General features: G+C 43.5%; 1 protein-coding gene across 1 annotated transcript; it reads left to right on the top strand.

Moving 5' to 3' along the window:
• Positions 1 to 48,905: 48,905 nt before the first annotated feature.
• LOC123061143 (kelch domain-containing protein 2) lies at positions 48,906 to 52,525 on the top strand. The gene is made up of 9 exons (XM_044484093.1): positions 48,906 to 49,535; positions 49,842 to 50,375; positions 50,498 to 50,563; positions 50,679 to 50,845; positions 50,926 to 51,073; positions 51,246 to 51,339; positions 51,431 to 51,765; positions 51,861 to 51,965; positions 52,049 to 52,525. Exons 1-9 carry the CDS (start codon positions 49,422 to 49,424, stop codon positions 52,304 to 52,306), a joined length of 1,821 nt encoding a protein of 606 aa, XP_044340028.1. The 5' UTR covers positions 48,906 to 49,421; the 3' UTR covers positions 52,307 to 52,525.
• The last annotated feature ends 19,564 nt before the right edge of the window (positions 52,526 to 72,089 follow it).

Consider the following 72,089-nt stretch of genomic DNA (forward strand, 5'->3'; position numbering starts at 1 on the left):
TACAACATCTATTGTTAGATTTGCATACATGCCGCATACTACCTGGTACCCGTATTCTTTGCAATGGAAACAAGTGTTACCAGAGGGATCCTTCTCGGAATCCTTCAACGCGGCAACAGCAGCCCCTAGCTGGGCCTTGCACTCTTCCAGCTCTTGAGACAATTGGGAATTCTTCTTTCTAAGAACCTGCACAAATAATGATCCTTAAATCAGTTGCGTCAACTATTTCATGCCTCAGGGGCTACTGATACATACAATCGTCAGATTTGCTTACCCGTATATCCCTTACATACTGGTCTGTGGCTCTGGCTAGACCATTTTGAGCAGCACGGATGTACGCGTCTCCAGAATTGAAGGCATCAAATGCCTCTGGTGAGAAACAAGCATCACGGAGTACGGCCCGACGACGCCTATGATTCATGGCGCTCTCCACTTCGGAATTTGTAGCAGATAGTCTGTATGCATCCTCTGTAGGAGGAACATCCGGCGTCTACCCCGTGTTAGCTTCCGCCTCTATGTCCGGCCCTGGAGCCCGACTGGTGGAGGCGTGATCGGCAGCCTCTCCGGATATAGTCCAGCGAGCGATTTTTCTACTAGGAAACACAGACATCATTATATTTTAAGAAAGACGACAACCACGGAGTGAGGTTTTGTGTCATACCTCTGTGCTGGCGTCTCCGTCCTGACCGCCTTCCTTTTTGGCCTACCCGGCTTCGGTGCCTCTTGTTGGCGAGTTGCTGCGGGTTCGGCACGGCATCCTGAAGGCCTTCCCTGTAAAACACCATATGTGTACGATAGGTGAAGTGCATAAAAGGGGATCCTTTTTGGGAGTTGGGACTTTGGTTTTTCTTATGTGCGACGCAGGGAGTAGTCCAGGATAGTCGGCCGTTATGGCCACCATGGCGTCATAGCGGCTCAATTGATAGAATTGTCTGTCTATCAGCTCCACGAATATGTCCGGATCCTCTTCGAGTCCGGGATCGAGGGCCCGGCTAGGGTCCTCCGGTTGTGGAGGTGGGCTGTTGACCTCCCTTACAGCTTTTCGCAGTTCCTGCCGTGAAATGGCAAGGTGAGTACCTACGACTAAGAATGCGGGAAGGTTGGGAGTAAAGAGGTACAACTCACCCAACTTGGAGGGTTGTACATGCAGAATCCATCCCATGGCTTAATACAGATGAACTCCTCTTCCTCTCCCTTGAACAACTCGGACAGAATTTTGGCTAAAGCAGTAGCGGAGTCCAGTACCTTGTGCCCACAACGGGTGGCATCATCATCCCCGTTAAAACACCACAGGGGGTGCCCTCGATATTGAAGTGGTTGCACCCCCCGCATTATGCATATTGGCATAACCTCGATCATTGTCAATTCTGATTGAGCCAGCGCTTTAATCATGTTCATCAGGTAAAGGACTTCTCCGTTGTCTTCCTCCTGGGGGCTCCGTGGGCGCCAACTTCGGCGTTTCTTCAGAGGAGCATTGTTGAACTCAGGAAGACCCCGACGAACAGGGTCTGGAAGGGGGACGTCCTCCATGTAAAACCACTCCGAAGGCCAGTCTTCGGGCGTCTTCTTCGGAGTACCGGACAGGTATCCGGTCTCGGCGATGCGCCATATTTTGGCTCCGCCCACTTGATAAAGTGACCCCTTCTGTGTGCGGGGCACAAGGCAAAATATCCTTTTCCACAACTCGAAATGAGCCTCGCAGCCCAGAAACAGCTCACAAAGGATGTGTAATATGGAAGCGGGGGTGAAATTATGCAACTGGAGGCCGTAAAACTCCAGGAGCCCGCGGAGGAACAGATGAATTGGAAATCCGAGTCCCCTTAGTAAGTAAGGGACGAGGCATACCCGCTCCCCCTTGGAGGGATTGGGGAAGCTCTCCGCTTGCTCCCCGCCATTATAAGTGGCGAGCCCGACTCGGACGGGGACCATATATGCTGGAGGGAGAAATCCCTAGGTCTGCAACTCTACTAATCGGCTGTGCGGGACGGAACACTTCTCCCAATCACCGGGCTTAGGGCTACGGGGGCGAGAGGAGGAGCTGTGGTGGCCGGCCATGATGGAATGGATTTTTCTGAGCGTGCTCCGATGGATTCTCGCCGTGGGAGGATGGTGTGGATTGGATCTAAGAATCCACATCCCTTTAATAGACGATTTATTTACCTGGCTAGGGGCGAATGTAAAAATACCCTGGCTCCTCGCATTCACTCGACGTGTGGAAGATGGCCCTTATTGGGCGCAGAAGCCAAGAAGTCCAACATTTATGGGAGCCAGACACTACTTAGCAGATATTCAGGATTTGGAGAAGAACCCGCCTTACAATACCAAAGACAATACTGCGTGCCGGACTCATCGTCATTGAAGCCTGGTTCAGGGGCTACTGAGGGAGTCCTAGATTAGGGGGTCTCTGGACAGCCGGACTATATCCTTTGGCCGAACTGTTGGACTATGAAGATACAAGATTGAAGACTTTGTCCCGTGTCTGGATGGGACTCTCCTTGGTGTGGAAGGCAAGCTAGGCAATACGGAAATGTAGATCTCCTCCCTTGCAACCGACCTTGTGTAACCCTAGCCCCCTCCGGTGTCTATATAAACCAGAGGGTTTAGTCCGTAGGACAACAAACAATCATACCATAGGCTAGCTTCTAGGGTTTAGCATCTACGATCTCGTGGTAGATCAACTCTTGTAATACTCATATCATCAAGAACAATCAAGCAGGACGTAGGGTATTATCTCCATCAAGAGGGCCCGAACCTGGGTAAACATCGTGTCCCCTGCCTCCTGTTACCATCCGCCTTAGATGCATAGTTCGGGACCCCCTACCCGAGATCCGCTGGTTTTGACACCGACAACATGCACTAATACAACTATCATGTGAAATTTAGGAAAATTTCAGGGGTCATTTGACCTTTTGAAGACATTTAAGTGATTTTCTAACCATTTAATGACCATAATTCAAATTTGACCTACATCTACATGCAATGCCTAACCATAACAGTTTGAAAAATCATATTTTTGTGTACTTGTGTGCGAGTTAAAAAACCATCAGACGATGTAAATATCTGGTGTTCAAAAAAGAAAATGTAAAGATCTGGCAAGACAACCGCCCCCCACAAGATTGGCACTCTATCTCGCGGCTTGACGTTTGGTAGGTGAGTGGCGGGGATCATTAATCAGACACGGTTCTGTATTGGAAACCATCAGCTATTAGGTTCACACACGGATTTTGCTGCGGGAATCGTCAAACTATAGTACTCGTAAATTTCGGCGACCGGTGTGTGTATTGTCCCCGTCGATCTAGATTCCAGCCGCCAATAAATACTCCCTTGCTCACATCGTCTCGCCTGCATTCTCATCTACATCCTCCCCTCGCTCACTCTCTCTCACACACACCCAAATCTCTGCCATGGAGCCGCCAGTCTGCCCACGCGCCGACGAGGAGTCACCGCCCCCCGAGGACGCTCACTCGAATAGCAGTGATGAGGACCCCTACGCGCTGCCTGACGAGGTTGCGCAGGACCCCCAACTTTGGATTGGTTTTGGGGCCAGTACAATCTTTGTCTGTGGAAGTCGCTGCCATCGGCTGAGAGAGACAGGCAAGTGGCATTCAATAAGGAGATGTCGGAGGAGGAAGCCAGGTACCAGGTGGCCTGCGAAGCCCGTGATGCCGCCTGGAAAAAGGAGGCGGCGATGCTTTGGGGGCAGGCGCGTCATCATGCCGAGGAGGTGTACTAAGATGGGTACTTCGCAAGGAAGGTCATAGGAACTAGATGCCTCATCGCTGCGTGGAGGTGGGCCAATAAGCTCCGGCGTGCCACCGACGAGGAGCTCCGGTGGGCGCCCAACGAAATGGCAAGATCGTTCTGATACGTCTCCAACGTATCTATAATTTTTGATTGCTCCATGCTATATTATCTTCTGTTTTGGACATTATTGGGATTTATTATTCACTTTTATATTATTTTTGGGACTAACCTATTAACCGGAGGCCCAACCCAGAATTGCTGTTTTTTGCCTATTTCAGAGTTTCGCAGAAAAAGAATATCAAACGGAGTCCAAACGGAATGAAACCTTCGGGAACGTGATTTTCGAAGCGAACATGATCCAGGAGACTTGGACCCTACGTCAAGCAACCAACAGGTAGGACACGAGGTAGGGGGCGCGCCTACCCCCCCCCCCCCCAGGCACACCCTCCACCCTCTTGGGCCCCCTGTTGCTACATTGACGTACTTCTTCCTCCTATATATACCTACGTACCCCCAAACGATCAGATACGGAGCCAAAACCCTAATCCCACCACCTCAATTTTCTGTATCCACGAGATCCCATCTTGGGGCCTGTTCCGGACCTCCGCCGGAGGGGGGCATCGATCATGGAGGGCTTCTACATCAACACCATAGCCCTTCCGATGAAGTGTGAGTAGTTTACCTCGGACCTTAGGGTCCATAGTTATTAGCTAGATGGCTTCTTCTCTCTTTTTGGATCTCAATACAAAGTTCCCCCCCTCTCTTGTGGAGATCTATTCGATGTAATCTTCTTTTGCGGTGTGTTTGTTGAGATCGATGAATTGTGGGTTCACAATCAAGTTTATCTATGAACAATATTTGAATCTTCTCTGAATTCTTTTATGTATGATTGGTTATCTTTGTAGGTCTCTTCGAATTATCAGTTTGGTTTTGCCTACTAGATTGATCTTTCTTGCAATGGGAGAAGTACTTAGCTTTGGGTTCAATCTTGCGGTGTCCTTTCCCAGTGACAGTAGGGGCAGCAAGGCATGTATTGTATTGTTGCCATCGAGGATAACAAGATGGGGTTTTTATCATATTGCATGAATTTATCCCTCTACATCATGTCATCTTGCTTAAGGTGTTACTCTGTTCTTATGAACTTAATACTCTAGATGCATGCTGGATAGCGGTCGATGTGTGGAGTAATAGTAGTAGATGCAGGCAGGAGTCGGTCTACTTGTCTCGGACATGATGCCTATATACATGATCATACCTAGATATTCTCATAACAATGCTCAATTCTGTCAATTGCTCGACAGTAATTTGTTCACCCACCGTAAAATACCTATGCTCTTGAGAGAAGCCACTAGTGAAACCTATGGCCCCCGGGTCTATCTTCCATCATATTAATCTTCAAACACTTAGTTCTTTTCATTGCCTTTTATTTTACTTTGCATCTTTATCATAAAACTACCAAAAATATTATCTTATCATATCTATCAGATCTCACTCTCGTAAGTGACCGTGTAGGGATTGACAACCCCTTATCGTGTTGGTTGCGAGGATTTATTTGTTTTGTGTAGGTGCGAGGGACTCGCGCGTAGCCTCCTACTATATTGATACATTGGTTCTCAAAAACTGAGGGAAATACTTATGCTACTTTGCTGCATGACCCTTTCCTCTTCAAGGGAAAACCAACGCAGTGCTCAAGAGGTAGCACATTCGCGCGCATCTGCCAGCAAGAGGCAGATCGATACGTCAAGCGCTGCGAGGCGGAGGAGGCGGAGTACTGCCTCCACACTGGGAAGACGCCACGCACTAGGGAGCTGCTGGCGAGGGGCTGCCGTAATACTGGCCCCAGGAGGGATTATTAGTTTTAGTATTGTTCGTTTTCAGTTTTATGCATTATACCTAGTAGTTAAGTATCATCATGTATATGTGATGATATTATATATATATATTCTCTCATGAACTAATAAACAATTAATATACATATATATATTATGAATTCCATTTTCTATCAGTTTTTGCATGCTAATTTGAATCTAGCTGTTATCATCCACATATACAGAATGGAAAGCGAATATACACACATTGAAACAGAACATATAAGAACGGAAAATAGAGTACACACATTGAAACAAAGGAATAAACAGAGCAATATTATGGTGGCTATGAATACATAGCTATCCACGTCAAAACGACTCAACAAAATAAAACGCGTCCATGAGGCCATGACCAGCAGCCCTTGCCTATGGTAGCTCTTGGCTCTGCCTGAACTCATGCAGGCGTTCGTCCAAGCAGTCGACACGCTCATGGTACATCTAGAGCACGATCTCGAGCTCCAAGTTGGCTATTTCATCGGAGATCACCAGCTTGAGGATGCGACGGCCATGTTCCTCTACTGCGCCTAGGTGGACACCTAGGCCAAGGAGGCAGTCGAGCCTATGCACCAGCGCGTTGGCATCCAGCGGGCTGCGGACAAGCCGAACGGAGGCACCCATGCAAACGGCGCGGCAGGCGTCCAGTGCAAGTACGGCACGGCCGGCCTCTGGTGCAAGTACGATGCTGAGGTCCTCTGCCCACTCCTAGCGAGGAAGGGGGTACTGATGGGACGTGTACCCAGCTGCGACGTCGTGTCGACAGCACGCAATCTTCGATGGATCCGCTCTTGCTGTGCGGCACACCGCGTCTCTCACTCTACGGTGCTCCAACGTTCTCGTCGTGCGGTGAGCCGCAACTTGTCGACGCAGACGTGCCTAGCTTGCTTTGCGGCGCGCCATCGATCATGTTGTGCGGCGAGCTATAGCCTATCGGCGCTGACATGCCTATCTTGATCTGCGGCGCTCAAGCACCATGCGCCAAAGGTCTGGTCAACCCTGGCGATGACGCGCATCACGGCGTCGTCCATCGCATTGTCAGGGAGCGCCTCGGCCTCAACGGGCTGTGGTGCCTACTCGTTTTCCTTGTCGACGAGGTTGATGGCAGAGGTGGCGCTTTGGTGGGTTGGCATGCTTGGAAAAGGATGTGCTACAGGCTATGCTTGTCGCCTCCGTGTGTAGCGCACTGCCTAGGTTTATGCGCAATATCGCTGGGTGGCGGGAAACGGTGGCATGTTCATGAAACGCCATCAATTAATGGAAACTTAGCATACAAGGAACATTGAGCTAGAACAATAAGCAGATGATGATCAGATGAATAGGACCACACTAGGGAACCTGTCGGTGATGAATTCATCAATCGCAGACGGTTGAATACTAGCAAGCATTTTCCCACAAAACACACGGCTTATTCCATTACAAACAGGTCAGATGGATCAACTGTATGCCACGCATGGTACATTGTCAAAATGTAATGCGGTAGACCTTCTTTAACATGTGTTAAAAATAAAAAAAATAAAAAACAAGGACCTCGAGGTTAAATTAATTCATGGGATGGGTCGTATCAGTCATTTAATTTGACAAATACCACCCATCCTATCAGTTAATTTAACATCAACTTGAGAGTTCTCTTACATGAGCTACTGGTGGAACAGCTAGTCCTTGCTGATATAGGATGCCTCTTCGCATCCTTATGGCGTATACGGATGACTGCCCGTCCCCCAATGGCCAATAGATGTTGTGTAGACAGAGCATATCACATACGTCTTACTAGAAGCAATCGCATGTGTTATTATCGGCCTTCGCACACATTTCTGATTACATACCTGTTTGTCGCGTATCACACACATCTAGTTAATTTGAACCGTTTTTGTTCCCATGTCTCAAAGCAAACAGTTCATCCGAGTGAACCATATGCTGTACATCGCACACACATTGATCCGTCTGACCGTTTATTTTGTGTTTCCTAATCACAAATAGTTCATCCAAGTGAAGTGTATGTTGTACATCGCACACACCTTCATTTGTCTGCCAGTTTCTTTTGTTCCTCCTCGTCGCAAATGGTTGATTGAACTGAACCCTATGCCCTGCATTGCACACGCAACTAAATATGAACCGTGTTTGATGCATCCTCCATCGCAAATGTTTTGCACCTTTTCTGACGGGTTTTTCACACCACCGTTTGCGATTATGGCATCGTACACAGTTTCGTCGAAGGATCTCTGCGTAGTGTCGCATTAGCAGCATCCTGCAGTTGTGTATGTTGTAACGTTTGATAGAACACAAGGTATTCCTCCGGTATCCGGGGTTGCATAATCTCATAGTCAAAGGAATGTGTATATGACATGAAGAAAGCAATAGCAATAAAACTGAACGATCAATATGCTAAGCTAACGGATGGGTCTTGTCCATCACATCATTCTCCTAATGATGCAACCCTGTTCATCAAATGACAACACATGTCTATGGTCAGGAAACATAACCATCTTTGATTAACGAGCTAGTTTAGTAGAGGCTCACTAGGGACACGGTGTTTTGTCTATGTATCCACACATGTATCAAGTTTTCGGTTAATTCAATTCTAGCATGAATAATAAACATTTATCATGATATAAGGAAATATAAAATAACAACTTTATTATTGCCTCTAGGGCATATTTCCTTCAGTCTCCCACTTGCACTAGAGTCAATAATCTAGTTCACATCGCCATGTGATTAACACAAATAGTTCACATCGCCATCTGATTAACACCCAAAGGGTTTACCAGAGTAATTGATCTAGTTCACATCGCCATGTGATTAACACCCAAAGAGTACTAAGGTGTCATCATGTTTTGCTTGTGTGAGAGCTTTAGTCAATGGGTCTGCCATATTCAGATCCGTATGTATTTTGCAAATTTCTATGTCTACAATGCTCTACATGGAGCTACTTGATATGTATCCAACGTATCTATAATTTTTTATTGTTCCATGCTGTTATATTATCAATCTTGGATGTTTTATAATCATTTTATATCATTTTTTGGTACTAACCTATTGACATAGTGCCAAGTGCCAGTTGTTGCATGTTTTTTACATCACATAAAATCAATACCAATCGGAGTCCAAATGCAACGAAACTTTACGCAGATTTTTTATGGACCAGAAGACACCTAATGGGCCAAGACTGCGCCTGGGGGTGCTCCGAGGAGAACACAACCCACCAGAGCACGCCAGGAGGCCCAGGCGCGCCCTGGTGCACTGTGCCCACCTCGGGTGCCCCTCGGGCCGCCTCTTTGCTCCATAAATACCCCCAATATTCCAGAAACCCTAGGGGAGTCGATGAAAATGCGTGAGTAGTTATTTGTAGACCTTCACGGAGGGGTTCAGAACCACCAGATCCAATCTAGACACCATCACGGAGGGGTTCACCACTTCCATTGGTGCCTCTCCGATGATGCGTGAGTAGTTCTTTGTAGACCTTCGGGTCCGTAGTTAGTAGCTAGATGGCTTCCTCTCTCTCGTTTGATTCTCAATACAATGGTCTCTTGGAGATCCATATGATGTAACTCTTTTTGCGGTGTGTTTGTTGGGATCGGATAAACTTTGAGTTTATAATCAGATCTATATTTTATATCCATGAAAGTTATTTGAGTTTCTTTGATCTCTTATATGCATGATTGCTTATAGCCTCGTATTTATTCTCCGATATTTGGGTTTTGTTTGGCCAACTTGATCTATTTATCTTACAATGGGAAGAGGTGCTTTGTAGTGGGTTCGATCTTACGGTGCTTGATCCCATTGACAGAAGGGGAACCGACACATATGTATCGTTGCTACTAACAATAAAACGATGGGGTCTATCTCTATATAGGTAGATCTTGTCTACATCATGTCATCGTTTTTATTTCATTACTCCGTTTCCCCATGAACTTAATACACTAGATGCATGCTGGATAGCGGTCGATGTGTGGAGTAATAGTAGTAGATGCAGGTAGGAGTCGGTCTACTAATCTTGTACGTGATGCCTATGTAATGATCATTGCCTGGATATCATCATGAGTATTTGAAGTTCTATCAATTGCCCAACAGTAATTTGTTTACCCACCGTTTGCTATTTTTCTCGAGAGAAGCCACTAGTGAAATCTACGCCCCCGGGTCTCTTTATCATATTATTTGATTTTATGATCTATTTTATTTGCCTTTTATTTTCAGATCTACTAAACCAAAAATACAAAAATACCTTGCTGCAATTTATTTTATTTGGCGTTCAATCTATCAATATTTACAACCACTCATGCGCGTCGGTCCTAAACAAATGGTTTTTAACCACTTTCCACGACGGCATTTGGAACCGTCGCCAAGTGAGTGTGGGCGATAGGGGGTCCTTCCCACACGACCCAGAAACCGTCGAGGATATGCCCTCCTGGCACGCATGCTTGGCGAAATGAGAACGTGTGTGATCGGCGAGCGCTCAAATACGGAAATACGTACAGTAGAGCTAAAAATATAATTATACTGCGAAATTGTTTCCGGTCGCAAGTACATCCCACATAGTCAGTCCCCACTAAACGTTTCCATTCGTATGTACATCCCACACAGTCGATCCAAGGAAAACATTTCCGTTCACAGGTACATCACACACAATTTTTCCCGTTAAATCGTTTGCATTATTGAATGTATCACATATGGTCCATAGAAGAAACTGTGTGGCAAAGGTTGTCCATCACACACAGTTTTTATGTGGTAAACGTTTGTGTAAGGTGGCCTAACACAAACAATTTTCAAGAGAAAGTCATGTGTGATTGTTCATTGATCCAACACGGTTTATTCCTAGAAACTTTGTCTGTTGCCTGAGGTCATCGCCCACGATATTTTTTCAACAGCCGTTTGGAATAGCAAAACCCAATTAGCAAGCTAATTCACCATTAGCAGGCTAATTATCCGATTATTCATAATCCATTTATTAATCTAATTGACATTTCATATTAAGCACACAATATATTTCATTTCCATATTAAGGAAGCAAAATTTAATAATTAAATACATCAGAGTACAACATGATATAGCTTTAGCACTCAGCTATTCCATTACACAACTGCACCAGCAGCAAGTTCCACATGCAACATGTAGAACCTTTCAAAATTAGCATCATAGGCGGTATATAGACAGATGCATCTCATCTGGAAAACTACTGAAGCGGAAGGCGAATATTGAGCCTTCATTCATGTTCAAGGTTTTTGCAACTTTAGGCCAGTGCCTGTGGATGATTGACCGTCCGTCCTTCGTCCTCTTCAGGAACACTTCAATATTGAACTGTGGGTGTTGTATGAATACCTTCCTCACCTCCTGACCATAGAGGTGGTTTGAGAGGTAAGCATCAGTGAACTGCTTTGGAAAGGCCTAAAAACAAGGCATAAATATCTTCTCTATATTGGAAATGGGGCAAAGGAATAAAAAGGCAAGGTATAATAGTTAGTAACATCTTGTAGTGAATTGATGTCTTCTTCTTTGTGCAGACAAAGATCTTGTTATTTTTTGTCGCTAATTTATTTATCCTAACAATCTTTCTCAGTTTTTTGATTTGATTGATATTCATGGACAACTCATTTCCCCATATGCAGAAAGGGTCAAACAGTGGGTCAAAACCTCTGATAGTAGGACCTACATGTGCAAGACCAAATTGTTAAAAACCAAAATATTAGAATGGTTCCTGTAATTGCACAATAATGTGCTATTAGAGAACGGACCATGCATGTTCTAACCTTGATTGTAAACCTCAGTGCTTCCCATTGTTTCCCTGCAACACATATAAGGTAGTTAGTCATCAGGTAAAGTAAGGATTCACATGCTATCAGTAAAATATGTTGATGAAAAATAAGCACATTGCAGATTCATCAGATTAATTCAAGCCACACAGAAAACCCATTTACCCAAACCAAGCATGATTAAGAACTAGGAAATATAGCACTTGTATATGTTTCGCATGTATTAAGTACAGCCAAATTTGATTTATTCCTCGCATGCACAACAATACAAAATTCTACCCACAACAATTGGACACCGCATTGCAGAATTGAACCAAGCAGTTAACTAAACACCACAAGAAATGAACCAAACATTAACTGAGCACCACATTGCACAACATAACATACTCCTAATAGAAGATCAGACAGTTAACAAAACAGTTAACTACAGCCAATTATAGCAATTGTATTTGTTTCTCATGTATTTACTACAACAAAATTCAATTTATTCCTCACATGGTATACAATAACAGAATGCACCCACAACTATTGAACATCGCATTGCAGAATTGAACCAAACATTTAACTAAACACCACTACACAAATGAACCAAACGTTAACTGAGCACCACATTGCATAATGTATAACCAAACCAAGCATGCTTGACAACTTGGAAATACAACAATTGTATTCGTTTCTCATGTATTTTGTAAATATAAATTTGATTTATTTCTCACATGGAAGACAACACAAAATTGCAGACTGAAGAATTGAACATTACATTTGCAGAATTGAAGCAAATAGTTAGCTGAAGACGACAACTAATTAACAAAACAGTTAATAAGTGAGCACCACACTGCATGACATATAGAACATATACACTAGAGCAACAGATTGCATGGTAAAATTAGATAGCACAATTCACTAGAATTTGTGAAGGAAAGGTAGGAGCAGCACACGCAATGGGTAAACCAAGCGTGCTTAACCGGCGTAGCTAGCAAATGGCAAGGTGCTCCTCCAAGATCTGGGAGTCGGCACGAATGGCAGCCATCGCGACCTCATCCGCGTGTGCGGCCGCGATTTGCTTCTCCACTGCCAAATGCTCCTTGAGATCCTGGCTATACTGCATGCACCATGGCTTAGGGCGGCGCTTATTTGGTGTAGGGGTTGGTGATTTGGGTGGAAGGTGACATGCTCATGTCGGTGGTCGGGGCATGTGCGATGTGGAAGGAGGAGGAGGATGGGGGTCGGGTGTGGATTACCTGACTGGATAGACGAGGCCGAGCAGCGTGACGGAGGGTCACCGACGAGGAGGCGGCGCCGCAAGCAAGGAGTGAAGGTTTCAACTTGGAAAGGAAGGCGGAAATAGGAGAAATGTGGCTTTTGGTAAGGGGGAGGGGCGGGGAGGTAGATATTTCCGCGAAAGCCGAAAATTTGGAATCGCTTCAGCCAAAAAACTGGCGTGCAAAGTGTCATCAGACACGATACCTTATTCAGAACTGTGTACGATATGTGGACATCACAAACGATTCAGATAGTTTTACCCGTGTCTGATGAGTTTGAACGTCAAAAGTTTTGGTTAGAATTTCCATGGTTACATTGGTCATCCACGTCATTGCATAGTTTGGGTACACAAAGGAGACTACAACACACCTACACTTCTTAATCGAGCAAGTTCAGCAATTAAACAGAGCTAGCTGACCTAAACATTACTCTAACAAATTAAAGACTAGCGCTCTTAATTAAACAAAACAAAGGGTACTACTATGGTTGGTGCTTGTCGATCTCCGCCGTTGCCTCCATGTCCAGCTCGTGCCCGACGGTCTCTTGGGGAAGGGGCTCCATGGCATCCATCACACCATACTCGACAAGCATCTTGCCATCCACGTCCGCCATCTCTTTGGAAAAGGCCGCCACGAGCTGGGCATGGGCGGATGCGATCGAGGCTAGGATAGTCTCCGTTATCGCAAGGTATGCGGCGGAGGAACGAACGGCTGCTCGAACGCTCTCGGTGATTGCCATCTCTTCGGCCGTGGGTTGCCGACTGTTGTCGGAGAAGCTTCGTTCGATTTGTGCGGTGACCGCCAGGAGCTGGGGGTGGGCAGCCTCAACATGGTCGTGGGCGGCCTCCATCAGGGCTAAGGCCGCCGCTGCGGAACAGACAGCTGCTGTGCCGCTCTCACTAGTTGCTACCCCCGAGGCATATGTTGTTGCCGCCACCTGAGAAGGAAAAACGGCCGTTTGGCTGCCTTTGCCGCCCGGTCGCACATTACGGCCGCGCTCATGCACCTTGTTAGCATGCGGATGGCGGCTGCGGCTGCGCTCTCACCGGAGTGGGCTACCGAAGTTGCCCTCACGACGCAGGTCCACGTGCCCATCTTTCACCAGCGACGGTTGAACAGTGAAATGATATTTGGGGAGCGAGGTAGTGTGCTTGAGACGCCGGCTCTGGACTGTAGCCGACACACCTTCTTGCGTAAGCCATAGGCATACTATACACTGACGGTGCTCTAGGATATTTTGTGCTGCATCTCACACGGTTGCTAATAATAAACTGTGTGCGGTCTACTTGATTTTTCATCTTGATTTGAATTACAAAATGGGGTCACAACGGCAATGGACAGTGTTTGAATTGCTAGACCTTTTATCTGGAGTGAACATGCAACTATATGTGTGTCGAAAAGAATTGGAATTATTCAGGGTCCGTTTGAACATTTTATACATTAAATTGGTTTTCCAGCCATTTCAGGTGCATAATTCAAATTTGAAATACATGCACATGCTCTAGTGCATATAAATTGGTTGAAAAATCAAACATGTGTCCTTGAGTGCATGCTTAGGTCCCATGCAAGAAATGGGAATGTATTTCAAACACCGGGGCACCATTGATTGCCGGCAAAACATTGAGAGCCTGGTTTTTAAATTCTAATAAATCCAAAACCCGTCTGAAATTCATGAAACTTCGGATGGTATTGTGGAGCGGCATCAACATGCCGTGGTAAAATTTTTGTCCCATTTGGGGCAGGTTTGCGTATATGCTTCAAACAAACCGGAGCTTCTCACAACAAGCATGATGGATTTCGTAGGGAATGTCCCACCTTTGGGGACGAAATGACATCCATTGCCTCTTATTGCTTTCAATTTTTATCTCGTGTCAACACTGAACAACAGGAGTGTTGTGTGATTTTTGTGATTTTTCGGGGTTCGTTTGGACATTTTTATGCATTAAATGAGTTTTCAATGCATTTATGTGCATAATTCAAGCTTGAACTACATGCACATGCTCCAGTGCATATAAATTGGATGAAAAATCAAATATGTGTCCTTGGGTGCATGCTTAGGTCCCATGCAAGAAATGGGAATGAATTTCAAACACCAGGGCACCGTTGATTGCCGGCAAAACATTGAGATGCTTGGCTTTTAAATCCTAGTAAATCCAAAACCCGTCTGAAATTCATGAAACTTGGCATGCTATCATGGAGCGGCTTCAACATGCCGTGGTAAAAAATTTGTCCCATTTGGGGCAGGTTTGGGTATATGCTTCTCACAAACCGGAGCTTGTCACAACAAGCATGATGGTTTTCGGTAGGGAACGTCCCACCTTTGGGGACGAAACGATATCCACTGCCTCTTATTGCTTCCCAAAATTTTCTCGTGTCAACATAGAACAACAGGAGTGTTGTGTCATTTTTTGTGTTTTTTCAGGGTTCGTTTGGACATTTTTATGCATTAACTGAGTTCTCAATGCATTTATGTGCATAATTCAAATTTGAACTACATGCACATGCTCCGGTGCATATAAATTGGTTGAAAAATAAAATATGTGTCTTTGGGTACATGCTTAGGTCCCATGCAAGAAATGGGAATGAATTTCGAACACCAGGGCGTCGTTGATTGCCGACAAAACATTGAGATGCCTGGTTTTTAAATTCTAGTGAATCCAAAACTCGTCTGAAATTCATGAAACTTGGTATGCTATCATGGAGTGGCATCAACATGTTGTGGTAAAAATTTGTCCCGTTTGGGGCAGGTTTGGGTATATGCTTCTCACAAACCGGAGCTTCTCACAACAAGTATGGTTTTCGGTAGGGAACGTCCCACCTTTGGGGACAAAACGATATCCATTGCCTCTTATTGCTTTCAAAAAATTTCTCGTGTCAACATAGAACAACAGGAGTGTTGTGTGAATTTTTGTGATTTTTTGGGGTTCGTTTGGACATTTTTATGCATTAACTGAGTTTTCAATGCATTTATGTGCATAGTTCAAATTTGAACTACATGCACATGCTCCAGTGCATATAAATTGGTTGAAAAATCAAATATGTGTCCTTGGGTGCATGCTTAGGTCCCATGCAAGAAATGGAAATGAATTTCAAACACCAGGGCACCGTTGATTGCCGGCAAAACATTGAGATGCCTCGTTTTTGAATTCTGGTAAATCCAAAACTCGTCTGAAATTCATGAAACTTGGCATGCTTTCATGGAGCGGCATCAACATGCCGTGGTAAAAAAATTGTCCTGTTTGGGGCAGGTTTGGGTATATGCTTCTCACAAACCAGAGCTTCTCACAACAAGCATCATGGTTTCGGTAGGGAACGTCCCACCTTTGGGACGAAATAGTATCCACTGCCTCTTATTGCTTCCAAAAAATTTCTCGTGTCAACATAGAATAACATGAGTGTTGTGTCAATTTTGTGATTTTTTCGGGGTTCATTTGGACATTTTTATGCATTAACTGAGTTTTCAATGCATTTATGTGCATAATTCAAATTTGAACTACATGCACATGCTCTAGTGCATATAAATTGGTTGAAAAATCAAATATGTGTCCTTGGGTGCATGCTTAGGTCCCATGCAAGAAATGGGAATGAATTTCAAGCACCAGAGCACCGTTCATTGCCGACAAAACATTGAGATGTCTGGTTTTTAAATTCTAGTAAATCCAAAACTCGTCTCGAATTCAGGAAACTTGGCATGCTATCATGGAATGGCACCCAACATGCTATGGTATTTTTCATGTCCATTTTCAGAGAAGGCGTACTCGAATAATGACAGCCAACAAAGGCATTTTGAAAAAATAGATGCCACTTTAATATCTCAAACATTTGTATAATTCAAATCGTGTGTGTTCTGTTAACCATTCACGTGACGCCACATGTCTTGGTTTTAATGGTTGTATGAGGTGTCGTGCGGACAGCTTCTTGACCTTGACTGAACGGGAGGCGTGCAAGCAACGTCCGGTGCGCAGGCTAACCGAGAGGCGTGCAAGCTGTCCTCGAATGCGCAGGCTCACCAGGAAGCGTGTGAGCGGTACGCTGCATGGGCTCACTGGGAAGCGAGCCCTTTGACTTCCATGTCTGCCCGCCTTGCTCGCATCCTCTCCATTAATGGCGCCCAAGCCGCAGTTTAATTCTCTTTTTAAATATAAAACAATCATCGCAAACATTTTAGTTAGAACACCCATATGCAAACCGACAGCTTCCCTAGGAAGGCAAATGAAAATGTGCCGAGCAGGATTTCTGCTGCTCTTGATCGCAAACGTTTTAGATAGAACACCCGTATGCAAAGTGAGAGCAGCGCATGATTTTTGCATCCCTTCAACACAAACGGTTGTTTTGGATGACCTATGTGCAACCACGCACAAACAATTTGGTAAGATTTGTCAATCCTTGTAACACTGCGATTTCTCAAAATATGAAGCTAAAAATCACTAGCAGTATCTAATTTTTGCAACTAAAATTCAGTAATTAAGCATAGATTTCATTCATAGATTAAGGAGTCGTTCTTAATTTATACAAACAGTTCAACTCGACAGCTGAACCGACCAAAATTTTCCCCAATTGTTGCCAACCATGTACTGAAATAGCTAGTTCAACTATATATACTAGCTAATTTTAAGTACATTGTACAATTCCACCACATCTATAGTCAGATGAACTGAACAAAATAGCCCCTAAATACTACTACTACTGCAGAGGGGCTTTGTACTACTTCCGAATGCCTCTCCTCTGCCAAGCGCGCTGAGTAAGAGGAGGAGGAGGAGGACGAGCCTACCGACGAGCTTGGCAACCGCAATATGGTGCATGCCACTGTTGCAGCTTCAGCGGCGCTCACCTCGAACGCCCTCTGCCGCTCCATACGACCCCTCTCGAAGCGGTGGTTCTCCTCGTAGATCTCCTGATTCCTCGCCTCTGAGGCGGCGTGTGCCGCAGCCACGACGGCAGTAAGGCGTTTTGCGTGCTCGACGAGGCGCTCCTCCTCCTCCCGCCGGAACTCAGTGTAGCGCGGAAGGTCGCTAACGCACATGCGGACATCCACCTCCGCCTCCCGCCTTCGGGCGGCGGTGGCGGAGCGGGTGATGACCCCGGCGGTCGATGGTGGGTTGGCGGCCGCGGCGGCCAACGACGGGGTGGCGGCCACAACCACCACCTCCAGCCTTCGGGCTGCGGTGGCAGAGCGGGTGATGGCCACAGTGGCCGGCAGTGGGGTGGAGGCTACGACGGCCACCTCTGGCCTTCAGGCCGCGGCGGCCGAGCAAGCGATGGCCCTGGCTTTCGACGGTGGTGTGGCAGCAACGGCGTCTGGCAACAGCTGCCGACGGGCACCGTCGGCGGAGCATGTGGTGGGTGTTCCGCGCACACCCAACAGGGACGCCATGCGCACTACACTACACTAAGGATTGCGCCGCTGCCGCGGTGTAGCCTCCCAACTGGAGATGTCCTCTGATGTCGGTGGAGTGCTTGAGCAACGATGGCGGACCGGTGCCATTGGCGATTGTGGGAGAAGCAGACGAGATAAGCTACGGGGAGGGAGGGGAAAATGCGACGTAGGACTCGTCGGCCGTCAGGGTTTTTATAGCAGGCCAGTAAGCATTGGGATTTTGGGGGACTTCACCGAGTCGGGCAGGAAGCTTGCGCGGGAACCTGTGAGGTTGCGCGGGAACAGGCTCACCAACGATTCATTGGCGCCACCGTTTGTCCAAAAGAACGCCCATGCGCACTGCGCAAGCTTGTGTTGTAAGCCGTCTGCAGCAGCGGGGTGCCAAGACGTGCGAGAGGAGGATGAAAGGCCACGTACACATACGGTTAATAAAAAAATGTTTGCGATTTAATTACTTACTATACCACCGTCCTGGTTTATAAGTATGATTTAACTAACAAAATACGAAAGGTCGCCAAAGATTATATAGTTGGATTTGTATTTGAACATAGTTTCCAATTATATAATTTTTAAAACATGCATTAATATTTTGTTGGTTAAATTTGAGGGCAAAGTATGGCATAGAATATAAAGGAGACTATAGACTAGACGGAGGTGGTAGCACACGGCCACTCTCTACGCAGCGACGCAATTGTCGACCGGCTTGTAGGCGACCATTTCCTGCCTGTTCAACTGCTCTATGCATGTGGTTGCTTGCGGTTCAGGCGGCCGCGGCGTGCTCTGCTCGCGTCCCGACGTACGCGCTCTACACTCGCGTCCCTCCGGGTGCTCTGACCTCGCCCCTCAATGCGTGCTGCCAGTGTTTGGGACCGGCACACGATCACGCACGTTCATGTGCAAGCGGTTGCGCCGGGCACGGCGCGACGATGCAGTTACCCGCTGCAAAAACCGCCATGCGGACGCGCCGAGAATCCATGCTGCCCGGCCCCCTTTTATTCCTGAGGCCATTTACCTTCATCCCTCGTCTCACACAACACAATAAGCACACCCACGAGGACACATATAGAGAGGACAACCGTTCCAATGGCGCTCCCCGTGGCTCCAATGGCGCTCCCAGCGGCCGACGACGACAACGGCTGGTAGTTCACCACGCATCACGTAGTGGACACCCACGTGAGGGGGAAGGCCCTCTGGTGGTGTACACGAACTATCCGGTCTCGGTGGAGAGCTCCATCCAAACTATGGAGCAGTTCCTTGCCGAGGACAAGTACCGAGTGGTCGGCTTCGACCTCGAGTACACCATCGGTCGTGCCGAGCATGATCAGAAGGTTGTCGTCACCTAGTTGTGCGTGTGACATGATGTCCTCGTCTACCACTACCACCTTGCCACAAGGCCTTGCGGGCGTTTCTCCAGGTTTATCAACAGCTCCGACTATAGTTTCACTACGGTGGACACCACCAACGATCTAAACGCGCTCAAGGTTTCGGACTTGAAATGCCCGAATCTTGTCAACATCCAAAGCCACTACAAGGTCTGGGGCAGCGACAAAAACAAATTGAACTCCCTGGTTGACCTCACCTCGGCCATCATCGACCCCTACTATGTAAAGATGAAGAATGAGAGCAATAAGGACAGGAATGCCTAGCAAAGTGTGTGGCATAAGAGACTGGATGAACAACATGTCAAGTACGCGGCCATGGACGCGTACACAAGCTACGAGATGTACAGGCGGATCGTTGACATGAGGAATTGTCTTCTTCCTGACCCAGACGAGGGATCGAGCCACATAGCAGTGGTGGGAGCGTCACAAGAAGTAGATGACTAGAAGATTGTTTCTCCTACTTTAGAATGCACGCAATTGTTTATTGAGGTGTGTGCGAATGATCTGTATAGTCACTTATGTAATTGGATGTTTATTTAAGTTATATATATACATGTTATTTGCCTGTAGACAGAGAAAATCACACGGCTTATTAGCAGCAATCATCTGTGTTATTATTGGTCTTCGCACACATTTCTGATTACGGACCTGTTTGTCGCGTATCACACACACCTTGATCTGGTTGACTGTTTCTTTTGTGTTGCCTAATCACAAACAGTTCATCCGAGTGAACCATATGCTCTATATCGCACACGCCTTCATCAGGCTACCCGTTTCTTTTGTTCCGCCTCATCGCAAACAGTTCATTGAGCTGAACCGTATGCCCTGCATCGCACACGCAACTAAAATCTGAACCATGTTTGATAGCTCCGCCATCACAAACATTTTGCACCTTTTCGATAGTTCTTTTACACCACCGTTTGCAATTATGGCATCGCACACAGTTTCGTCAAAGGGTCTCTGATCGTAGTGTCGCGTTTGGACCATCCTGCAGTAGTGAACTCTCTCACGTCCGTTTGCCAATTTCTGGCGTCGTTACCCGAAAGGGATTGACAACCCCTTTTACACGTCGGGTTGCGAGTATTTTTTATTTGTGTGCAGGTGTTGTTTACGTTGTGTTGCTTGGTTCTCCTACTGGTTCGATAACCTTGGTTTCACATCTGAGGGAAATACCTACCGCCTCTGTGCTGCATCATCCCTTCCTCTTTAGGGAAATACCGACGTAGCTTGAAGCGACATCACTACTCTAACTAATTACTTCCACTTTCAATATGTATCCAGATTGAGACTCAGAGTCGTCTATATTACTGTCAAAGCTTGCATCGACGTAACCCTTTGCGACGAACTCTTTGTCACCTCCATAACCGAGAAACATTTCCTTAGCCCTCTTTAGGTACCTAAGGATATTTATGACCGATGCCCAGTGATCTACTCTTGGATCACTATTGTACCCCCTTGCCAAACTCATGGCAAAGTACACAATAGGTATGGTACATAGCATGGCATACTATATAGAACCTATGGCCGAGGCATAGGGAATGACTTTCATTCTCTCTTTATTTTCTACCATGGTCGAGTTTTGAGTCTTACTGAACTTCACACCTTGTAACATAGGCAAGAACCCATTCATTGACTGATCCATTTCAAACTTTTTCAAAAACTTTGTCAAGGTATGTGCTTTGGGAAAGTCCTATTAAGCGTCTTGATCTATCTCTATAGATCTTGATGCCCAATATATAAGCAGCTTCACCGAGGCTTTTTATTGAATAACTCTTATTCAAGTATCCTTTTATGCTATCCAGAAATTCTATATCATTTCCAATCAACAATATGTCATCTACATATAATATTAGAAATGTTATAGAGCTCCCACTCAGTTTCTTGTAAATACAGGCTTCACCGAAAGTCTGTATACAACCATATGGTTTGATAACCTCATCAAAGCGTATATTCCAACTCCGAGCTGCTTGCACTAGTCCATAGATGGATCGCTAGAGCTCTTGCACACTTTATTAGCACCTTTAGGTTCGACAAAACCTTCTAGTTGCATCATATACAACTCTTCTTTAAGAAATCCATTAAGAAATGCAGTTTTGACGTCCATTTGCCAAATTTCATAATCATAAAATGCGGCAATTGCTAACATGATTTGGATTGACATAAGCATCACTACGGGTGAGAAGGTCTCATCATAGTCAACCCCTTGAACTTGTCAAAAACCTTTCGCGACAAGTCGAGCTTTGTAGATGGTGACATTACCATCAGTGTTAGTCTTCCTATTGAAGATCCATTTATTCTCAATGGCTTGCCGATCATCGGGCAAGTCCACCAAAATCCATACTTTATTCTCATACATGGATCCTATCTCAGATTTCATGGCCTCAAGCCATTTATCGGAATCTGGGCTCATCATAGCTTCTTCATAGTTCGTAGGTTCACCATGTTCTAGTACCATGACTTCTAGGATAGGATTACCGTGCCACTCTGGTGCGGAACATGCTCTGTTCGACCTCCATCTTGTAGGCAAAGTACAATTGTCAGAGGTCTCATACCTCTCGACACGGGCATGAGTCTGAAATACCAATTTAAGCTCTCCGAACCTCTCATATGCTCCATGGCGTTCAAAGCATTTTTCCCCGGTTCTAAGCCGTAAAGCATGGCCCACTAAACTATCAAGTAGTAATCATATCGAGCTTGCAAAACGTTCATAATGTCTGCATCTGCTCCTGCAATAGGTTCTTCACCTAGCGGTGCATCAAGGACATAATTCTTTTGTGCAGCACTGAGGATAATCCTCAGATCATGGACCCAGTCTGCATCATTGCTACAATCATGTTTCAACTTAGTTTTCTCTAGGAACATATCAAAAACATAGGGGAGCTACAACGCAAGCTATTTATACATGAGCCAAATCATCCCTTATACTATTAGGACTAAGTTCATGATAAATTAAGTTCAATTAATCAAATTACTTAAGAACTCCCACTTAGATAGACATCCTTCAAGTCATCTAAGTGATACGTGAGACAAATCAACTAAACCATGCCCGATCATCACGTGAGATGGAATAGTCATCAATGGTGAACATCTCTAGCTATGTTGATCATACCTACTATATGATTGACGTTCGAACTTTTGGTCTCCAGTATTCTGATGCCATCTATGTACATGTGAGGCTCGGCAAGTTTAACCCGAGTATTCTGCATGTGTAAAATTGTCTTGCACCTATTGTATGTGAACGTAGAGTCTATCACATCCGATCATCACGTGGTGTCTCAACGCGACGAACTGTTGCAATGGTGCATACTCAGGGAGAACAATTATACCTTAAAATTTTAGTTAAGGGATCATCTTATAATGCTACTGCCGTACTAAGCAAAATAAGATGCATAAAAGATAAACATCACATGCAATCAAAATATGTGACATGATATGGCCATCATCATCTTGTGCTTTTGATCTCCATCTCCAATGAATCGTCATGATCTCCATCGTCACTGGCTTGACACCTTGATCTCCATCGTAGCATTGTGGTCGTCTCGCCAAATATTGCTTCTACAACTATCGCTAATGCATAGAGATAATGTAAAGCAATTACATGGCGTTTGCATTTCATACAATAAAGAGACAACCATAAGGCTCCTGCCGGTTGCCAGTAACTTTTACAAAACATGATCATCTTATACAATAACATATATCACATCATGTCTTGACCATATCACACCACAACATGCCCTGCAAAAACAAGTTAGACATCCTCTACTTTGTTGTTGCAAGTTTTACGTGGCTGCTATGGGCTTCTAGCAAGAACCGTTGTTACCTACGCATCAAAACAAGAAACGTGATTTATCAAGTTTGTTGTTTAAACCTTCAACAAGGACCGGCCGCAGTCAAATTTGATTCAACTAAAGTTGGAGAAATAGACACCCGCCAACCACCTTTATGCAAAACTAGTTGCATGTATGTCGGTGGAACCGGTCTCATGAACATGGTCATGTAAGGTTGGTCTGGCCGCTTCATCCAACAATACCGCCAAATCAAAATAAGACGTTGGTGGTAAGTAGTATGATGATCGTCGCCCACAACTCTTTGTGTTCTACTCGTGCATATCATCTACGCATAGACCTGGCCCGGATGCCACTATTGGGAAATGTAGCATGCAATTTCAAAACAATTCCTACGCTCACACAAGATCTATCCACAAAATGCATAGCAATGAGAGGGGGAGAGTGTGTCTACATACCCTTGTAGACTAAAAGCGAAAGCGTTTGACAATGCGGTTGATGTAGTCGAACTTCTTCTCGTTCCAACCGATCAAGCACCGAACGTATGACACCTCCGAGTTCTGCACATGTTCAGCTCGATGGCGTCCCTCGAACTCTTGATCCAGCAAAGTGTCGAGGAAGTAGATGAGTTCTGTCAGCATGACGGTGTGGTGACGGTGCCGGTGATGTGATCCACGCAGTGCTTCGCCTACGCACTACGAGAATATGACTGAGGGTGTAATCTGTGGAGGGAGGCTCCGCACATGGCTAACAGAAGTTGATGTTTCTTCTAGGCGCCTCCCCCCCTCATATATAAACACTATTCTGATCACGGGATCAGAATAATATTCTGATCACAACATGAACTTCCCGAGTAACGCGCCTGACCTTCCCCGAATACTAGGTTGAACTTCAGCTAAAAGGTGTCCAAATGGGGCTTGTGATATACCGTTGGAAACCTATGGACATCAGTATCTTGACCCAAGTTAAATTTTTGGTAAAATGTAAGCGGTTTAAGAGCAGTTTTGAAAACCGTTTTTTCTTCATACAAAAAACGTGAATCGTATTTTCGATCGCATTTTTAAACTATTTATCGGAATGAGGCAAATAATATGGCGTTGGAAAGCTGCTGCAAAACTGCTCCTTCCATATGTTGAAAGTTTTCTCTAATTCCCTACGGTTAAAGAGTAATTCGGAAAATCATAGAATTTCGCAAACCGAACAGCCGAGTTCGTTTTTTCGATGCCATTTCTAAACGGCTAATCCAATTGAGGCAAATAATATGGCGTTGGAAAGTTTTTTCTAATTTTGAACAGTTTAAAAGTAATTTAGAAAACGGTACAACTTCCACCGAGTTCGTATTTTTGAGCTAATTTTTTAACCGTACGTCCAAATGCAGTAAATGATATGGCGTTGGAAAGCTTGAAGAAATGCGAAACTTTTTGTATATATTGTTTCTCCTAATTCATTACGGTTTTATGTCAGTTTTAAAAATGGCTAAAAACGTATTTTTGCCGTAATTTATACAAACTTTATCGGAATGGGGCAAATAATATACCGCTGAAAAGCTACGGAAAATGCGAAACTTTTTCATGTTGATGGTTTTCTCTGATTCCTAGACGTTTTTATGTAATTTCGAAAACGGCGAGATCCCTTGTTCTGCCTTTATTTCGAAACAGATTCTTCAAAAATGCACCGCGTGAAGAACCTGACCTTCTCGGCATGTGTACCTAAAATTCACTCTGTTTTTCACGTGTTTTTTTGCCTGCAACTCTCCATCCACTGCTCGTAGCTCTCCATCCACTCACCGGAATTGAGCAGGTGATATGCCGATGGAAAGCTGTTGTAAACACGCAACTTTCCCGTGTTGATCATTTTTTCATACTCGCGACGATTTTGAAAGTTTTTCATCTGAAATTCATTCAGTGTAGTAGGTGAACTTCCTGCTGTTTTCATGTTGAACTTCTGTGACGTATTTTCGTTTGCAGTAGTTGAACTTCTATGTTGTTTTCACCTCTATCACAAGAATTTTTTAACTTTCTCCGGCCGAGCACTTGAACTTCTAGCAAGAAAACTTTAGGCTTTGCATTTTCATTCTTTTTTAATACAAAATGCACACTGTGTACTACGTGAACTTCTGGCAGTTATCGATCTTAACTTCTGAGATCACGCGTTCTGCCTTCATCGAAATAATAGAGTCTTCGAAAAAGCACTTCGTGAAGAGATTGAACTTCTGGATCAGTTCTTTTTGAACTTCACTCTATTTTTCACGTGTTATTTTTTACCCGTAACTCCCCAACCACTTACCAGAATTGAGCAAATGATATATCAATGAAAAGCTGTTGAAAACACGCAACTTTCCCGCGTTTATCATTTTTTCATACTTGTGACGGTTCAAAATAATTTTTTCATTACACAAAAATGTGTTTTAATTGGTATACATGAAACTTTTAAACTGTACATCGGAATGTATAATATATCGTTGGAAAGCATATGAATAGGAGCATCTTTTTCATATAGACAAACGTTACAATTTTTTGTCGTTTGAGAGTAGTTTTAAAAATGGAAAAAACAACGTTCTTTTTTGCCTGTTTTTTACATGTAATTGAAGGTTGGACGTCTCGCACTAGAGATCTTGAACGTCACCAGGAGGAACTTCTTGCAACAAACTTTCTAAGCTTTTTATTTTCTATTCTTATATTCCTATCTAAAACGCATTTCCTGTACTAGTTGAACTTCCCGCTGTTTTCACCTTGAACTTCTGTCACATTTTTGTGTATATGTCAATTTACACACAATTGAAGGTTGAACGTCATTTTTTTTGCCATTTTAAAACATGTAATTGGAGGTCGAACGGCTTGCAACAAACCCTAGTTTTTTATATACTTCAAACTTCTCTGTTATTTCAAATTGAACTTCTTAGTCTTATTCTTAGAAAAAAAATGTGTTTTCAAATAAGCATCAAATATTTTTTTAAATTGAACCTCATACTTTTATTTTTCCTAGAAATGGAAAGAATTTGAGTTTTCCATAAACATCAAACTACTCTTATTTTAATTTGAACTTCTTTAATTTTATTCTTTACTAATGAAGAAAATCTATGTTTTTTATAAATATTAAACTTCTCTTTTTTTATAATTTGGACTTCTTGGTTTATTTATTTTAGCATCAAAATATCCTAGTTTTCTCATAAATATTGGACCCCCTCCACATTCTTTTTCTAATTAATTTTTCTAAACTATATTTTATTATTTTAATTTGAGCTTCCGTTGTGGAAACTTGTTGAACATGAGGAACTTTTTGAACTTTCCCGGTCTGTGCACTTGAACTTCTAGCAACAAAAATTTTGGACTTGGCCTTTTTACTCTTATTTTCTCATATGAAAGACACACCATGCAGTATGTGAACTTTCGTCTGTTGTCAATTTGAACTTCTCCCAATTTCACTTTAGTAATGAAAAAAAATCTGGTTTTTATAGACATTAAACCGCTCTAACTTTTTTTCAACTTCTTTGTGTGCTTTTTAGGAATGTGAAAATTCGATTTTTGTTAGAAACATTGAATTTTTTCATTATTTCGAATAGATCTTATTGATCTTATTCTTTAGTAACCGAAGAAACTGAGTTTTCAAATAAATATCAAATTGCTTTGCTTTTTAAAATTGAACTTCTTGGCTTTATTCTTTTGTAACGAGAAAAAACTAAGTTTTTAATATGCATTGAACTACTCCGTTTTTAAAAATTGAACTTCTTGATTTTAATCTTTAGTATCGAGCAAAATCTAAGATTTTTTATAAACATCAAACGGCTTCATTTTTTAATTTTGACTTCTTGGTGTTATTCATTAGTAAAGGGAAAAGTCCTAGTTATATAATAAACATCGTACCGCTCACTTCTCTAAATTTCAACTTCTAGATCTTAAAAAAACAAGGGCAAATCCATGTTTAGAAACTTTTTAAACTGCTCGGTTTTTTTAATTCGAACTTATATGTTATTTCAATTTGAACTTCGCCAATTTTTTAGTAAAATGTAGAAACACCATTTTTATAAACTTTTTGAAACCGCTCCATTTTTAATTTTTGAACTTCTTTGTTTATTCTATGGTAATAGGTGAAACTACATGTTTGTAATAAACATTGAAGCACACTATTATTTAAATTTTAACGTCAAGGTATTTTAAGAAATGGTTAACTTAAAAAACAAAAATTATGTTTTTTTCCACCTTTGTACGAACTTACTATTTATATTTTGTGAAGTTTTGTTTTTTTGTCTCACAGCATTTTTTTGCTGTCAGTGAAATGGCCTAGGCGGACCTTTTTTTCATTGATGATTTTCTTCAGTATTTGGTATACATGAACTTATGAATTTCTGAAACATGAACTTCACAAGCTATTGAAACTCAAGAAAATTACACACACACTTCGTGTGCTACATGCATTCACACACATAGTTCAAAAAATAAAATTCACATCTGAAAAGTATTTTGTTTTCCTGGTTACCACAGTTCTTCAAACATATGTGAAAAAAACTGGTACTAGTGGTGTGTTTCTTTTTGTCAACGCACTATTATAAATATATGTACTTGAACTAATACCACATTATTTGTATAGAAATTGGATTATTCCCTTTTTAGTTTATTTTGGAATACTTTTATATTTTTTACTGCCACATTTCTTTTCCTTAGTGAATTGCCATGAAACAGTAAGTTTTCCATCGAATATGTCAAATGTAATGGTCAGAAGATTATGGTACATCAAGATATTAGGGACCGGCCATTAGTGGTGCCCTGAGAACTAAAGAATGAACTACCAGCATCTACATGTAAAGTTTGACATTTTGAGGCAACGAACATGCATGAATGCATCACTGAACACATTGCTTTTTGAACGCAATGCTGTACAAGTTAGCCTGCTAGTTTTGTCTGTACTTTTTCCTCCACTTTTTCCATGGGTGGTGTCGCACCTTCTTTCAGCAAGAAGCTGTTGTTGTCCCAAGTGCTACTGCACCTCACCACTTTGCAATCCAGGCACCATTGAGCACTCCACTTCGGCCATCAAACAAATCAAACACTAACGAAGGCGAGCAGGAGAAGAACTTTTGTCTCCTCATCTCCACTGCTGCGGGGAAGCAACTCGAGTGTTTGCCGCAGGAAGTTCAGATGGGTGGAGCTGGCCGGTCGGCCGGAGGGGTAACTGACGGGAGAGCAGAGCCATTACTTGTTTTCTGCATGTAGCACGCACACATCTCGCCAGCACGGGAGGAGGCCTACGTCTGCATCGCAAGGCAGGTTGAGCTACAATTGCGGCATGCAGGGAGCCATGGCTGCGACCATGCTGGTTGCGACAGGGATGAGCAAGATGTTGGGATCCATCTTACCTCGCGCAGTAGTGGTGAACGGCTGCAAATGGAGTCGTTGGACTGTAGCGGCATGGTGGAGCTGGAGGATGCGGCCATGGCGGCGGCTCTATTGGAGAGTCACGCGAGGCAGGATGGGGCCGTGTGGTGGCGGCGCGCATCAGGGAGACGACGTTGACAGAGGCGTGCTACAGGTAGGCGGTGGCCGCGACGCAACGAGAGAGCTCGGGGGATGCGGCAGCCCGGGTTTGCTCGGTCGCCGCATCGGCGGCTGGCGCGGTGGGGGTTGGGGGCAACGGCAGCTACAGGATCGTTCGGCTCAGAGGTGGACTGGTAGCGGTCGGGAGGTGGAAGAGATGGGCGGGTCGCGGGTGGGAGGCGCGGCGGCCGGGGAAAGTGGCGGGTGGCCGCGGCGGCCGGGGAAGCTGGCGGGTGGCCGCGGCGACCGGGGAAGCTGGCGTGGTGGCCCTATTGGAGCGGAGATCGGCGTCGCTTGGTGTTCACTGGGGCGGTGGCGAGCAGGGCACTGGTGGCAGGGGCTCCGGGCCGAGGCGGGAGAGGTGGGACGGGGCACCGATGGCGGGGAGGTTCGGCACGGAGCTCTGCACCGCAGCGGCGGGTTCGGGGTGGGGCACCGGACCGAGTTGGCCGGGGGGCGGGGGCTCGGCGACGAGATCCAGGGAGGGTGGCGGTGGCGATGCGATCTAGATGGTGGTAGCGGCGTTCGAGGGAGGGGATCGGGGCAACGGGTGGGCTGGGTGGACATTTTCTGTATCGGTCCGGTGTATTTCTCGGATCTCAGGAACATCGTATCGCCCCTATATAGGGCTCCGTGATCCAAATAGTTATTCTAATCCCAGGATTAGAATAGTGCCACTCTATATATATATATATATATAGGTGGGAGGGAGAGGGAGCAGCCAAGGGGGCGCCCCAAGTAGGAGGAATCCTACTTGGGGGTCTTGTCCAATTCGCCCCCCCCCCCTTCCTTTTTCACCGGAGGGGGGAGGAAAGAGGAGGGAGGAGGGAAGGAAGGGGGAGGCTGAATCCCTACCCTTCCTTCTCTCTTCCTCCCTTTCCTTTCCCCACTAGTGCGGCCCATATGGGGGGCGCAGCAGCCCCTGCTAGCTGATGTGTTTCCCCTCTTGGCCCATATCTTTGTCGGGGGGTACTCGGAACCCCTTTTCAGTGACCAGATATGTACCTGGTACTCCCGGAACACTTCTGGTGTCCGAATACCATTGTCCTATATATCAATCTTTACCTCTCGGCCATTTCAAGACTCCTCGTCATGTCTGTGATCTCATCTGGGACTGCGAACAACATTCGGTCACCAAAACATATAAGTCATATAATACAAAATCGTCATCGACCGTTAAGCGTGCGAACCCTACGATTCGAGAACTATGTAGATATGACCGAGACACCTCCCCTATCAATAACCAATAGCAGAACCTGGATGCTCATATTGGCTCCTACATATTCTACGAAGATCTTTATCGGTCGAACCGTAATGACAACATACGTTATTCCCTTTGTCATCGGCATGTTACTTGCCCGAGATTCGATCGTCGGTATCTTCATACCTAGTTCAATCTCGTTACCGGCAAATCTCTTTACTCATCCTGTAATACATCATCCCGTAACTAACTCATTAGTCACATTGCTTGCAAGGCTTCTTATGATGTGCATTACCGAGAGGGCCCAGAGATACCTCTCCGATACTCAGAGTGACAAATCCTAATCTCGATCTATGCCAACCCAACAAACACCTTCGGAGATACCTGTAGTGTAGCGACCCGATCCCAATGGACCGTAGTCTCTGTGCTTTAGTGTCATCCCTGGATCGGTATTGCTGACACACACAGTACTCGAGGATTTATAACAGAGTTCAATCACACACTTATTACATCGAGTGTCTCAAAAAGAGTACTTATTACAATAATATGGCTGAAGGCCATCTAAATAACTTGCAGAAGCATCAAAGATAAATGAGTCCATCCAACTCCACGGCAAAACTAAGTGCATGACAACGACCTATCACACCTTACTCTTAGTCTGAAAATTCTACAACATGATGCGTTGCAGCCGTGTAGGTCAGCACATGGAATATGCTGGCAAGATCACACTATAGAGAATAATGATGCAATAAAGCTAACACCACATGCATATTTGGCTGGTGGAGGCTCTAAGTTTATCATTTGCATAAAGCTATTTTTTCCTACAACAAAGGGATATATTTTATTTAACTACCAGGTTTATGTCATTATTGAGAAGGTTCCTCCAACTCAATCCCAAAATAATTAATAACCCAACAAAATATTATTAAGTAAAGTGATGAGATCAATCAATAATTCAAATACCAGATACTCAAGATGTCCATAACCGGGGACATGGCTAACCATGATTAGTTTTTACACTCTGCAGAGGTTTGCGCACTTTTTCCCACAAGACTCGACCACATCCATGATCGGAAGATCGAGACAGTCTTTCTGAAGCATTAACTCTTTACTCTGGGTAGACAGTACCACCTACTTTACCCTACATCTGCTAGCCTACCACTGAAAGAGGTCACACAACTTACTCAACTATGTCAGAGCCCATAATGGCTTGTGGATGCACACGGAAGTTTCTGAGCATGAATAATATTATGATCCCTTTGAGCTTGGGTGGCATACCATAGGATTATCACACGGGTACTCCGGGATATCCTAGGACAACACTGGATTGCTCCAGGTGCCCGCAACCAATCCACCCTAGATGTGTATTAAAGTAGCCACCTTAACTTTGCCTTAGTTAAAATCTCTCACAACTTGCATGAAACTCACATACCAATCCCGTCTACGAGTATGGCTAAGCAATATGTAACAAACCTATAGTCCTGGGGTTGATAAAAGACAATAGGTTCCTACCTCATCAACTACTTACCCATAACCACATGTTCACAATCCTACTCATGCAATGTTTGAGGTTTGAAACTAGTGCATAAAATGGGTAATAAAGGGGTATGATCAAAGTGTAACTTTCCTTGCTGATGATCGAAAAACCCTAGAGATTCGTAGTAGAAAGCTTCCCACTCCGAGTACTCTATCGTGAACAAACAATAGCATACATAAGCACTCAAGCATAAGATTCAAATTTAAACCCCAATAAAAAGATCTGAACAGAAAGTACAAGTGAAGAGCTTCGATTTGCAAAATAATCAATCAAATCGGAGGTACGAAACTCAAACTACGATCAAAAGAAGTTCAATTTCAAATCTGTTTGAAACCAAATTTTAAACTTTCAAAAACATGTTCAAGTTGATTATCTGAACAGAGGAGATCGTAACGAAGAATTTGGCATTGGTTTCGTTGGATTTGGACAAACAAGAAAAAAGTAGTGAAGGTTTGAAGATCAGGGACTAATCTGCAAAGAAAATAGTTATGGATAGGTCCCTAGCCGAAAATTAAACTAAAAGAAAAATCTAACGAACGTACGTTCGCTAACAGATACTAACACACGAAAACATTCTCTAATAGATCTAAGCGATCGAACGATCTCTAATTTAAACTAACCTAAGTAAATAAACCGGTTTAAAAAGAAAAATTGAAAACAAGAACCGGGCCAGGTTCGGTTTATACCGGTTCGGCAGTCGGTCGGACAAAACCAACGGCGGCGGCGGCGAGGCGGGACGGAGGCTTCGGCGACGGCGTCGGCGACGGCGGGGCTACGCGGGGCGGGGCGGCGGCGATGCGGCTCAGCAGCGGCAGCAGAGGCGGGGGCTGATGAGGGGAGAGGGGGCGGCTACGGCGGCTTATAAAGAGGGGTCAGGGGGATCCGACTTGGGGAAGGGGCGACGGGCGAGGCAGCGGCGGCTCGGACTCCAGCGGAGTCCGGCTCGGGCACGGCGGGGGAAGGCGGCGGCGCTGACGGGCCGGCTGGGCTACGGCCTAGTTCGGTCCGGATAAAAGTTTTTTTTTAAATAACACCGTGAATAAAATCCAAAATAAAATAAAATAAAATCCTAAAATACCAAAAATAATTTTCACTATCCCCTCCTAATATTTGGGACAATGTGAACATTTTTCTCGACTAAAATGAAAATTTTCCCCTAATTTAATAAAATTCATCCGAATAAATTTTTTAGAAAAAGTTCAAATAAATATAATTTTATTCAAAATTAAATTTCCACTATTTCCTAGCTGTTTTGAAGAAGTCATATTTCGAACATTACATACTGCTACATACTCGGCAATATCCTTCTTCATACCTGTCCACCATAAACGTTCCTTCAAATCCAAATACATCTGGGTGTTTCCTAGGTGAATCAAGTATGGCGAGTCGTGAGCTTCCTGAAGTATTAACTTCCTGATCTCTAGATCATTTGGCACATAAATACGGTCCTCAAACCATAAAGTTTCATGTTCATCCTCACGAAAACGTTTGGCCTTTCCTTTACTCATCTTTAACTTTATCTCCGCAATCTCCTTATCAGTCTTCTAGGCTTCTCGAATCTTTCCCAGCAACGTGCAATGAACTTCCAATGATGCAACAAAACCTCTCGGAACTATCTCCATTTGAAGTTCTCTGAGATCGTTGGCTAACTCCTGAGGTAATCCTCCAGTTATGAGGGTGTTCACATAACTCTTGCGGCTCAACGCGTTTGCTACAACATTGGCCTTCCCTGGATGATAATGCAGTTTCATGTCATAATCCTTTATGAGCTCCAACCACCTCCTCTGCCTGAGGTTCAACTCCTTCTATGTGAAGATGTACTTCAAACTCCTATGATCCATGTATACATCACAACGGCTTCCAATAAGAAAATGTCTCCAGGTCTTGAGTGCATGCACTACGGCTGCTAACTCCAAGTCATGCGTGGCATAATTCAACACATGAGGTCAAAGCTGTCGTGAGGCATATGAAACAACTCTCCCTTCTTGCATAAGAACACCTCCAAGTCCCTGGCGAGAAGCGTCACAATATACTTGGAAATCCTTGTGTATATACGGGAGAATTAGTACTGGGGCTGTAACCAAACGTTTCTTCAACTCCTGAAAACTGGCCTCGCACTCTTCGGTCCATTTGAACTTGGTGTCCTTCTTCAATAACTTCGTCATGGGTTTCGCAATCTTGGAAAAAAATCAGTGAATCTCCAATAGTATCTTGTGAGTCCAAGGAAACTGTGTATCTCTCCAACTGAGGTGGGTGCCAACCATTCGGTGATAGACTGGACCTTCGTAGGGTCTACTGCTATACCTTCTCCAGATATAACATGTCCAAGAAATCTGACTTCCTTCAACCAAAACTCACATTTGCTTAACTTGGCATGTAACCGATGTTCCCTGAGCTTCTCGAGAACCAAGTGTCGGTGCCAAAATCGGCAGATCTCGGGTAGGGGGTCCCGAACTGTGTGTCTAAGTATCAATGGTAATAGGAGACAAGGGACACGATGTTTACCCAGGTTCGGTCCCTCTTGATGGAGGTGATACCCTACATCCTGGTTGATTGACTTTGATGAGTATAGCGATTACAAGAGTTGATCTACCACGAGATCATAATGGCTAAAACCTAATTGTCTAGCCTATATGATTATGATTATGATTGCCTCTACGGACTAAATCCTCCGGTTTATATAGACACCAGAGGGGGCTAGGGTTTGTACAAAGTCGGTTTACAGAGAAAGGAATCTTCATATCCGCACGCTAAGCTTTCCTTCCACGCCAAGGAGAGTCCCATCCAGACACGGGGGAAAGTCTTCTATCTTGTATCTTCACGACCCGTTAGTCCAGCCCATGTTCTATAGCCCGGATGCCCGAGGACCCCGTAATCCAGGACTCCCTCAGTAGCCCATGGACCAGCCTTCAATGATGATGTGTCCGGCGCACAGATTGTCTTCTGCATTCCAAGGTGGGTTCCTCCTCCGAATTTTTAAAGCATCTGAACCAAAGGACAGTATTCGGATCTACATCTTCGGTCTTCGGTCTTCGGCTTTACATTAAATGTTATATCCTTCGGCTTCTGCACCATCGCCGCTCCAACTCCCACGTGTCAGATGAATATGAAGGGTCCAAGCATTTTTACACATAACACCCGAGCCGTGCAAGGAAAGCGTCTATTTAAAGAGATTGAATCTCAGATGCCATTCCACACCAGGTGGAAAATCCTTAGAGCTTGTCACAAGAAACCACGCAAACATGGCCAGCGCTCCCAGTTCTTCTTCCCGCCCCCACAGTCCGCAATAAGGCAATTGGGAGAGTTGTTCTGTATCCCATGCCCAGCTCACCAAGCTCCAGATGCAGGGATATCTCCCCTTGCGGATCTAGTCCTCATTCGGGTAGGATTAACCTCCTTTAGTGGCGAAGTCCTGGCGGAAAATTTCCCAAACCCTTCAGAAGGGGAGTGAGTGTGCTTCGTTTCCTTTTTATTAAGGGGTGTCGGATTTCCAATCCATCCTTTCCTTCGAGGTCTCCTGGAGTACTATGGCATCCAACTACACAACCTTACGCTAGGCTCTATTCTGCACATCGCGGGCTTCGTCGCTCTTTGCGAGCTGTTCCTAGGCTGTGAGGCCCATTTTGAATTATGGAGGAAGCTTTTCTGCCTCGTCCCTCGCTCCCAAAAGGGATCCATATTCGAGGTGGGTGGCACCGAAGTGTGGCGCATAGCCAGGACAGGATACCTATTTGGCACCCCAAAGAAGGTATCCGAAGAGTGGCCCTCAGAGTGGTTTTATATTGAAGATGTCGTACTATCTGATCCAATCCGACGAGGCCTACCCGCATTTTCCAATGCTCCGTTAAGGAAGCGCCCCCGAAGCCACGAGGAGGAAGATAGTGCGGAGGTTCAGATGCTATTGGACAAGATTAAGACACTCACCCAATTCGGACTATCCATTATTGAGGTAATGGCGATTTCAATAATGCGGGGAGTTCAGCCACTCCAATCCAGAGGACTCCCCATGTGGCACTACAACGGAGAAGACGACGCATCACGATGCGGACGTAAGGGTCCGGACAACTTCGTCGCCTTGACTGCCATGCTGGCTGACCTTTTTAAGGGGGAGAAAGAGGAATTCACTCGTCTTAAGTGCCAAGATGGCTTTTCCATGTACAATCCTCCTAGCTGGGTAAGCCTTCGCTCAGTAATTTTACTTAATGTTCCTCCCAAGTCGTACCTCGCCGAACTCAACCCCACCATTTCTTGACAGGAATGGAGGTTAGTTGTCGCGGATATTTATAGCCCCGCCCCGCAGCCGGAGGACCATAATCGGGACCTGGATCCCGGATTCGAAGAGGATCCGGACATATCCGTAGAGCTCAAGGAGGGGGTTTTCTATCAAATGAGTTATGATGGCACGGAAGTGGCCATTATAGCTGATTACCCCGGCCTTCTCCCTTCCTCCCACGTAAGTACCCTGAAGGTGTTTCCTCAAAAAGAGTTTTCTTACTGCGGTTTACCCACTGTAATGTCTTGTGTTTTTTTAAAAGGGGCGGCACTCGTCTCGCCATGCCTCATCGGGGTCGTCCCTTAAGAAGGGTACGTCGACACGAGGTGGATCTTCAAAAACAAAGGTGCACGGCGATTCTTCCAAGCTCCGACCTTCATCGAAAAGGTACATCTTTTGATACACCCTGTGGCAAACATGTCAAATTGTGATGTTTTTCTCTTTCACATATTCCAGGAAGAGCACTCACTGGACTATATCTGGAGACCTCGTCGGACATACGCCCATCAATCCGACCCCGTACCTTGCCTCTAGGGCGAGAGTCGATACGGGTGCCATGCCGGATTGTCCTCTTTCCGATGATTCAGATAATGTATCTGTCGCCAACTCCGAGGTGGAGAGTGCTATGAACCATTGACGCTGGAGGGCCGCCATGCGCAATCCTACCTTTACTGAAGAGGCATTTGATGCCTTTAGTTCTTCAGACGCATACATCCGAGCTGCTCGGGATGGGCTTGCCGGGGCCACTCGCCAACTTTCAAAGGATATGCGAGTAAGATCATTTCGAGTAGATTTAATAGCCATATACCAGTAGCCCCTGCGACTTGAAAACAGTTGAAGCAACTGATTTTAAGGATCTATGTGTAATCAGGTACTCACGGAGAAGAACAATGTGCCATCTCGGGAGCTGGAGCAGTGTCAGACACAGCTGACTACTGCTACTGCCGAACTGGAGAAATTCAAGGAGGCACCGGTTGGTAATGTTCCCTTCCGTCCGGAAAGATAATCATGTGCCAGTCTTGTGTGTGCCAATGACCATAGTTTCATTTTACAATGGCAGGATCGGCGACGCAGCTGGAGGAGAAGCTGAAGGCCGCCCAGGCGGACAAAGAACATGCCGAAAGGCAAGAGGCCGCTAGTCAGTGTGTACTAACACGGACTAGGGATGAGAAGAACAAGCTGTAGGACGCCAACACCCAGCTCGGCGAAGAGCTGAAAGATGTGCGATCCCAATTAGCAGACGCCTTGAAGGAGAACAAAAAGCTGAGAGGCGGCATATTCAGTATGTCCTTTAACTTATTGTCATATAGTTCGCTGATGCGAATCCAAACAAGTTTTATGTCTGGAGGTGTGTTGACTGGGCGGCCCGAAGAAGAGGTGTCCGGATTTCAAGGCGAACTGCTACAAGAGCTGTCCAAGGTGCATGAACGAGCACAGGAGGCGATGAGAAGCATTGCTAAGGCTTTATAGCTAGCCGATTCTCCTCCAGGAAGTATGGAGGACCTTGTGGATTTATTCAAGGGAGCTCGGCGCTGTTTTGGGCTATGGAAGATATCGACATGCCAAGAAGGTGCTTGGGAAGCCTGTGCCATGGTAAAAATATGGTACACCAGACTTGATCCCAATCATATGGCCCGGGTCGGACCTTGAGGATCCGATGGACAGGAAATTCCGGTCAGCCTGGTGTACGACCAAGTGAAGGTGGCCGCCAAGTTCTCCCAACAAGATTGTAAACTAGACAACCTGCTAGAGGGTCTAGAGGAAGAAGAAGTTTTTGAGTCTAAGTAACAATGTAATTTTGTCAACAAACTTATCTCCAACCGAGTTTGTAAAACGATTGTCATGGCAGACTTTCTTCTTCGACCTCCGAAGATCCAAGGTTAGGAGTGTTTCCGAATACTATACCATAGGTAAACACCAGAGTATATTTGGAAACCAGGCAGCTCGGTCATCATTGCTTGAACAGACAAGTTGTATTCGGGGAGTTACGTTATATTACATTTTATTGTAAGAAATATCTTCCAAAGAGAATAGTTCCATTAAGGGTTCCTTTCCCTGGGCTAGTATGCGGTTATTTGTGCATACCGAGGTTGTGATGCTAAGAAATCACAGTACGCGTTTATACTCTGGGGCTTTTGTAGTGCCACGAGGGCAGTTCGTCTTTTGCTCACCGACCAATCATTCCCTTAAGAACGCTAGCTTTCAGCTTCACCCAGTCTGAGGTACAAGTTCGGATGACCCGGCTGTAACAATCGCAGAGGTGCTCCCTTTATGCCCTAGCCAAACAAACAAGAATGTAGGGCATAAGCACAGGATCCAGGCAACCCAGCTTGGCAAAAACTTAAGTCATAAAGGTGCATATAATGGTGAATAAAGGACATATATGGATAGATGACACATATATATATGATGAGCTTGACGCTCGAAAAATAATAACAAGAATAAGCTTCTTGTGAAAAGAAGCCCCAAGGTATTGTGGGGTAAGTACATTTGAGGATGTCTACCCTTCAGTTGTACGGTTTATCCGAACACAAACTTAGAAGTCGTATAGAAATGACGCAAAAAAGGAAAAATTGTAAAAAGGGAGAAAAGACAGAACGAGAAAAAAGGGTATGTGCGGACTTAGGCGTAGAATCTTCGGAGCCTTGCAGCGTCCATGGGTTTGGCTCCAAGCGATTGTCTGAAGCGTTGCGAAGACGATAGGCTCCTCTAGTGAGAACTTCATCTATAATGAAGGGACCCTCCCATTTGGGAGTTCGGCCTCAGTCCATTCGGCGACGAAGTCAGCCAACACCTGAGATTTAATGGATCGGCATGGTTTGTATGTTATTTCAAATGGTAGGAGCTCAATAGTCCATTTGGCAATCCTGTCGGTGGCGTCCCGGTTGTTTATAATATCGTTGAGTGGTACTTCAGAAGCCACCGTGATTGAGCATTCTTGGAAGTAGTGTCGTAGCTTGCAGGATGCCATAAAGACCGCATATGCTATCTTCTGATAATGCGGGTATCGGGTTTTGCATGGTGTGAGGACCGTTGATACGTAATATACTGGTTTCTGGAGTGAGAATTTATGTCCTTCCTCTTCTTGTTCGACAACGAGCACCGCACTCACCACCTGGTGAGTTGCTGATATGTAAAGCAGCATTGGTTCACCGACGTTTGGTGTGGCCAGGATGGGATTGCTTGCTAGCAAAGTTTTCATTTCCTCCAGCCCGACTATTGCAGCATCCGTCCACACAAAGTGATCGGTGCATTGGAGCAGGCGATAGAGTGGCAACGCCTTTTCTCCTAATCTGGAGATAAAGCGGCTCAAGGCTGCCACGCACCCTGCTAGTTTTTGGACCTATTTCAGGCCTGTTGGTGTAGCCAATTGTGAAAAAAGCCCAGATTTTGGCTGGGTTTGCCTCAATTCCTCTATTGGAAACGATGAAGCCCAACAGTTTTCCGGCGGGGACGTCGAAGACACACTTTTCCGGATTGAGCTTGATGTCATATGTACGGAGGTTGTCGAATGTGAGATGCAGGTCATCTACTAGTGACTCGACATGCTTAGTTTTGATGACGACGTCATCCACATATGCTTCAACCGTCTTGCCGATTTGTTTCTCCAGGCATGTTCGAATCATGCGTTGGTAGGTGGCACCGGCGTTTTTCAGCCCGAAGGGCATAGTGTTAAAGCAGAAAGGCCCGTATGGGGTAATGAATGCTGTTGTGTCTTGATCAGATTCCTTCATTTTGATTTGATGGTATCCAGAGTATGCGTCGCGGAAACACAGTGAGTCGTGTCCTGTGGTAGCGTCAATGATCTGATCGATGCGGGGAGGGGGAAGGGGTCCTTGGGGCAGGCCTTATTGAGGTCTTTGAAGTTGACACACATGCGCCAGGATTTATCCTTCTTTGGTACCATCACCAGGTTTGCTAGCTAGTCTGGGTGTTTTATTTCTCTGATGAACCCTGCCTCAATTAACTTGGCTAGCTCCTCCCCCATAGCTTTTCGTTTGGGTTCGGAAAAGCGCTGCAGTCTTTGCTTGACCAGCTTGTATCCCTTTAATATATTTAGGTTGTGTTCGGCCAATCTGCGTGGGATTCCTGGCATATCAGAAGGGTGCCAGGCGAATACGTCCCAGTTCTAGCGCAGGAACACGCGTAATGTGGTGTCGACCATCGGGTCTAGCTGTGCTCTGATACATCTCCAGTGTATCTAAAAGTTTTGATTGTTCCATGCTATTATATTATCTATTTTTCATGTTTAATGGGCTTTAATGTGCAATTTATTTCTGGGAGTAACCTATTAACCGGAGGCCCAGTGCCAGTTGCTGTTTTTTGCCTATTTCAATGTTTCGCACAAACGGAATATCAAACGGAATCCAAACAGAATGAAACCTTCGCGAGGATATTTTTGGAACAAACACAATTCAGGAGACTTAGAGTGGAGGTCAATGAAGCAATGAGGCGGCCACGAGGTAGGGCGGCGTGCCCCCCACCCCCGTGGGCCCCTCGTAGCTCCACCGACCTACTTCCTTCGCCTATATATACTCTTATACCCCAAAAACATCCAGGGGAGCCACGAAACCACTTTTCCACCGCCGCAACCTTTTGTATCCGTGAGATCCCATCTGGGGGCCTTTTTCGGCGATCTGCCGGAGGGGGAATTGATCACGGAGGGCTTCTACATCAACACCATAGCCTCTCCAATGATGTTTGAGTACTTTACCACAGACCTTCGGGTCCATAGTTATTAGCTAGATGGCTTCTTCTCTCTCTTTGGATCTCAATACAAAGTTCTCCTTGATGTTCTTGGATATCTATTCGATGTAGATCTTTTTGCGGTGTGTTTGCCGAGATCCGATGAATTGTTGGTTTATGATTAAGATTATCTATAAACAATATTTGATTCTTCTCTGAATTCTTATATGCATGATTTGATATCTTTGCAAGTATCTTCGAATTATCAGTTTGGTTTGGCCTACTAGATTGATCTTTCTTGCAATGGGATAACTGCTTAGCTTTGGGTTCAATCTTGCGGTGTCCTTTCCCAGTGATAGTAGGGGCAGCAAGGCACGTATTGTATTGTTGCCATCGAGGATAAAAATATGGGGTTTATATCACATTGCTTGAGTTTATCCCTCTACATCATGTCATCTTGCCTAATGCGTTACTCTATTCTTATGAACTTAATACTCTAGATGCATGCCGGATAGCGGTCGATGTGTGGAGTAATAGTAGTAGATGCAGAATCGTTTCGGTCTACTTAACACGGACGTGATGCCTATGTTCATGATCATGCCTAGATATCATCATAACTATGCGCTTTTCTATCAATTGCTCGGCAGTAATTTGTTCACCCACCATAATATATGCTATCTTGAGAGAAGCCACTAGTGAAACCTATGGCCCCCGGGTCTATTTTACATCATATAAGTTTCCGATCTACAATTCTAGTTTACTATTTATTTTGCAATCTTTACTTTTCAATCTATACAACAAAAATACCAAAAATATTTATCTTATTATCTTTATCAGATCCCACTTTCTAAGTGACCGTGAAGGGATTGACAACCCCTTTATCACGTTGGTTGTGAGGTTCTTGTTTGTTTGTGTAGGTACTAGGAGACTTGCGTGTAGTCTCCTACTGGATTGATACCTTAGTTCTCAAAAACTGAGGGAAATACTTACGCTACTTTGCTGCATCACCCTTTCCTCTTCAAGGGAAAACCAACGCATGCTCAAGAGGCAGCAAGAAGGATTTTTGGCACCGTTGTCGGGGAGGTTTACACCAAGTCAAGTCAAGATTTGATCTCCCGTCAACTTGCCGATTTCTATCCTCGTTGCCTGGGAGATCTATGCCAAGTCAAGACATACCAAGTACCCATCACAAACTCTTCTCCCTCGCATTACATTATTTGCCATTCGCCTCTCGTCTCCCCCACTTCACCTTTGCCGTTTTATTCGCCCCACTTTCATTCGATCTTTTGTCTGCTTGTGTTACCATGTACCTTCTTTTTGCTTGCATCTTCAGTTGCTAAAAATTTATGGATCCTCACCCACTTTCTAATCTCTTTAAGAGATCCAATTATGATGAACCTATTGCTGGTGAGTTGAGTGCACTTGATTATCTTTATGAGGTTTTGCTTGAAATTCGTGAATCTAAAAAGTGTGATGAATTACTTTATGAAGCGATTCATGATAGATCTTTGAATAAAAAGCATGATTGCAATGATTTTATTATAAATTCTATTGATGTAAATTGTGCTAATAATATGCAAAACCCTAAGCTTGGGGATGATGGTTTTGCTATGTCCTCTACTTGTTGTAATGATCATGATTGGGGTGACTATTCTTATGATCTTGAAAATTTATTTAAGCCCCATGATGAATATGAGATTGATAATAGTGTTTGCAATATTATTGGAAGTGGGTTTGGAAGAGTGTCAACTTCAGATCCCACATATTTGGAGAATGTTCAATCTTATGAAATTTTTGATAAAAGTGGGTTTGGAGAGGTCATGACTTTAGTTAATGTTAATCCCACTATTTTGGAAGAGTGTCAACTTCGCATGCATGTGGATCGTGTTGAAAATATTTTATGTGATAGATATTTTTTTGAATTTTCTTATTATCCCACATGTAATTATTATGTGAGAGGAAAATATGATTGTAGAATTTTTCATGCTACTAAATTACCTCTCGTTATGTTGAGATTGCTATTGTTTCTTTCCACTTTCTTGCATATGCTAGTTTTTGCTTGCTATGATAATTTATTTGCCTATAAGATGCCTATGCATAGGAAGTATGTTAGACTTATATGTGTTTGTCACGTGTTTTATGATGCTCTCTTTTGTGCTTCAATTCTTGTCTTTCATGCGAGCATCATTGAAATTATCAATGCCTAGCTAGGGGCGTTAAACGATAGCGCTTGTTGGGAGGCAACCCAATTTTATTTTTGTTCCTTGCTTTTTGTTCCTTTTTAGTAATAAATAAATCATCTATCCTCTGTTATGATTGTGTTTTTTATGTTTTAATTAATGTTTGTGCCAAGTAAAGCCTTTAGGATCTTCTTGGGTGATTGTTATTTGATCTTGCTGTAAAAAACAGAAACTTTGCGCTCACGAGAATAATTTTCATTTTTTACCAGAGAGCGATAAAATACTGATTACAACTGCATTAGATCAATATACAAATTATTTTGGACGCGCGAATTTATCATGATTTTTGGAGTTACAGAAGTATTCGAAACCTACAGATTGTTCTGTTTTTGACAGATTCTGTTTTTCGTGTGTTGTTTGCTAATTTTGATGAATCTATGGCTAGTATCGGGGGGTATGAACCATAGAGAAGTTGGAATACAGTAGGTTTAACACCTATATAAATAAAGAATGAGTTGATTACAGTACCTTAAAGTGGTGGTTTGTTTTCTTATACTAACGAAGCTCATGAGATTTTCTGTTGAGTTTTGTGTTGTGAAGTTTTCAAGTTTTTGGGTAAAGATTTGATGGATTTTCGAATAAGGAGTGGCAAGAGCCTAAGCTTGGGGTGCCCAAGGCACCCCAAGGTAAAATTCAAGGACAACCAAAAGCCTAAGCTTGGGGATGCCCCAGAAGGCATCCCCTCTTTTGTCTTCATCTATCGGTAACTTTATTTGAGGCTATATTTTTATTCACCACATGATATGTGTTTTGCTTGGAGCGTCTTGTATGATTTGAGTATTTGCTTTTTAGTTTACCACAATTATCCTTGCTGTACACACCCTTTTGGAGAGACACACATGAATCGGGATTTATTAGAATACTCTATGTGCTTCACTTATATCTTTTGAGCTAGATAATTTTGCTCTAGTGCTTCACTTATATCTTTTTAGAGCACGGTGGTGGTTTTATTTTATAAAAATTATTGATCTATCATGCTTCACTTATGTTATTTTGAGAGTCCTTTAGAACAGCATGGTAATTTGCTTTGGTTATGAAATTAGTCCTAATATGATAGACATCCAAGATGGGTATAATAAAAACTTTCATATAAAGTGCATTGAATACTATGAGAAGTTTGATACTTGATGATTTTTTTGAGATATGAAGATGCTAATATTAGAGTCATGCTAGTTGAGTAGTTGTGAATTTGAGAGATACTTCTGTTAAAGTTTGTGATTCTCGTAGCATGCGCATATGGTGAACCGTTATGTGATGAAGTCGGAGCATGATTTATTTATTGATTGTTGTCCTTATGAGTGGCGGTCGGGGACGAGCGATGGTCTTTTCCTACCAATCTATCCCCCTAGGAGCATGCGCGTAGTACTTTGTTTCGATAACTAATAGATTTTTGCAATAAGTATGTGAGTTCTTTATGACTAATGTTGAGTCCATGGATTATACGCACTCTTACCCTTCCACCATTGCTAGCCTCCCTAGCACCGCGCAACTTTCGCCGGTACTATAAACCCACCATATACCTTCCTCAAAACAGCCACCATACCTACCTATTATGGCATTTCCATAGCCATTCCGAGATATATTGCCATGCAACTTTCCACCGTTCCGTTTATTATGACACGCTTCATCATTGCCATATTGCTCTGCATGATCATGTAGTTGACATCGTATTTGTGGCAAAGCCACCGTTCATAATTCTTTCGTACATGTCACTCTTGATTCATTGCATATCCCGGTACACCGCCAGAGGCATTCACATAGAGTCATATTTTGTTCTAAGTATCGAGTTGTAATTCTTGAGTTGTAAGTAAATAAAAGTGTGATGATCATCATTATTAGATCATTGTCCCAGTGAGGAAAGGATGATGGAGACTATGATTCCCCCACAAGTCGGGATGAGATTCCGGATGAGAAAAAGAGGCCATAAAAAAGAGAGAAATGCCCAAATAAAAAAATGAGAGAAAAGAGAGAAGGGCAATGCTACTATCCTTTTTCCACACTTGTGCTTCAAAGTAGCACCATGATCTTCATGATAGAGAGTCTCCTATTTTGTCACTTTCATATACTAGTGGGAATTTTTCATTAGAGAACTGGGCTTGTATATTCCAATGATGGGCTCCCTCAAAATGGCCTAGGTCTTCGTGAGCAAGCGAGTTGGATGCACACCCTCTTAGTTTCTTTTATTGAGCTTTCATACACTTATAGCTCCAGTGCATCCGTTGCATGGCAATCCCTACTCACTCACATTGATATCTATTGATGGGCATCTCCATAGCCCGTTGATACACCTAGTTGATGTGAGACTATCTTCACCTTTTTGTCATCTGCACAACCACCATCCTATTCCACCTATAGTGCTATGTCCATGGCTCACGCTCATGCATTGCGTGAAGATTGAAAAAGTTTGAGAATATCAAAAGTATGAAACAATTTCTTGGCTTTTCATCGGGGTTGTGCATGATTTAAATATTTTGTGTGATGAAGATAGAGCATAGCTAGACTATATGATTTTGTAGGGATAACTTTCTTTGGCCATGTTATTTTGAGAAGACATGATTGCTTGGTTAGTATGCTTGAAGTATTATTGTTTTTATGTCAATATTAAAATTCTGTCTTGAATCTTTCGGATCTGAACATTCATGCCACAATAAAGAAAATTACATTGATAATTATATTAGGAAGCATTCCACATCAAAAAATTTGTTTTTATCATTTACCTACTTGAGGACGAGCAGTAATTAAGCTTGGGGATGTTGATACATCTCCAATGTATCTATAATTTTTGATTGTTCCATGCTATTATATTATCTCTTTTTGATGTTTAATGGGCTTTAATATGCACTTTTATATTATTTTTGGGACTAACCTATTAACCCGGGATGATTAAGATTGTCTATGAATAATATTTGATTCTTCTCTGAATTCTTATATGCATGATTTGCTATCTTTGCAAGTCTCTTTGAAATATCAGTTTGGTTTGGCCTACTAGATTGATCTTTCTTGCAATGGGAGAAGTGCTTAGCTTTGGGTTCAATCTTGCGGTGTCCTTTCCCAGTGACAGTAGGGGCAGCAAGGCATGTATTATATTGTTGCCATTGAGGATAAAAAGATGAGGTTTATATCATATTGCTTGAGTTTATCCCTCTATATCATGTCATCTTGCCTAATGCGTTACTCTGTTCTTATGAACTTAATACTCTAGATGCATGCTGGATAGCGGTTGATGTGTGGAGTAATAGTAGTAGATGCAGAATGGTTTTGGTCTACTTGACACGGACGTGATGCCTATGTTCATGATCATGCCTAGATATCATCATAACTATGCGCTTTTCTATCAATTGCTCGACAGTAATTTGTTCACCCACCATAATATATGCTATCTTGAGAGAAGCCACTAGTGAAACCTATGGCCCCCGGGTCTACTTCACATCATATAAGTTTCCGATCTACAATTGTAGTTTACTATTTATTTTGCAATCTTTACTTTTCAATCTATACAACAAAAATACCAAAAATATTTATCTTATTATCTTTATCAGATCTTACTTTCGTAAGTGACCGTGAAGGGATTGACAACCCCTTTATCGCATTGGTTGCGAGATTCTTGTTTGTTTGTGCAGGTACTAGGCGACTTGCGTGTAGTCTTCTACTGGATTGATACATTGGTTCTCAAAAACTGAGGAAAATACTTACGCTACTTTGCTGCATCACCCTTTCCTCTTCAAGGGAAAACCAATGCATGCTCAAGAGGTAGCATTCTCCGATGAAAGTTGTCTTCTTGGGGTCCATCGGGTGAACTTGAAATTTAACTATTTCTTCCAATGGTTTAAAGGAGGTGGATTTGGGCCGTTTATCAAGGATTGTGTCGTCCCTATCCACCATGGAGCAAATTTGTCTCCTCGGTCACGGGAATCCTCCAGTTTTATTCGGTTTTTTTTCTCAAACTGGTTTTTTCCCGGTTCACTGGTCACTTCCGAGACGGTTTTATTCATTATTTTTTTCTTTCTATTTTTATTGCATACTTTTTTTAATTCGTGTTTTTTTTCAAAATAGATGATTTTCCTTTTAAAAAAGTAGACGACCATTTTTTCTAAATCAACGATCTTTTTTCAAATGTGATGATTTTTTTTAAAATTCGATGATTTCAAATTTGATGGACTTTTTTAAAATTGGAAAACTTTATTTTTCAAATTCAATAAATTTTGTCTAAATTTGATGAACTTTTATAAATTTTGATGAACTTTTTTCAAATTTGTGAACATTTTTTAAATTCGATAATTTTTTCGTATTTGTAAATTTTTTTCAAATGATAAAAGTTCATGCAAAAATGAAAAAAAAGTCATCGATTTGAAAAGAGTTCATGAACTGAAAAGAAAATCAAACAAGGAAGAAGAAAAAAGAGAAAATAATGAAAAAAGGAAAAATAAAACAATATATAAAAAGAAAATATGTAGCTTGTCAGACCTTCCTAAGTGGCCGATTGGTTAGTGCAATGGTTGACAAAACATGAGGACACTAGTTCAATTCACATTGCACGCATAATTTTCTCTCTCTTATGTTTCCTCTTCCTATTGGAAGCGCCCCGGGGCTATCCGGCCCAATCAATACTATTTTTTCTTTTTGTTTCCTTTTTCGAGATTTTGGTTTTCCTTGATATTATTTTTTATCTTATTTTCATTTTCCTTTCCTTTTCCAACAGTTGTTCTGAATTTTTTTAAAATTTTCATATTTTCTAAAATTTGTTCAATTTTTCAAAAAATGTTTCTGTTTTGTTTTTTGTTAGAAACTCCAAAATTTGAATTTTATAAAATGTTAGAAAATTATAAAATGACTTTAAAAAATTGCTCAATTCTTTTCGAAAAATGTTCAAAAATTCAAAGAAATATATAATTTTAAATTACAAGAATGTTTGGAAATTCAATGAAATTTAGAATCCGAAATTTTAAAAATAATCACAAAATTTCACAAATTTTTCCTTCTAGAAATTTGAAAAAATGTTCCCCTTTTAATAATTTTCTCACAAATTCAGAAAATGTTAATGTTTTGCAAAATTTGATTGAAAATTCCAAAAAAATGGGGAGTTTCATGAAATGTTGATGTTTAAAAAAATCATAATTTCAAAAATGTTAATGTTTTAAATCATGTTCCTATTTCTCAAAAAACATTCACGTTTTCATAAAATTGCTCATAATTTAGTAAAATATTCGCGTTTTCCATTTGTTCCTGTTTTTCCTAATTTTTTTGAGATTCCCAAAAAATGTTTGCGTATTCATAAAATTTAAAATTTATTTAGAGTTTCAAAAAAAATATTTTAAAGGATCCAGCACTGGTTGCTATAATTTTGCGCGGCTCATTAATGACTTGGGCTGGTTGGCTCCACTAAAATTGTACCCCCTTTAACGTTTGTGAGGTCTAGGGTTCGATTCCCAGGCACTTCTCTTTTTCGGCATTTAACTTTACACCAACAAAGGCGTGCTTGCGCAGTGCAACCAGTGGACCGGCCCACTCGAGAGGCGCCCCTTTGGGTATGGGCGTACGTACACAAGGCGCTTTTGACATGGATGACGTATTTTTAGAAATACCATCCTATCCATTATTACGAATATGAGAGATCTTATATATTGATGTGTTAAGTGGTTGTAGCGAAGCAATTCATCGCCGTGAAGGATGAACACCACGACATTCGAGGATGGGTGTGGCTAAGTTTTAATCGACTGAGACTTAACCAAGTCTTCATCAAGTGAGACGGTATATGAAAAAAGAAAAAAAAAATCATGTATGAATCTTGATGCAAGATAAAAGAAATATAGCATCGACACATAATGCAAAAGCTGTTGGAGGATGTATCCCCAAGAGAAAAGAAATGTGATACTACTGTATTTCCAGGGATCCAGCTTGGGAATCCGGAGCAGCAGCAAACCCCATGGGTGACACGCCTCTCCGTGCCCATTGCACACACCCCAATGAGCCTCCCACTACACATCATTTTCAGCTAGACTAGTACTAGTGACTAGTCCATCCTCCAACGAAAGGAAAGCAAGCAACGGCGTTTGGTGCGTCGTGTATGCCCGCCCCCGCCAAGAGAGGAAGATAGAGAAACCAAGCCAAACCGTATAGGAGTGCTCGCTGAATTAGATACTCCTTTCTTTCTTGCTGTGTCCGCCACACATTCCTATGCGCACGCTTCCCCACGCACACACGCTCTCTGCGTATAGATGCCGTGCTCACTAGAGCGGCGACGATACGGCATCATAAACACTTTGCCTCTTGTGCATGGTCATGGTCAGTCACCACTCCAGCTCCCGTCGCCCGTCGGTACTCCTACCACTACTCCTCCTACTCCTACTCCTAGGCGGGCGAGTATAGCAGTGTGATGTGCCATCCATCCATCCATCCATCGTTGATCGTTGGCTGGGCTGGCATAGTGAGTGAGTGAGTGGGTGGCGGTGGACTGGTGACAGTGAGCTGCAAACCTTGGACATGAATTGAGGGGCACCCATCTTTTCCTGTCCATGACTGTCCGAGTGATGGATGGATGGATGGATTGATTGATTGATCTGTGATGCCTCACTAGCTCAGCTCCCCTCCGCTTTGTGGCAAATCGCATCAGCAACAGGGACCTCCTCTCCTCTCCTCTCCTCTCCTATGGTGTGACTATTTGTTGCGATTTTTCTTCCACCTCCCCCTCTTTCTCTTTCCATATCCTCCTCCTGCTGGTTCCTCCTTCCTTGGTCCTCGTCTCACCAACACACACACAGAGTCAGAGAGAGGGAGAATCAAAGAAGAAGAAGAAGATGGAGAGGAGGAGGAAGGCAATGTGGCTGTACCCGAAGGTGGTCGGCTTCAACCCTCCCGAGAGATGGGGGCACTCCGCCTGCTTCTTCGAGGGAGTCATTTACGTCTTCGGGGTATGTATGTATGTATATAATATATCTCTTGGGTTTGCTAGCTAGTTCGTCAGTTCCATTTTGCTGCTAGAGGTAGACTAGTTTCTCTTGACTGGCCCAGCGTCTTCTTCTTTTCGTTTAGAATAAAAAAAAATAACCATCAAGACACTCTAGGTTGCAGTCTCTTTTTGGGCAGGAAGAAATGCCCTTTTTGGTGTGTTACTTAATACGGAGTAATAATAATCCTGTGGGGTTCTCTTTGTTTTGTCATGTTGCCACTCCCAGTCCCAGTGAAGCACTCTGAAATTTACTTTTCTTTCATCCAAGGGATGCTGCGGCGGCCTGCATTTCAGCGACGTGCTCACCCTCAACCTGGACACAATGGCGTGGAGCTCCCTGGCGACCAAGGGGCAGAGGCCCGGGACACGGGACAGCCACGGCGCCGCGCTCATCGGCCACCGGATGCTCGTCTTCGGCGGCACCAACGGCAACAAGAAGGTGAACGACCTTCACGTGCTGGACCTACGCACCAAGGAGTGGAGCAGGCCTCCCTGCAAGGGGACCCCGCCCTCGCCAAGGGAGAGCCACACCGTCACCACGGCGGCCGGCGGCGACAAGCTGGTGGTCTTCGGCGGGAGCGGGGAAGGGGAGGGGAACTACCTCAACGACGTGCACGTGCTGGACCTGCCCACCATGACGTGGACGTCGCCACGGGTCACCGGCGAGGTCGTCCCCGCGCCCAGGGACAGCCACGGCGCCGTCACGGTCGGCAACAGGCTCTTCGTCTACGGAGGGGACTGCGGAGACCGCTACCTCGGCGAGGTGGACGTGCTCGACATGGACACCATGGCATGGTCAAGGGTAATCGTCATGTCTTTTTTTTATCTCTTTTTTTTCGAAGAAGGAGGATCGCCCCCGGCCTCTGCATCCGACAGATGCATGCGTAGGGTAGATGAATTTATGTTCATTTCGTTGCTTGACAGTTTTCAGTAAAAGGAGCCTCACCTGGTGTCCGGGCAGGTCATGCAGCCCTTGGCATTGGATCTAAGGTCAGCACCATGTACTGAAACGTTACTACTCCGTGAAGAAATAAATCATCCTATTTCGCAAAAAAAAAATCATCCTAAATAAGTACTACTAAAGCTTATCTGTATGTATATATAGATCTATGTAATTGGAGGAGTTGGTGATAAGCAATACTACAGTGATGCATGGATTCTTGATGTGGTTGATCGGTCTTGGACTCAACTTGAGACGTGCGGGCAGCAACCCCAGGGCCGGTTTTCTCATTCAGCAGTCATCATGAATACTGATATTGCAATCTATGGAGGGTAATCTTTCTTGCACAAACAAATAAGTACATTCTACTTGCTTCAGTACCACCAATTTGGCATACCTTGAAATTGCACAGATGCGGTGAAGATGAACGGCCCCTGAATGAGCTACTCGTTCTGCAATTAGGCTCTGGGCATCCAAATGGCCGATACAACATCTCCATGTGCAAGATTTTGAGCAACCACTGGAGTCAGGAGAAGCGCAAGCTGTTGAGAGCACAACACGTGAGTACCTTAACCCTTTTACTCCCTCCATTCCATATTAATTAATTAATTCTCGTTGATTTAGCAGTACAACTTTGTGCTAAATTAGCGACATTTAATATGGTACGGAGGGATTCTTATTAGTATGCAAACACATACTCTATGTGATACACAATATGGTATGGTACTACAGCACAAGGATGCAAGCCCAAGCAACCGGGAACTCGGTCATAAACCTGGAGAAGCAGAAATTGAGCAAATTAGAAACCCTTTCCTCCGTGGTCTAGGTAAGTGAATATCTCATCTTGCCAAAGCAATTCCTATATATTGGTCAAGTCTTGCATTTATTATCGATAATCTGTTGGTTCACATGTTTAGAAAATGGGCATGTGAAAAGAAGAAAAACTGGAGATGCTGGTCCAAATGAGATGGAGTTGGAGCAGGAGGAGCACTCACTATCGCTGTCCCAGCATTCGTCCCCTTCCCAGTCCGAAAAAGATCAGGAGCAGAATGGAGCTCAGATGATTTCAGGCGGGTTAATCTCATCAGCAATGCAACCGTTGGTTCGTCTTAACGCCAACGGTTCTCGAAGGACTAGCGGAGGCATCAAGACTGACCAGTTTGTCCGCGGCATTGCACCGCAGCAACGACACGAAATGCAGTTCCTAACAGCTGAAGCTAAGCAGCAGCACAGGCCATCCGGCCCACCTCTTGTATGCCTCTCTCCCTTCCACAACACTAGCTAGTAGTAGTAGCTTATGTGGGCATGTTTCTTGATGGCTATCGTGTCTGGTGGTTTGATCTGCAGATTGGAGCTGAGGTTCATGGGACGGTTGATGGAGCTTTCGACTCGGGGTATCTGGTCACAGCCGTCGTCAGTGGGCAGCTTTTCAGAGGCGTTCTGTTCGCTCCTGTAAGCTTATCCATCCATCTGGAACTAATCACAAATGTAACCTACAAGTTATTGAGGTTGTGGCATTCCATTTTTAATGTCAGGGACCCGGAGTAACAGCGCCAAGACCTGTAATGCAGCATCAGATTCTCAATAGCTCGGCGATTCCTCCCCAGCACCAGCACGCCTTCCCGGTTCACGCCCGACCGCTGCCGCAGGCCACAGGCTTTGTACGGCCTGACTACAGTCACCATGCTCGGCGTGGGTTCCCGGCCAGACTTGTCAAGTCCGAGCCGGAGAGGAGCGGCAGTGACCTTCACCATGTTGTGCTCACGCTCGGAGGCCCAGGAGGGGGCAACTGACCCTATTTCCGGAAACACTTCGACCTCCTCCTCGCATTCGTCTCTTGAAGTTGCTCTGTAAAATATATATTCTACTAGTTGAGGAAAATAAGCCTTCATGGTTTCAGTATTTCTGCGACTGCGGCTCTAATGCTCTAGCAGAGTCGTCATATGGCCCGGATCACCATAATAATCGACTAATCGTATCAATACGATGATTTTGGCTGAAAACCACACTCTAACAGAGTCGTCGTCCAGCTCTCGGTCTGTATAATTTATGGAGCGTGCGCCATATCCCGCCCGCAACCGCAAACCCTCCATATTTGAATGCTGGGGGAGTGAACTATTCGAGCTAGAGCTGGAGGGAAGTTTCACCTCGGCCTTTCCTCCTGCGTGTAGCCTAGTCAATGGCGTTGTTGTTCGTATGGCTGCCACTTTTGCGCTTGTCAATGCAGTAGCTACATATCCCATATCCATCAGGAAGAGCGTCAATTAATGGCCACAACGCTTCTCACTCTCATTTCCCACTCGAGCATGCCCATTCGTGGATATTGCTCGCATACAAACACGTCATCGTGCACCCTCGACGCCGGGGATGATACACCATAGCTCACGCTCACGTCGAAGGAGACCGTCCGGAAGTGTGATATGCGAGCAATCTGGCTGACGCTTTTTATACATCCAAAACCCCACACGCCCGAGAAGACCCTGCCAGGGCGCGCAACGGCTATGGTCTGCCCTACGTCGACCTGATCGCCCCTAGGGCCTCGAGGTCGCCGCACTACAAACGAAGAACGAGAAGAAGAATCAGGGTTAAGAAGAGAAGATAGAAAGTAGATGTTTTTGTCGATTGTATGTTGTTCAATCGGTCGTCACCTTTCATTTGTTTATGTGGCGGCTAGACTTCCTATACAAGAAAAGGACTTCAAATTTCATCCAAATCCTTCCAAAATCAACTGAACTCGTATTTAGGTAAGTCTAAGACATCAATTCGATTTTTGGATCCTACTGGCCACAAACGACCTTTGATGAAAATGAGCTCAAAAGAAAGTTTAACCGTTTCAAAGAGGCGAAGAACTTTCATGATGAACGTTTTTGATTGAGGTCATATTCAGGGCTGAATCACTCGTGCAAGCAGGCAATCAGTGGTGCTACCCATCAGACATCAGTTATATGGCTGTGTGATGGGACGCGCCACTTTTGGCTCGTGGTAGGGTTGCACTTCAATGGCTTTAACTTTTGCATACAACTTTGGATTAAGACGGTTTTTATATCAAAATCGACCATTTCGACAAGACGAAGACAATTCATATAGAAAGTTTTCTCATATGAGTACGTCTTGGAGGTGTAATTGGCCAAACAGTACTCTGAGTGCCAAAATCTTAGTAGTTCGAGCACATTTTCGGCCCTTTAAATGAGATCGGATGGTGATGACCCAAACATCAAAATTTCTCATTTGACTGTACGGAACTTTCACACATTGAGAACTCTTCCATTTGAGACCATCTTAATTAAGTTTGTAACCATGCCAAAATCTGATGTCAACACATGGCCCCCTTGTTTTTGGGCAAAGCTTGTGTGCCGAAAATAATGTGCACGGAGCTTTTTTTAAGGATGATGTGAACACTCGATTGGCAATTTCGTACGTTCTTAGGGCGATAAGTATTTATCGGCCATTACTTGTTTGAACCCTTGATGCAAACTTGGGTGAAACCTTCTCAACTTCATTAAAAATCCGGTGATAAAGTTCCATAGATATGTATCTCAATGCCATCCTCAGGACCATATTGTTCACTCTTTCGCTAGGATTTTGTAGATAGTCAAGAATGAACAATCCTTGCTTTCACCTGCATAAAAAATTCATTAGTGGCTGAAGCGGCGGGCTTCGGTTTGGCCTTACCTATATTGGTGAGGCCAAGCATCGGCTATTGATAGATATGCAATATACCATGATCAACATGGTAGTCGGATGCTTGTTGTGCCAACTCATTTGCTCTCCAATTGTCATGTCTAGATATATGAGCAATATTAAAGCAACTTAAGGTAAAATTTACATCTAGTCATACCTCAAGATAAACTAGAAGTGATTCGTCAAAACATTGATAAACCTTGGATATTTGTTGCACTACTCATAACGAATCACCAAAAACCTCAATATGTGTAGCACCTATGGCAACGAAAAGCTCCAAGCCGGATTACATTGCATATTTGGCTTTGATTATTGTACAAAAAATGTTTTAAGTGGCATGAGGCTTCACAAAATAGCACCATCAGGAGATATATAAACAAGACCAATACCTCTTTATAGACCATGAGGCTTTGTATCATCTTGATGCTACATTTTAAAGATAAAAAAACACCCTTTATCGAGAAAGAAGTTTTTTTAGCTCTGTGTTTCCAATGTTTGCAATAGATGGGAGTGTAGTTCTTTTGCTGCATGTGCACTTCTATATTTAGACCTTTGGATCTAAAAATGGGTGGTTATTGATGTTTCTGTCATTGATCTAGGAGCGTCTTGGTGTTTTTGCTGCATGCCCAGTATTATACTCTCCTATTATGCAAAGGCACTATTCAAGACCTTAGGAAGATTAAACATTTCCAAATTCTAGTGTTGAGTTATATGCTCTTTTTGAGTTACAAATGTCATAAAACTTGCTTGCCAAAGGTGGTTATTTTTGGGTATGACTATATCTATCCTCCTTTTTCATTTCCTATGCCACTAGAAAAAAATGCTAATGCTCATATTTTAGTATGTAATGCCAAAGAAATGCTAATGCTAACAGTTGTAGATGTGTAATACTCTCTTTTAGTTTAGTATATATCAATTGTAGGAGCCTCTCCAGTTGTAAGTTCCCTCAAAAGAGGGCAATTAAGATGGTTTGGCTGCTGATTTTTTTCTCTTACTCACCTGTGAACGGTTAAAATACATGGCGTCCTAACTTATTAGTTACACAGTGTTGGACTAGATAGTTGCCATTATACAGTGCACCCTTAGTGCCTTGATAATATGTTATAAAATGTGAAATTGGGCAATACATTTGGAGTACTTCCATAACAAGATGTTTCATACACTTTCCTGCTTGGACATTCTCATATTAGTTTCCTTCTCACTATCCTCTCGACTTTGCAGCTTCGTGTTGTAAGACTTTAGATAATAATCAAATTATATAGTAATTGGAGACTTGTAAGAGGGAACTCCTGTAGGCAACATCCTGGGCAGGGCTTCTGATCAATGCCTAGTTCAGGACAAAAGACATCATAGCTGGCCTAAATGAAGGCAACCTATGAAGACTGGAGAAAGATACTCACGTTTTTGTTTTACAATGTAGCATTTATGGCGCGGCTTACTCTGTAACAAATCCTACTAGTAGAATGCCTGCGCGCCTCCACGGGCTTCTATAATATTTTGTTGAAGATATATAAAAATATGTTAAATTTTATAGGTAGAGACAATATACCATGGTCACGATCGCATAATAATGAAAGTCCACTTCACTTGTAATATAAACTGATAAGAAAATGGCAAAATGACAATGTATATGTATAAAGTGATGATCCAAATAAAAATCTATTGCAAATTATTGAGATCTATTTGATGCGCTTAAGAAATTCTTGCACAATATCAGGAAAGTTGTCTTTAGCTTAATTGGCACGATGTTTGAGCAAACATAATAAAAACTGATTCCTCAACTTATACCCATCCGGCAAAAGCAATATATGTACTTAGCACGAATACTTCACGTGGAAGGTCTAAAAACATGTGTAACATACAAAAAAACATGTGTAACGGACAATACTCACCATTCAAACCGGCTTCACCAGGTCTTTAACATTCCACGAGAGCACAAAATGAAAAACAAAATAGCCAGACAAACCCCTACAATTTACTAAATTGTTATTACATTAAATATGGCGATAACAAAAATAAATGTTTATATTCTGAATTTATTACCAGTCTACACTCGCTGGAATACCATTAGGAAATAAATGTTGCCATTTTGATATATCAGAATTCCATCCTGGTTGCTTTATTTCGAGCGCTTCTTTGAATTCCCTCACAAGACTTGTTAATTTCACTAAGTGCCTCAGAATTTTAAGCTGTGACGACTGTGTTGTATGAATAGGGTCCAGAATAGATACACATCGTGCCTCTTTGTCGATGATAAATCTACAAGTGGTAGCTATTAGAAACAACAATAAACCATGACAAAAAATGGACAAAATACCTTACTTACCATGTTGCACGATGAACTGTTGTTGTCTATCCCAGGCCAGCTAAAAAACAAGGTTGCCAACATCTGAATAGTTTCCTTATCGCAAAACTTTTGATCTCGTGTTGAATCCAGCATCATGTACTGAGTAAAAAATCCTATTTGGAAACATGTTGATACTAACAATATTAAATGAATAAATATGATAACTTACATAAAATTGTAGATCCATATAGTGTATAGGAGGGTATGTGAACAATACTCCCTCGTCACATGCCAGTATACTCACGGTGATGTTGAAACAATCATTGTCCATAGACCGCTCCATGTTAAGTATGCCTCATTCCTACCTGAAAACTGGACGGTAAGAGTAATAATAATGTATATTGGCACATTGCATATTGATAAATGATACTTACTCCTACACACCCGGCATCATTGGTCGACATAATGTAGTTGTAGAGGCCGGCAAGTAATTCATATTGATTCATGGGCATGATGGGGATTGGGGTAGGACGTCTGTCTTTGTCTCTGTCAAGTGGATCCTCGAGGAGCTCGAGATGAGAATTAGGTAAAGTTTCTTCTTCGTCATATTGATTGCATATCAGACATACTTTTAGCTTATTTGGTTCTGAATTAAGCAAAATGACAGCTAATTTTCGTCGAAAATGTTTCATATCCTCCTTAAAAAAATTGATATAGTATTTTGAGATAAAATAATAAGATAATATATAAAAATAAAATACCTGGGTGAAATAGAACTATATTTGCAGCTGATGTATGAGCTCAAAAGTGTATCGAAGCGTGCACGCTTAAGTACATATTGTGTATTGTATTTTTCTCCTAACCCTGCTACATACCTTTTCAAAGTTTCAACTGCATTAATTCAATAGGCAAATATTAAACTCTAAAAGAGAACTAAACTCTCATTGTTTCGATGAAAATATATTTATATAGTTAAGACACAATTTTCTGTAACAGAATGACATAACCGAAAATGGTTTCTTGTTCACTATAAAATACGAGCCTGAACAACATCAGAGTAGCAGGGGTGATTGCATGTGAAAAGGGAAACTTGAAGAACATAATTTAATCCCTAAAGGAACACTACTGACCATACCCTGTTCCGAACCAGCGGTGTCGATGTGGTGCACCACCGCAAACACTTCTATTGTTCTGTTGTTCATCACCTACGGTCGTATGCACCGGTTAGCGCCATCTTGATGTTCCCTATTTTACAAAGATGGAGATCAAAAAATTTAGAATAGGCATGTTTGTTACCAACTACATCAAGAAAAGACCACATTAAGAACTCGAGTTATAGGAAGAAATTTCAGCATCAGTCAAAAGGAAATGGGCAAATATTGTATTACAGCCACCAACAATATATTGCATTACAGCTACGAAACTATAGTATATATGCAATATAAAAATTGGGTAATTAATTCGATGCCAGATAACTAAGGTGCAATAATGGCGTTGTACGCTTATTCTGGACATCAAAATCTAGATTAGTTACCCATACATGCACAAAAAAAACTCCCCCATACTCTGTTCATTTGTTGAACCATTTCATCAAGGCGGTCTACTAACCTACACACCCAAGAACTTCTAGCCATATTAAATCTCTTCGGTCTATTGCGTTCATCCATTCAGGCCGATCTTCGCTTCCCTTTGCTTTGGTCTATTGTGTTGTTCCTTCTCTCCTAAATAAATACCAATGTTAGCAGTGGATTTACAAATTATGGAGAGACACCTTGGTGCTGCAAGATCTGAAGAAAGAGGCTGACCTTGATGCTGCAAGCTAATATAGATTAAGGAGGCAATGGCTACAGGAGTTGGATCTTGGATGTATGTGCAACCATGGTCTTGTTTTGGTGACCACTGACCAGTACCTCACTACTGCAGGATGCTGCTAACGCGACACTACGATCAGAGACCCTTCGACGAAATTGTGTGTGATGCAATAATCGTAAATGGTGGTGTAAAAGAACCGTCAAAAAGGTGCAAAACGTTTGCGATGTCGGAGCCATCAAACACGGTTCACATTTTTAGTTGCATGTGCGATGCAGATCATATGGTTTAGTTCAATGAATTGTTTATGATTATGTGAAACAAAAGAAACGGGCAGCCAGATGAAGGTGTGTGCGATATACAACATACGGTTCACTCGAATGAACTGTTTGTGATGAGGAGGAACAATAGAAACGAGCAGCTAGATAAAGGTATGTGCGATTGAGGGCATATGCTTCAGAAGGGATTAACCGTTTGCAATTAGGCAACAGAAAAAAAATGGGTCAGCCAGATCAAAGTGTCTGCGATTGATGGCATACACTTCACACAGATGAACTGTTTGCGATTAGTCACAACAAACTAAAACAGTTAGATAGATCAACATGTGTGCGCTAGACGGGCACACACATTCTAATTAAAAGAAGCGTACGCGATGGTAATAACGAGCGCGCACGGTTATTGGAACAAGACGTGTGCTGCCATTGTCTATTGCGGTGCACCCTATGGTGCAAACGCCACGTACGCGGCCGAGAAGGCGTACGTGCCCACGTTACGCCTTCCAGGAATAGTGCTGCACTTATAACCATTAGTAAATTTTGAGCCTGGATCCCGTCACATTCCAAATTGCAAACCTGTTCACATCGATCAAAACCTAAACGGTTTCCCAATTAGGAGTGTATTAGTACTCGGTTATAAATACTACTACTCCAAGATGACTGCACATTCCTCCTCAACTTCTCATCCATAAAAACAAACAAGTCATTCATCATTGTTCCCTTGCGTCTGCCATGGCCAGCGTGAGTTCTGGATCGAGAGATTTCCACCAGGGATATCCGAGCATGGAAGCGGAAGCACGAGAGATGTCCCGCCTCGCCGTGAACACATCCGACATGTCCTGTCGCGCGGCCGTAGCAGCACAGAGGTCCCACCGCGCTGCCGAAGCAGCACGGAGGTCCCGCCATGCCGTCGATGCGGCAGACTGGTCCGGCCGCGCCGTGGAAGCAGAAGAGATGTCTAGTCGCACCGCGAATGCAACAGAGATGTCCTCCCGCGCCGCGGCGGCCTGGGAAAATGTCTCGCAGGAAGGCGAGGACTCTTACAGGCGCATGCATGTGATCGTCCATAGCCAGATGGATCAGATCTTCGACTGTGCGAGGTTGCAGGATGACATGAAAGCCTCTTTTGAACAGGCTACCGGCGTCATCCAGCAACTAAATGAGAGCAATGCAAAACTTCGGGCCGAGCGCGACCTACTGAGGGCGAAGATCGTCAAAAGTATGGAGCAGCAAGAGGAGACCACTGCCTTGTTGAAGAGGACCAGCGTCATCGTCGAGAAACTTATGGACAAGAATGCCATGTTACGCATCGAGCGCAGAAGGCTGGTGGAGGAATCCGTGGATGCTCTCAAGCAGCATCTTGAGGACAAGAAAGAGCTCATCGCTGCTCGCCACAGAGACTAGTTCTCGTGGCCTGCAGCAATGCATCAAGAAAGTAGAGATTAGCGAGCCAGATTGTTGTCTTCCTTCTTCTTTTGCCTTTATGTATTTCGGGCGTTGCCGCATGTGGCTTTTTAAATTATGTTCCTTTTTTGCGGGGATTTTAATTATGTTCCTAAATATGTAAGACAATTATTATCCACTGTCATCGCCTTTATATTCACCATGCTTGCTATAAGTCGCAGTCGATGCTATATAGGCCCATCGGATCTTACATCAAGATCCATGCCAAACATTCTTTTCAGATGTTCATTTTTCTCTCTTAAATCTCAGTCCAGTGAGACATATAGCCACACTGTAGAATAGGGGCTGGGACACCATTAATGGAGACATTGGGACGAAGGTGCGCGACGGGTAGAGGTCAAAGGGCCCTTCTCCTGATGAGCATGCGCAGGGGTCTGATCGCACGCCTCCCGTACTCAAATAGCTACCCCGCACAGCACCTCCTAGCCAATAAAAAAAGGGGACGCATGGCGTCACGTATTTGGTAAGTAGAACACCCATAGTTTCAATAATACTTGTGTTTCCGATTTGTAACGTGACAACACTTGTTCCAAAATGACTTTGTTGATTGTTAATGTGTGCGCCTTCGCAAATCAGACAGAAAAATTACCACAACATGTTGGTGCCATGTCATGACACCATGCCAAGTTTCATGATTTTCAAGGGTGTTTTGGATTTACAACAATTAAAAAACCAAGTTCCTCAATCTTTCCGGCCGAGCCACAATGCCCAGATGTTTGAATTTCATTCCCATTTCTTGCATGGGACCTACAAATTCACCCAAGGACACACATGCAATTTTTCAACCAACATTGGTGCACCGGAGCATGTTGATATGTCCATTTTGCATCATGCTTTTATATCAATATTTATTGCATTATGGGCTATTATTACACATTATGTCACAATACTTATGTCTATTCTCTCTTATTTTACAAGGTTTACATAAAGAGGGAGAATGCCGATAGCTGGGATTCTGGCTGGAAAAGGAGCAAATATTAGAGACCTATTCTACACAGCTCCAAAAGTCCTGAAACTTCACGGATGATGTTTTCCAAATATATAAAAAACATTGAGCGCAAGAACTTCACCAGGGGGGCCACACCCTGCCCACGAGGGTGGGGGGCGCGCCCCCTACCTCGTGGGCCCCCTGGTGGCCCTCCGGTGACCATCTTCTGCTATATGGACTCTTTCGATGGGAAAAAATCATAAGCCATCTTCTCGGAAGAAACTCCGCCGCCACGAGGCAGAACCTTGGCGGAACCAATCTAGGGTTCTGGCGGGGCTGTTCTGCCGGGGAAACTTCCCTCCCGGAGGGGGAAATCATCGCCATCGTCATCACCAACGCTCCTCTCATCGGGAGAGGGCAATCTCCATCAACATCTTCATTAGCACCATCTCATCTCAAAACCCTAGTTCATCTCTTGTATCCAATTCTTGTCTCCAGGTCCGGGATTGGTGCTAATAGGTTGCTAGTAGTGTTAATTACTCCTTGTAGTTGATGCTAGTTGGTTTAATTGGTGGAAGATCATATGTTCAGATCCTATATGCACATTAATACCCCTCTGATTATGAACATGTTTATGCTTTGTGAGTAGTTACTTTTGTTCCTGAGGACATGGGAGAAGTCTTGCTATTAGTAGTCATGTGAATTTTGGTATTCGTTCGATATTTTGATGAGATGTATGTTGTCTCTCCTATAGTGGTGTTATGTGAATGTCGACTACATGACACTTCACCATTGTTTGGGCCTAGAGGAAGGCATTGGGAAGTAATAAGTAGATGATGGGTTGCTAGAGTGACAGAAGCTTAAACCCTAGTTTATGCGTTGCTTCGTAAGGGGCTGATTTGGATCCATATGTTTCATGCTATGGTTAGGTTTACCTTAATACTTTTTTGTATTCGCGGATGCTTGCAATAGAGGTTAATCGTAAGTGGGATGTTTGTCCAAGTAAGGGCAACACCCAAGCACTGGTCCACCCAGATACCAAATTATCAAAGTACCGAACGCAAATCATATGAACGTGATGAAAACTAGCTTGACGATATTCCCATGTGTCCTCGGGAGCGCTTTACATCATATAAGAGTTTGTCCAGGCTTGTCCTTTGCTATAAAAAAGGATTGGGCCACCTTGCTGCACCTTATTTACTTTTGTCACTTGTTGCTCGTCACAAATTATCTTATCACAAAACTATCTGTTACCACTTATTTCAGTACTTGCAGAGAATACTTTGCTGGAAACTGCTTATCATTTCCTTCTGCTCCTCGTTGGGTTTGACACTCTTACTTATCGAAAGGACTATGATAGATCCCCTATACTTGTGGGTCATCACATGTGCTTGTAGTTCAAATTTGAATTATACACATTAAATGCCCAGAAACTCAATTAATGCATAAAAAAGGCCAAACGAACCCGAAATAATTCTAAAATTTAGCACGATACTTCTATTTGGTCTAATCTTCTTGTGTAAAAAAGTTAAGGCGGGAGAAGGCAGTGTATGTATGTCGTTTCGCCCACGGAGGTGACACGTTCCCTCTCGGAACCACGAGCCTTCTTGAGGGAAGCTCCGGTTTGCAAGAAGCTTACACCAAAGTTTGTTGCAATTCAGCCAAAAAATTTACCGCAGCATGTTGGTGCCATGTCATGACACCATGCCAAGTTTCATGATTTTCACGCGTGTTTTGGATTTACAGGAATTAAAAAACCAAGTTTCTCAATCTTTCCGGCCGAGCCACGACGCCCAGATGTTTGAATTCCATTCTCATTTCTTGCATGGGACCTATAAGTTCACCCAAACACACACATGTGATATTTCAACCAACTTTGATGCACTGGAGCATGTGCTTGTAGTTTAAATTTGAATTATGCACATTAAATGCGCAGAAACTCAATTAATGTATAAAAAGGCCAAACGAACCCGGAATAATTCCAAGATTTAGCACGATACTTCTATTTGGTCTAATCCGCCTATGTAAAAAAAATTAAGGCGGGAGAAGGCAGTGTATGTATGTCGTTTCGCACTCGGAGGTGATACGTTCCCTCTTGGAAACACGAGCCTTCTTGAGGGAAGCTCTGGTTTGGAAGAAGGTTATACCAAAGCATGTTGCAATTCGGCCAAAAAATTTACCGCAACATGTTGGTGCCATGCATGACACCATGCCAAGTTTCATGATTTTCAGGCGTGTTTTGGATTTATAGGAATTAAAAAACCAAGTTTCTCAATCTTTTCGACCGAGCCACAATGCCCATATGTTTGAATTTCATTCCCATTTCTTGCATGGGACCTATAAATTCACCCAAAGACACACATGTGATTTTCAACAAATTTTGGTGCACTAGAGCATATGCTTGTAGTTCAAATTTGAATTATGCACATTAAATGCGCATAAACACAATTAATGCATAAAAATGCCAAACGAACCCGGAATAATTCCAAATTTAAACACGACACTCATGTACTAGGTGCATGTTCACTGTACGTAAATGTTCTAGCAATTCAAACACCATCCTTTTCCTCCGTAACACCATTTTATTTTTCAAAACATAATGAATAAATCAGGTATACCACAAACAGTTTACTAGAAAGAATCACGTGGGATGCGATATAAAATATCTTGGTGCACCGTCTTGTTTGGCTTACGCAGGAAGCTTCGTCGTCTACAGTCCACCGCCCTCGCTTGAATCACACTTGCGCGCCAGTTTCTAGCGGCATCTCGCGAATCTTTTTGCCACCGCGGAAATATCTATCTCCCCGCTCCCTCCCTCCCACCAAAAGCCACATTTCCACTATTCCTCCTTACTTTCCAAGTTCAAACCTTCACTGTTGCTTATTGACAGCTCAACCTCCTTGCCGGTGACCCTTCTTCTTGCAGCACCGCCTCTTTGCCGGCTATCCTTCTTCTTGCAGCGCTGCCTCCTCGCTGGCGACCCTTCTTCTTGCAACGCCGCCTCCTTTCCAGCGACCCTTCTTCTTGCTGCGCGGCCTCCTTGCCGCCGACCCTTCTTCTTGCTGCGCGACCTCATCGATATGGTCAGGTAATCCACACCCCACCCACACCATCCTCCTCCTTTCCCGTCCCACATGCCCCGATCGATGACGCGACACCTTCCATCGAAATCACTGCCCCCTCCTCCAATTAAGCGCCGCCCACATCCATTTTGCATGCAGTATAATGTGGAGCTCAGTAGCATGCGGTCGCACATGTGCACAAGGTCGCTATGGCTGCCATGCGTGCCAATCGCCAGATCTTGGATGAGCACCTCGTCTTCGAGGCCACCGTCGACACCGCCACGCGGTTGTCTACTTTAAAATATAGTTCGTGCTGTTTTCTCAAGGCCACCGCCAGTGCCATCTAGTGATTTGTCCTCTGTAATGTTAATATGCAATATGATGTTCAGTTAATAGTTTGGTCCTCTGAAATGTAATGTTCAGTTAACACTTTGGTCCAACAATTGCTACATTTCGTAGTACTGTTCTCAAGCATTCTTTGTTTTGTTAACTGTCTTATTTTCTAGTACATGTTTCTATTCTGCAATGTCGTGCTCAGTTAACTATTTTGGTTCATTTGGTCTGCTATCCATTTAACTGTTTGGTTCAGTTCTGCAATTTGATTTTCATCTGTTGTGGGTACAATTTTTTATTGTTATGCATGTGACACCAATCAAATTTGGCTGTACTCAATACATATTCTACTAATAGTATGGAAACTCTTAGTTAACCTGATCAGGATCTTCCTTATGTGTGTTGCAATGAAACAATGGGAGACACTGCGGTTTACCATCGAGGTTTGTTCAAGCATGGTCCTCTGGCTAATAGCACATTATTGTGAAGTTGCAGGAATCATTTTAATATTTAGGTTTCTTACAGTTTAGTCTTGCACATGTAGGTCCTGCCGTCGGAGGCTTAGATCCACTGTTCGACCCATTTTGCATATGGGGAAATGAGATGTCCATGAATATCAGTCAAGTCAAGAAACTCAGAAAGATTGTTAGGATGAAGAAACTTGCGACGAATAGCAGCAAGATATTTGTTTGCACAATGGAGAAGAGATCAGTCAACTATAGGATGGTACTAACTCTTTTACCTTGTTTTTACCCCTTGCGCCATTTCAAAATTTATAACAGCGATTTATGCATATATTTGTTTTCAGTACTTTTCAAAGCAGTTCACCGATGATTACCTCTCAAACCACCTGCATGGTCAAGAGGCGAGGAAGGTATTCATTCAACACCCATGGTACAATATTGAAGTCTTGTTGAAGAGGACGAAGGTTGGGCGGGCAATTATCCATAGCCACTGGCCTAAAGTTGCAAGGACATTCAACATCACTGAAGGCTCAATATTTGCCTTCCGTTTCAGCAGTTTCCCACATGAGATTCATCTGTCCATTTACCGTGTATGATGCTACTTTCCAAAAGTTTTTGATGCTGCATGTGAAACTTGGTTTTGTTGTGTAATGGCGTAACCGAGTGCCGAAGCTATCTGATGTAATTCGATTATGAAATCCTGGTTGCTGTTATACAGATATGAAATATTTGGTGTGTTTTATAAGAAATATCAATTTGATTAGTACATGGATTATCAATAATAGGATAATTGCCCTGCTTATTGGGGTTTTCTATTGCAGACGGTTACTCAGACAGCACTGTGGGCGATGAACTCAAACAACTTGCACGGTTTCTAGAAAGTAGGCGTGTTCGATCAACTAACAATCACCCATGGTTTTCGGCAGCGAACTGTCTGCGTTAGGCCACCTTGCACAAACGTTTCCACACAAAGAACTGTGTGTGATATACATAGCTACAGAAATGTTTTTCTGGGATTCACCATGTGGGATGTACATACCTACGAAAATGATTGGGCTTTGATGCCTCGCCCGATCGCACACGAGCTCATTTGGAGTCCCAGGAGGGCCTATCCCTGACGGTTTCTGGCTCATGTGGGAAGGACCCCCTATCGCCCACACTCACTTGGTGACGGTTCCAAATGCCGTCGCAGAAAGGGGTTAAAAACCATTTGTATAGCACGTCGCTGTACTAGTGCCTAGTTGGTAACTGGCCAGAATCCAACTCCCAGTAGCTTGAATGTTGTGAACCGCACGTAACACCAATTTCTCCAACTGATTTGTGTATGACATCAAATTCCTTTAGAGTATCATAGATTCCCTCGATGTTATCATCTTTTATGCAGATAAGTAAACAATTAACTAACTACATCTTTAAGAATGAAACAATAAATTATCTTTGGTGTCTCAGTAATCACTCATCCTTCATTCCTTATTATGTTAATGCTTCTTCTTCTCTATTTTGGTTAACCGACGATCGAGCATTCATTTATGTCGATGAATGCTACCACTTGTTACCACTAGCAAACTGAAGTTAGTTAGTGCCATTTAAGTTTACGAACCATCAGACCATGAAGTATGTTCGGCCAGGAATTGGACTGAATGAATTCATGCATACCTTCTTCATGTAATGGTTCCAAGTGTGTGCTTGCGTCCATGAGCTATGGAGCTATATAGACTACAAAAAGCAAAATATGAGGGGAGATTAAGCCAATCTGCTGACGCGACGAATGGAGGGGATTGAGCCCGTGCGGTAGCAACATGCAAACATCCCGATCTCTCCACCAGGGGTGAGAGTGATGAGCTCGTGGAGCTCATGGTAGAGCAAAGTAGGAGATCCCAGGCTGGAAAGAATCCCACTCGGGCTTTGGACATCGGGACGATGACGTTGTCGATGGCTTCCTCCTACCACCGCTCGAACTGAAGGAAATATGCCCTAGAGGCAATAATAAAGTTGTTATTTTATATTTCCTTATATCATGCTAAATGTTTATTATTCATGCTAAAATTGTATTAACCGGAAACTTGATACATGTGTGGATACATAGACAAAACACCATGTCCCTAGTGAGCCTCTACTAGACTAGCTCATTAATCAAAGATGGTTAAGTTTCCTAACCATAAACATGTGTTGTCATTTGATGAACGGGGTCACATCATTAGGAGAATGATGTGATGGACAAGAACCATCCGTTAGCTTAGCATATTGATCGTTTAGTTTTATTGCTATTGCTTTCTTCATGTCATATACACATTCCTTTGACTATGAGATTATGCAACTCCTGGATACCAGAGGAATACCTTGTGTCCTATCAAACGTCACAACATAACTGGGTGATTATAAAGATGCTCTACATGTAACATCCCAATTTTCAATTTGGAGGTTAAACATTAGGTCATCATATGCATCCATTATTTGTGCATTTTTGAATTTGCTTTATTTGGACTTTTTATCCTAGAAACCTTAAGCAACTCAAGGACCAATTGAGAGAGTTGGAGGTTTTCACAAAAATCCATTTTTGAATTTTCAAAATTGGTAAATTGGATCAAAGTAATTTTTATTCGAAATTATTTTTCCGACTATTTCAATTTAAATAAATGAGAGAAGATAATATGACTTCTTCAAAACAACTAGGAAATAGTGGAAATTTAATTTTGAATAAAATTATATTTATTTGAACTTTTTTTGAAAATTTTATTCGGATGAATTTTTATTAAATTATGGGAAAAATTGCATTTAGCCCAGAAAAATGTTCACATTGTCCCAAATATTAGGAGGGGATAGTGAAAATTATTCCTAGTATTTTAGGATTTTTATTTTATTTTATTTTGGATTTTATTCATGGCATTATTAAAAAAAAAATCTTTTTCGAACCGAACTGCGCAGCCCAGCCGCCCCGTCAGCGCCGTAGCCTTCCCCGCCGAGCCCGAGCTGGACTTCGCCGGAGTCCGAGCCGCCGCCGCCTCGCCCGTCGCCCCTTCCCCAAGTCGGATCCCCCGACCCCACTTTATAAGCCGCTGTAGCCGCCCCCTCTCCCCTCATCAGCCGCCGCCTCCCGCCGCTCGTCGCCGCCTCTGCTGCTGGTGCTGAGCCGCGCCGCTGCCACGATGCTGCCGCTGTCAAGCCGCGCCGCCGCCGCTCGACGCCGCCCCGACCCGCGTAGCCCCGCCGTCGTCGGAGCCGCCGTCCCGCCTCGCCGCCGCCGCCGTCTGGTCCTCCGCCGCCGTCGGTTTTCTTCGACCGACCACCGAACCGGTATAAACCGAACCCGACCCGGTTTTCGTTTTCGGTTTTTCTGTTTAAATCGGTTTATTTACTTAGGTTAGTTTAAATTAGAGATCGTTTGTTCGTTTAGATCTGTTAGTGAACGTTTTCGCTCGTTAGTCTCTGTTAGCGAACGTTCATTCATTAGATTTTTCTTTTAGTTTAATTTTCGGCCACAGACCTATCCATAATTATTTTCTTCATAGATTAGTCCCTGACCTTTAAACCCTCACTACTTTTTGCTCGTTTGTCCAAATCCAATGAAACCAATGCCAAATTCTTCGTTACGATCTCCTCTATTCAGATAATCAACTTGAACATGTTTTTGATAGTTTAAAATTTGGTTTCAAACAGATTTGAAATTGAACTTCTTTATATCGTTGTTTGAGTTTCGTACCTCCGATTTGATTGATTCTTTTTGCAGCTCTTCATTTGTACTTTCTGTTCAGATCTTTTTATTGGGTTTTACCTTTACATATTATGCCGGAGTGCTTATATATGTTATTGTTTGTTCACGATAGAGTACCCGGAGTGCGAAGCTTGCTACTACGAGTCTCTAGGGTTTTCCGATCGTCAGCAAGGCAATTTACACTTTGATCATACCCCTTTATTACCCAGTTTTTATGCATTAGTGTCAACCCTCAAACATTGCATGAGTAGGATTGTGAACATGTGGTTATGGGTAAGTAGTTGATGAGGTAGGAACCTATTGTCTTCTATCAACCCTGGGACTATAAGTTTGTTACATATTGCTTAGCCATGCTCGTATACGGGATTGGTATGTGAGTTTCATGCAAGTTGTGAGAGGTTTTAACTAAGGCAAACTTAAGGTGGCTAATTTAATACACATCTGGCTGGACTGGTTGCGGGCACCTGGAGCAATCCAGTGTTGTCCTAGGATATCCCGGAGTACCCGTGTGATAATCCTATGGTATGCCACCCAGGCTCAAAGGGATCATAATATTATTCATGCTCAGAAACTTCCGTGTGCAGCCACAAGCCATTATGGGCTCTGGCATAGTTGAGTAAGTTGTGTAACCTATTTCAGTGGTAGGCTAGCAGATGTAGGGGAAAGTAGGTGGTACTGTCTACCTAGAGTAAAGACTTAATGCTTCAGAAAGACTATGTCTCGATCTTCCGATCATGGATGTGGTCGAGTCTTGTGGCGAAAAGTGTGCAAACCTCTGCAGAGTGTAAAAACTAATCATGGTTAGCCGTGTCCCCGGTTATGGACATCTTGAGTATCTGGTATTTGAATTATTGATTGATCTCATCACTTTACTTAATGAATTTGTTGGGTTATTAATATTATTTTGGGATTGAGTTGGAGGAACCTTCTCAATAATGACATAAACCTAGTAGTTAAATAAAATCTATTCCTTCGTTGTAGGAAAAAAAATAGCTTTATGCAAATGATAAACTTAGAGCCTCCACCAGCCAAATATGCATGTGGTGTTAGCTTTATTGCATCATTATTCTCTATAGTGTGATCTTGCCAGCATATTCCATGTGCTGACCTACACGGCTGCAACGTATCATGTTGCAGAATTTTCAAACGAAGAGTAAGGTGCGATAGGTCATTGTCATGCACTCAGTTTTGCCGTGGAGTTGGATGGACTCATTTATCTTCGATGCTTCCGTAAGTTATTTAGATGGCCTTCAGCCATATTATTGTAATACGTACTCTTTTTGAGACAGTCGATGTAATAAGTGTGTGATTGAACTCTATTATAAATCCTCGAGTACTGTGTGTGTCAGCAATACCGATCCAGGGATGACACTAAAGCACAGATACTACGGTCCATTGGGATCGGGTCGCTACAAGATGGTATCAGAGCCCACGCCGACTGTAGGACGCGACCACTAGGAAAAGCCACATGATACTCTTCTCTATTCATTTCTAACTCTTCTCTATTTCTACACTATAGATGATAGACCCGAGGAACAAGTTCACTCAACCGTATGATGACACTCCTTTCGGACGACACTTGAAGGAAGTTACTAGGTACCTGAACATCGGCATACCAAGCTTCACCGGAACCTTCACCGCCACTTTACTAGAAGAGGAGCGTTGGACGATTCAAGTTCGTGTTCCAAGAAGGACTTTTGCACCAATTACCGAGCCCATCGAGTTTTCTTTTGACGCACCAACCTGGAGCTTAGGAAAGAGCATGGCTGCCCACATTGCCATTGGACGCATAGGAGAGGTGTACAACAAGGATTTTAAAGACACCACATATCAGATTTGTGGACGCCGAGATGAACAATGGGAGATGATTCGCACCAGGAGGGATAAATCTATTGCAGCCTAGATACAGGAGTTGAACCAGCACATTCATTGTTATGAGAACCAGATGTGCACTAACATGATAGATATGAAGAAGGTGATGACCTAGAACATGGAGCTAGAAGAGGAACTCAAGGCTACACATGATGGATATGAATAAGGAATTGTTGTACTACTAGAGAAGAATGAAGACCTGAAGTAGAAGCTAGGAATACCAGTGGCGAAGCCCGAGCATGGAGTGGACCTTCGCTCCAAAGACTACATCATACTAGAAGACACAAACTCCGACCCCGACAGCGATGATGATTATGAAGACGAAGCTGGAGCAGACATTATGGAGTCTTCCACCGATCAAAATTTTTAGTCGACCACCATATCACTATTAGTATTCTTCAAAGTAGTTAGAAATCGTGCGAGATCATGTAATAGTAGTTAGGTCAACTGTATGAATCTTGTTTGAATTGAGTGGTGTGAAATTAATGTGTTTGACTCATGTGCATATGGGTAGTGAAATATCTCTTTAGACCTTATTCTATTTTGTTCCCACCCCTCTAAACCTATCAGATGCCTCCGAGATGTGACCCCGGATTCGTGTTCCCGCCGGAGCTCACTCAGTTGATCCAATAGAAGAATGCCTTGATGCAGTTGCTAGTCCAGAACCAAGGCAACAACAACAACAACAACCTACCGCCGCCACCCCCAGTTGACAACTTAGCCCGTTTTCTAAGGTTGAATCTGCCGGTGTTCTCTAGCAGCACCGAGCCGATTGTTGTTGATGACTGGCTCCGCAAGATTGGAAGGGAGCTGACCACCACAGGTTGCATAGATGCTGAGAAGGTGCGCTTTGCCGCACATCAAATGGATGGACCCATAGCCTCATGGTGGGAGAACTACACCGCCACTTTCCCCGTGGCCAATGTCACTTGGGATTAGTTTCAGCAAGCATTCCGCACTGCACATGTCTCAACTGGAGCCATGAGTATGAAGAAGTGTGAGTTCCGCAACTTACGCCAGGGGAATCGTACTATGGCGCAGTATGTGGATGAGTTCAGCAAGTTAGCACGCTACGCCCCAGATGATGTGGCCACAGATATCGTGAAGCAGGACAAGTTTCTTGATGGGCTGAATGATGAGATGAGTATGCAGTTGATGGTGGCAACATTCACCAACTACCAGGAGTTGGTAGATAGGTCCCTCATGATTGAAGGCAAGTAGCAGCAGATAGAGAACTGCAAACGGAAGTATGGACATGGGAAGTACAACTCTGGAGCTCAGCGGAAGCCACGCTTTACCCCGTACTCGGGAGGACACACTCATCATAACCATGGAGGCCATTCTCACAATGGAGGAAGTTCACACAACCACAGTGGCTCTAAGAATGGTAATGGGAATGGAGGAAACAACAGTCAGAACCGTCCCAACCCCGCTACACCGGCCAAGAAGGATCTGAGTCACATTACTTGTTTCAAGTGTGGGAAGACTGGACATTACGCCACCGAGTGTCCTAAAGCAAAGAATGGAAAATGGCAATGGAAGCTCAAGGAAGAAGCCAAATCCCTTCACCAGAGGTTAGGTGAACCACATCAACATGGAGGAAGCTGAAGAGCAGCCTAATGCAGTGATTGGTAAGTTTTTGATTAAGTCAGTTACTGCCCTTGTTCTTTTTTACACTAGTGCATCTCA

The sequence above is a fragment of the Triticum aestivum genome, chromosome 3A (genome assembly GCF_018294505.1).
Source record: "Triticum aestivum cultivar Chinese Spring chromosome 3A, IWGSC CS RefSeq v2.1, whole genome shotgun sequence".
Lineage (NCBI taxonomy): Eukaryota > Viridiplantae > Streptophyta > Magnoliopsida > Poales > Poaceae > Triticum > Triticum aestivum.

Coding starts and splice junctions, on each gene's coding strand:
- LOC123061143 (XM_044484093.1), top strand. CDS start 49,422: ATGGAGAGGAGGAGGAAGGCAATGTGGCTGTACCCGAAGGTGGTCGGC. Junction 50,564..50,678: donor CCCTTGGCATTGGATCTAAG/GTCAGCACCATG, acceptor ATGTATATATAG/ATCTATGTAATTGGAGGAGT. Junction 51,766..51,860: donor GGCCATCCGGCCCACCTCTT/GTATGCCTCTCT, acceptor TTTGATCTGCAG/ATTGGAGCTGAGGTTCATGG.